The following is a 72,089-nucleotide window of genomic DNA, read 5'->3' as shown; positions in this document are numbered from 1 at the left end:
CGTTTTTTCTTTTAATAGAAGCGTCCTGCCACTTTTTTCCAATAACGTTTTCATGATTTAATTCAATCTAATATTTCCCGAGATATTCTATTTGTTTATAAGCCAAAAAATTGTTTATAATTTTAAAATATTCCTGAGGCCGCTTAAATAGTCCAATTTCAATTCTTTGAAGTGCATTTGATAGGTACAGTGTCTTTTTATACAAAAATCGTAGATATTCTTATGTATCATAATTATTATGGTTATTATAGCGACTGCAAATTTTTAATTAACAATTCAATTGTTGCTAAACTGTTCATTCGATTTCCTTCGGCTTCTGAAATTATAATCTATAGATACGAAAAGGGATTTTATATTACCAAGTTATTTAATTATTGATAAACAATTACTTATCTAAAATTTTAGCTGAAAATTAAAGATTTTGTTGGAAAAACTCGCATTTTCCGGGGAAAATTTTCATCCAAGTAAATCGGGAAAAGTACTCTCTACGCAGAATTTAATTACGGTGAATTTTTATTTGGGTGTTTTTGGTGTAATGGTAAAATCTTTGGAGTTATAGAGCAAAAATTGAAAAACACAATTTTATATGTTTATAAAAAAGTAGCACACTATCTGCGGATTTTGTATATCTATATTATTAATATTTACAATCATAAGATTCGATTCCAGCAATACAATTGCTCGTAAATAACTTTTCCCAAAAATGGGCTATTCTCCGATATAATCTGCCCAGACTATATGTGATTTTCGAATAAAACTTGAAATTCGACTACGTTTATCAAAATGCTACGTCTGGTTGACTCTTCTCTATGTAGTTGAAACCTAGACTCTTAAAACAGTAATCGTAAATAAATTGAAGACCTTTGAAATGTGAATCTACCGGGGAATCCTCAAAATTTATTCTACTGCATACGAGTAGAATAGGCAAATAATGAGAACTGTTTAACACAGTTAAAGTTATCAACACAGTTAAAAATATCATACCTACGTCACATGGTTAGGAACAATAAGTAGTACCAATATGCTCAACTAATAGTGAAAAGAAAGATCGAGGACTAGGAAGGAAAAGACTATCGTGGCTAAGGAACATCCAACAAAAGACAGGGTTAAATTTTGAACAGCTAATAAGATGTAGTCGTCTAAGTACAACTAACTCAGAAAATATCGACCGCACGAAAAAAATTGTTAAAAAGAACTACTCTAAATTCACAATTAAGATGCAGTAGAAATAAACAAACCAAGACACGTTAAACGTCACTAGGAACACTCCCAAATCATAATTTACAATGTATGTGCATTGTTAATCTCAAATTATGATTTACAAAGTTTATACATTGTAAATTATGATTCGGGAGTGCTCCTTGTAACATTTAAGGTTTCCTGGTTTGTTTATTTCTACTGCATCTTGATTGTGAATTTATAGTAGTAATAATTGTAAATGCGATTTATTTTGAACAATAATTTCAGTTCATATCATTTTTTGTTGAAAAGTTGGAAATGGCGAAAATATGAACAAAAACAACTATACTGTACTACCTTCTATAAATCCACTCATGCCATACGCTCGAGCCTTTATCGCATACGTAGTTATTACCTTAAAAATTGATTTTAGCAAAAAAATTAAAGTGATCAAAATTATATAAAATTTAATTCTCTCCATTTTTATATAGGTATATTTTTGTCGTAAAATTAATAATAAACGAGATAATTAAATAATTTTATTATATGCTCTAACAGTCACTATTTTCCCCCTTAACTCGGAAAATATCGACCGCACAAAAAAATTTGTAAAAAAAATTATAGTAAATCGCATTTTCAACAATTTCAGTCCTTACACTTTTTGTAGAAAGTTGAAAATAACAGAGATATTAAGCAAAAACGGTTCTCCTTTAAAATCAAGATGGCGGCTAACGCAACGGCAAAATTCATTCGCGATTTTAAATTTACACTACTATAAACCCCCCTAAAGATTAGAAAATAAAATTTTGGGCAGCTCGGTATGCTAGGTCAAATGCTATCCTGACTGGTCTGTACGTACAGTGTGGTGCTGGGTGCAAATGAAAGGAATAAATTCGTTATTTTGTAAGCTGGCGACTTTAAGAAAAAATTCTGAAACAGGTCGATTTTTATTTTTACATTGGGATTTTTTGGCACATTATATCAAACTAGTGACGTCATCCATCTGGGCGTGATGACGTCATCGATGCTTTTTTTATGAGAATATGGGTCGTGTGCTAGCTCATTTGAACGGTTATCCAGTCCTCTATTCAGTAATATAAACAATAATATAATTATTTATACAGGGTGGCCAAAAAATATTTTTTTGAATTAAATTAATTGACAAAAAAAGAAGAATATAATGTAATTTATTTAATTTAAAATATATTTTACTGGTGTCAGAAATCACTTTATTTACTTTTTTCCCAAATAAACGTTGCTTTTAGCTTAAATTAAATGTTCAAACTTCCAAGAGGCAGGTGATTGGTTTGAACATTGAATTTAAGCGAAAAGCAATGTTTCTTTGTGAAATAAACATTTTTTTTCTATTTTCTGGCAACAGCAAAAGGTATTTTAAACTAAATAAATTACACACATTCTTCTTTTTTTTGGTCAATTATTTTAATTAAAAAAAATGTTTAGACATTCTGTATAAATAATTATGTTCGTGCTAATATTACTGAATAGAGAATTAAATAACCTTTCAAATTAACTAGCACACGACCCCTATTCTCAATTAATAAAATCATCTATGACGTCATCACGCCCAGATGAATGACGTCACATATATGGTATGTATATCAAAATATCATAATTTAAAAGTAAAAATCGATCTGTTTCGGGATTTTTCCTTAAAGTCTCCAGTTTATGAAAAAACGAATTTATTCCTTTCATTTGCACCACACTGTATATTTTTGACTCTGATACCATTATTGCATGTAACTTTGTTTTTATTGTAAAAAAATGAAATTTCTTTTAACCACTTAAAGTCCTGTGTTTTGGCTATCTGTGGGTTTTTCAGCCAAATCGAAGGATATGTATTTTGAGAATTGAGAATAATGTAAAAAATGGCGTTTTAACGTTTTCTACACTAAAATTTGATTGAAAATTGAAATCATAAAAAGAACTTGTTATAATGCCATATATATGACATTTTTGAGTCCCTTCTATAGTCTATAGAAACATTATTTTTTCCATTAATAATTTATGATAAAATATACAAATAATTAATTTATAAATAAATACCAAATCACTGTAAAATCGCTAAAAATCATTATTAGGGCAGTCAATGAGGGTATTTGGCTCCGAATTCCATCCTACTACATCGATTTACTTAATATTTTCACAGTAAGCAGGGATTAGCTCATGAAACAAAGTCTACCCTATGCCGATGTGCGCTTTTATTTTGGGGGTGGTTCCCACCCCTTCTCGGGAGTGAAAAATTGAGAAAAAAGAGGCTAGAGAACCTAATTTTAAGCAAAAACTGTTCTATAATTATTTTTTGACAACTCAATACTTTTTGAGTTATTCGTGGTTGAAAATTGGCCATTTTCATTGAAAAATGACACCTTTTCGGACGGATTTTTGTGAATACCTTAAAAACTATGCATCTAACAAAAAAACTATATAAAATATTTCTGTAGGTCATAAAAAAAACAAAGAGATTCGTTCCTTCATAAATCTTCTAGTTAAAATACAAAGAGGGATATGGTAGGTAGGAAGATTTTGTTTTTTTGCTGCATGCTCAAATCGGTGTATTCAACTTGAAATAACAGAGAAACGGTCGATTTTAGGTGATAATGATATTTAACACGGGCGTAGCCAGGGGGGTTTTGGGGGTTCAAACCCCCCCCCCCCCCCCGAAACGTTAAGATATTAACATGTTTCAAATTTTTATCATGAATATAAAGGTTATTTTATGTAGTTTTAGTCGTATTATTTTTTTGAACCCCCTCCGAAACTAAAACCTGGCTACGCCCGTGATATTTAACACTTTTGTAGTGCTTGAAAAGACCTTTAAAATGAGCAATACTAAATGTCGATTACATTCAAACTAAGCGAGATATTCTGCTGAAAATTGATGACTAATGTATTTTAAGAAGAAATGAGAAATTATATTTAACCCCTCGTCCATCAGATTTTAAATACATTGTTTTCCTTCTAAAATACTTTTATTATAGTGCTATTTATATGTTCAAAAAGTTGGACTGGTTTAAAATGATTGGTTTTTGAAAAAAATAAGATCAAATTATAGAGCGCATTTTTAAATTTTCTTAAAAATCTTCCTTTTTCTCCATGTAACTCGAAAATGATAAGAGATACGAAAAAAAGATACCACAAAAAAATGTAGGGTTTTTTCAGATAAAAATTTCCTTTTTATTTTTCATTAGCTTATCTCTTATCATTTTCAAGTTACATGAAGAAAAATGAAGATATTTAAATAACACTATAGTAAAAGGTATTGTAGAAGGAAAACGATTTACAATTTGGTGGATGGGGGTTAAAATTACTTTTCATTTTTTATTAAAACACATTATTAGTTATCAATTTTGTTTGCAGCATATCTCGCTTAGTTTTAATGTAATGGACTTTAATGTAGCTCATTTTAAAGGTCTTTTTAAGTAGGTACTACAAAAGGTATTGGTAGCATTATACACAGGGGCGTCATTTGATAGGGGGCAGGGGGGGCATTTGCCCTCCCCCCCTAACCCTGAAAATTACTGAAATTTACAAAAAATAGATCAATTTTGTATTATGTTTGCATATAAATGTATTGTATATATAATGCTTGCCCCCCCCCTATCAAAATTTCAAATCACGCTCCTGATTATACACCTAAAATCGACCGTTTCTCTGTTATTTCAAGTTGGATACACCAATTTGAGAATGTACCAAAAAACAAACTATTTTCACCTAACTTATCTCTTTTTGTATTATAATTATAACTATAACTAGAAAAGTTATGGAGACAAGTGTCTCTTTGTTTTTTTATAACTTACAAAAATGTTAAATATGTATAGTTTTTCAGTTAGATGCATAGTTTTTTTTAAGGTATTCGCAAAAAACCCATTCGAAAAGGTATTATGTTTCAATGAAAATGGCCAATTTTCAACCACGAATAACTAAAAAAGGATTGAGTTTTCAAAAAAAAATTATAGAACAGTTTTTGCTTAGAATTAGGTTCTCTAGAGAATTCCGTGATAATTTTAACCAAAAAATTTTCCACTCCTAAGAAGGGGTGGGAACCACCCCCAAGATATAAGCCCATATCCTCATAGGGTAGACACTGAATTAGAAGATAAGTAGAGGCTAGGCCCAAAATTTCATTAAAATCCATGCAGTAGGATAGAATTCGAAGGTAATATCCTTAATATCCTATTCTTACTCCCATTGACTGGCGTATATTTAACTCAAGGAAAAAAACGCCGCAAAAGCTATACCTACCTACACGACCAAGACCAAGTTTCAGATAAATCGGAGACCCAAGATTTTTTTGATCCAAAATTGAGTGGTTTGAAATGAAATCAAAATACCCACACTCAGAAAGATTTTCATAACTGAAAAAGTTATGAAATTCTAAAAATTTAAAATTCTAAAAATAAAATTCGCATAAATTCGACTTCAAAATACTAATAATAACTTTTCAAACCGAATGTGCATCTGTAATCTATTAAAAAGCTGATAAAAATTCTAAACAGCTCTGAATAATGCAAAATAATAGTAAGAATATATTATTTTCTATCTTTAAAACCATTTGCTATCTAATTAGGGTTACTCTTTATTTCACAATGAAACTATTGTATCTACTTACCATATTTGCTGATTTACTCCTTCAATTTAAAACTAAAACTTTTCAAAACCTCCAGACTGTCAAAATTTGAATCTCAGTTACCTAGATTCACTAGTTTTTTAATTATTGCACTTGGATCACATTTTTTTAAACATAAAATGTCACAAACCGCTCATCACCATCTCATCTTGAAAACAAAGTCCGTTAAAATAAAGTTCGTTAAAAGTTAAAATTCTCCCGCCATAGTTGCCGATTAAACAAACGAAATATAATATCCTTTCAACAAGGAGTTTCTTGTATACGTTTTATAGTTTTGCTATGAAAGGATGTACTATATGATTATTAAATAAACTAAATTTGCCATTTGCAAAGCTATATTTTTTATATCATTTACAAATATGTATAACGCAGATGTTTTAAATTCCATATTTAAAATGTCGTTTCTATTAAATAGATACCGCTTTCTTCAAATTAGACTGTTTTTCTGGGATTTGTCAATATTGCATAATCGTCTAATCTAGGGCAGCTCAATGGACCCTTTGTTAAAAAAACCTGCAGAGCGACAGGTCTGCCAATCCACATGAAGAGCAACAGGTCTTCAATAACCTGCTGGATTCGTTACAATAGAGGTGGGATATCTCGTTAGTAACAGTTACTTCGTTACTTATTTCGAATTTTTATCAATTTGAATCTTTTGAAAGTTTAGGATGTTTTTTATTTTTATATTTACAAAAAAGAATAGTGGTATTTTTTATAAGAGAATTTTAAATGCTTGAGTGCCAGTTGAGTTGTGTGGCTTGAGTATATGTCAGTTTTGGCACAGAATAGATATATCGGATTTTGTAATGAATTTTATTTAAACATTAACTAAGTTATCATAAATTATGGCCCATTCTGCTCTACTATAAGGGAATTTCTCCGACTGTCTCTGATGAGTTCCTGGACGGAATTCAGATCAATTTCTCTCAGTTTTTCGTAATTTTGTCGTCTTAATTGTTTTTCATCTTGGGCTTCCCAGCTTCCATGATAAAGCTTCCTATATAGTCAAGCTCAAGAATTGGTAGAGCATGCGGCAAGTTTGGAGGATTATCGTTTTTGGGATCAATAAAAGGTAAGTAATGCAGTCAAACACCATTCCATCTCTCTTTCTCGGGCCTTTAAGGATTACCGCCTCCGTCTTCTCCGCTGCGAGACTCAAACCATGGTCATTCATCCAGTCCTGAATCAGCACACTTGCATGCCATACCCGGAACAGGAGTTCCTCCCTATCCCGCGCTACTACCAGCACCGCGAGATCATCCGCGAACGCGAAGGGGGTTACCCCGCCTGGTACTTAAGTAGTGACTTAATCTCTTTTTTATGATGCATGTACCGGGTGTCCCAATAAGAATGACTCTCGGCCATATCTCAGGAACCGTTTATGGTACAACTTTGAGAAAAAATATTTATAACAAAAGCTGCCTCGAGAAAAGCCTGGAAATTATTTTCATAATTGTATGTCCACCGCTAGAGGACGTAATTAAATATCAAAAATTAAAAAATCTAAATTTTACAAAATTGCCTAATGAAAGGGCACTGGAAATCCAATCATCGTATTCTTCATAAAATTCTGCGCATATTTGATTTCACAACTTTAAGTCTACCTTTGCAAATAAGAGGTGGAGGTGAGTGGGAACCTTCTTACGACAAAATGGCTGTAAGTCCGGTTCTACTAAATCGAATTTTGCATACTTGGTCTTGTTGAAAACAGCTCTTTTTCATCAATGTAAGAGTCTTATTTTCGAAATAGCCTAATAAGTAATGTGCCAGCTAATAGGCGTTATTTAATTATTTTCGGAAATCTAGTTTTCTTTGGAGAATATTAAATACTAGTATGCATTTTTAATCCTGTATTACAAAATTACACCAAATTAGCAACAAATACCGAGAACCGCATATCGATATCTTTTTTCTATCTCGAGATATCTTAAGAAACGTGTAAATTTTAAACAACTGTTAATGTCACCGGTAAATGAAGTTAAGGAAAAGTAGTGTGCTATGGAAAAACAAAGAAACATTTTCCAGATGTAAACGTATGGGTATAATTTATTAATTAAAACAATAAGACAAATAACATTATAAAATATAACAAATAAATAAAAGCAATTACTTAGTGACGACCTAAATGTTCAAATTGTTTCTCATCATTTTCGATTTATCATCATCATCATTTACTCTTCCAAGAGTAGATTGAACAGCAGTCTCAATTTCTGCTTTCGCAATGCTTTGAATGGCGTTTCGTATTCTCTATATTCTAGATCATGTTTTCTCGCGTAGTGGGCCTAACGGCAAAAGCAATGTCTTTAATCCGTCCCCATAAATAAAAGTCTAAAATAGTTAAATCTGTTGCTATTCAATCTACTCTTGAAAGAGTAAATTCTTAGTAGGCAGTCACTATGACTATATAAGTACCTAATATTTCTTTGTTATATTTTATAGTGTTGTTTATCTTATTGTTGTTTTAATTAATTATATACGTTTACATCTGGAAAATGTTTATTTGTTTTTTCCATAGCACACTACTTTTCCTTAACCTCGTTTACCGGTGACAGTAACAGTTATTTTTAAAATTTTTAAAATAACCTAATTTTTTTTTAAATAGGACACTTACAAAAAGAGCTGTTTTCAATAAGACTAAGTATGCAAAATTCGATTTAGCAGAACCGGACTTACAGCCATTTTTTCAAAACAAGGTTTCCACTCACACCCACCTCTTATTTGCAAAGGTAGACTTAAACTTGTGAAATCAAATATGTGTAGAATTTTATGAAGAATACGATGATTGGATTTCCAGTGCCCTTTCATTAGGTAAATTTTGTAAAATTTTGATTTTTTAATTTTTGATATTCAATTACTCATTCTAGTGGTGGACCTACAATTATAAAAATAATTTCCAGGTTTTTTCAGAGGCAGCTTTTGTTACAAATATTTTTTTCTCAAAGCTGTACTATAAACAGTTCCTGAGATATGGACGAGAGCCATTCTTATTGGGATACCCTGTACACTATACCTCACACAGAGTAAGGATATGCCTCTATAATTTTTGTAGCTGTGTTTGTCTCCCTTCTTAATTGTGGATTGGGCGTAGGTATCATTGCGTTTTTCCAGTCTCCTGGAATTTCTTCTGAGTTCCATTGTTCCATACGTCTGTTATTAGTTTACCTATTATTATATGTTCTCCAATTTTGAGAATTTCAGCTGGTATATTGTCCAGTGGCGCACCCAGAATGTTCCTCTAGGGGGGTTTGCTTGGGCACCGAAATTATTTTGTATTGTTTGTGTTACATTTTCCTACTATTCCTTATACATTTTTATATGCCCTGGGAGGAGTTTTAACTCCCAAAACCTCCCGGGGTTCGCCACTGATATTGTCAATAACTGGGGCTTTATTATTCGTCAGTGCTTTAATGGCATCCATTATTTCATGTCTTGTGGTTGGATAAGTTAATTCAGTACTCTGATTCTGATCTTCTATTATATCCAAATCCGCTATTCCTTGTGCTGGATTTGTTTGTATTTGCTGTTAGAAAACCCTCGAAATAGTTTTTACAGCCTGCTTTTATGGTTGCATCGTCACTGATAATTTGTCCACTATTTCTACAAAGATTTGTGGTTTATATCCCTCTCTGAGTTGTTTCGGGAATTTATATGCTCCTCTAGTCTCACACTGATAAAAATCTTCCTCCACTTTTAGTATTTGGTCGTTTTCATATCTCCTTTTTCTTTGTTCTGCATACTTTTCCTGCCTTTCTTCGTGCCTCTTCAAATTTTTCGAGCCTTTTTCTTTGAATATACTGCACGTACAGTACATTTTTCTTTTGTCTATTTACATTCTCCATCAAACAAAAACTATTTTCTTTGGTGTTTTTTAAATCTATTTTATCTTCTTAATCTTATTGCATTTTTCTTGTATTGTTTTCTCCCTCAGTTCTAGGAATTCTCTGTTCAATTCTTCTTGCAATCGCTTTTCTATTTCTGGAATTTTCAGTTTGTCCATGTTTAATTTTTCGGTCGTTTGTGTTTGTTTTTCTCCTGTATATTTATACGTCACCTAAATTTGACTTAAAAACTATTTTTACGGTGAGGATAAACCCACAAATCATAATTTGGCTTTCATCTCACTGCTCGTCTTCTTACAAGCTAAGAAATATTCAGAAATTCTATGACTATGATCAGGTAAGGGTAAATAACTGTACTGAAAATTGTCCAGGTCATAATATAAACGAAAAATCTTTGAAAATCGATGGAAGAGATGAATTTGCAATGAATTTTGTTAACACGCACTGCACAAAGCACAAAAGATTTGCTAACAAAAAATCTATACATGTAGTGGTGCAGAAAAGTTCTTAAGATCATGTTAAACTCTATATTAAAAAAAAATACCAAATAGCAATTATTTGATAGTCCTGGAGGCAAAAATGATTTTCATGGTGAATATTATTTCACAGATAAGAATTATAGTTTCATATAACTCCTCAGGTTTTTACAATCCACGAACTGTTCAGAAATCCCTCATAGACAACCAGGTAGGGGTGCCTGACTGTCTTAAAAGCTTTCCAGGTCTTAATATGATCGAAAAATTTGTTCGAAAAGAGAAACATACCATGAACTTATCTCCATTCAGTGATTAATTAGTAGAAATTTGACATCGTAGCGACAAAATATCAGAAATCTGCCAGAATTTTAAAGAAAACATTTGAAAATGGTGCCAGGCAGGACAAGGATAGATTTAGTCCTTCGATGAAAAAGATTTTAAACACTTTTCGTGCACAGATTTGAACAATGGGAATGTCAATAATTATTTCTAAGCAGTAGGTTGCTTTCTGACACAATATACTACTACTTGGAAAACGGTTCATAACTATCCAAGTAGCACCGAACGAGTTTATTAAGTACTTTAAGGATGCTTTAAAACTGGAATAAAACTAAAATTAAAACCATTTGGTTTTTAAGTAAACCTTAAGGTTGCAATAAAACCGCTTTCTGCATAAAAGGGCCCACCCTGAAAGAGGTCAATAAAACCAAAAATAAAAACCTTAAAACTTTGTTTTTTTAAGCAACTGGTTTTAAAGCTGCTGTGAAGGTGCTCTTAAAACCATGTTAAAAGACACTTTAAGTGCAGGCAGTTTTATAGCGAACTTAAAGGTTTCTTAAATGGAGACTTTTAAAGACAATTTACCATATTAAATGATTCTTTAAACCCATATACTCCACATAGGCCAACAAATTTTTGCATGTGTTATGATAGGTAGATACGTATTTGTAACCATAAAATAATAAAAAGAACTTTGTTATTTCGGACTGTCAAGGTAGAAAAAACACTTGCGCACCCAACTTTACTGATAATGTTAACAAAAATAGGTCTAAATAACTCATGCTTCTGACTGAACTGAAAATTTCTGACTTTTGGCGATTAAAAAATAAAAATAATAAAAAAATTTAAATCCGAAAAATATTAGTTTAAAAGAAAAATAATTTTATCTACAATTTTAATGTTTTAATGTTAAAATAAATCGAATTTATGTCTTTAAGTCGCTTATTTATAATTTTTATGTAAGCCTTATATTGTAATATATCATGGCTTTCAGCATCTCCAGAAAGCAATATGGCCGAAATCCAAATAAAACTATTTATCTATCGACAGAGAATTGTTAAGATCAAATGGTTTTATTTTATACCTTTCCAAGAGCATAATATCCTACATAAAAGCAAGGTTGCCTTGGAATTCAAAACCGTTTAGTTTTAATGCTGCTGTCAATAATGCCACTCGGTTTTAATGTGAATCTAACCTAAAATCGAGGCGTCGTAGTGCTGTGCGTGTTGTATTTTTCTTTTAAAATGATCAGTTCGTTTATATTTTATGTACTTGCGACTTATTTCTTCCATACTAACTATACTTTCACTTTTTACAACACACTACACTACTGTTTCGCTCTAAAACAAATGGCCGACCATTTTGTACATGAAAGAAGAGGGGATGAGTGATAGTTTTATTGTTTCTAACAAGAAGCATAGTTTAGTCTTTACGATAACCAGATTGATTCAGTTAAGAGCGTTTGGTTTTAATATAGCTTACTAATTGTTTTTAAGAAAGCAACTTTAAAGAAAAGTAAAAAATAGTTTTAAAGCATACAGGGTGATTGATTAGTAGGGTAAAGCTCAATAGCTCCGCTATAGTAATAGATACCAATAAAAGTTAATAACAAAAATTTTAGCCACCTTTGAGCTTCACATTACAAAATTAGTTAGAATGTTACAGGGTGTTCGATAACACAGTGGCAGCCCTAACTTATGTTTTTTTAAATGGAACACCCTATATTTTATTTTATATTCGAAATCCTGTTAACTTCTCCATCACAAAAATATAAAGGTTTGTAATGTTATACAGGGTATTTACAAAGTGATAACCAATTTTGTATGAAAATCGTAACAAGTTCAACTCCCTGTATAAATAAAAATAAGCACAACAGCAATGGTTTATTAATGCCATGTTTTTTTTTTATTTATTGTCAAAATTTTTAAAAATTATTGATATTGCTAATTTTCTTTATATCAAATACAGGGTGAGTCAAAACGCAAGTACATTATTTTTTCAGTAATGTTAATTATCCCTGTATTTTATATTATTAAAAAGTAACATTAACGTACTTTAATTTTTATATAACATTTCCTATGCCCAAATTTATTAGTTTTCGAGATATTTTCATTTTTCAGAGCAAATTATTTTAGGTGTTTAAATTTATCTAAATTTTAAGTAAGCCATGACTGAATTGACAATTGAAGATTACCGATTATCAATCCGGTAATCAATGTAACGCTGTAGCAAATAAAGAAATAAAAATAATTTATTAGTAATACATTTTACAAACAAAAACACAACCACTACATGCAACATTTTTGAAACAATTAAAAACTATCTTTTTATGTAAATGCAACAAATAAACAAAGAAAATTAGCAATAAATTTTACAAAAAAACAAACAAACACAAAATACAATATTTTGTGAAGACAATTAAACACTACTTTTGTATGTAAATGTAACAATGTAACAAATAAAGAACGAAACATAATTTATCAGTAATACATTTTACAAAAAAACACGTTTGAAAAAATTAGAAGCTACTTTTAATAAAATATTTTTAATATTTAATTACATAAGATGTTCAAAATTATCTCCTAACACATTTATGTACGCCTAAAACCGATCATTGAATGAGCTACTTACTCTACGGAGCATTTGTAAATTAACACATCAAAATACACTATTATATTTTTCATCTCATCCCTTGTTGTTGGAGGTATTTTATAAACTTTATTATTAACGTAACCCCAAAAAAATCAGTCCAGTTTATTAAATTCTGGTGATTTGGGTGGCCACGCTACTGGTCCATTGAAAAATGAAAATACATATCTCGAAAACTAATAAATTTATACATAGGGAATGTTATCTAAAAATTAAAGTACGGTACATAATGGTACTTTTCAATAGTGATATAAAATACAGGGTGTTCCATTTAAAATTACTGAGAAAATAATGTACTTGCGTTTTGACTCACCCTGTATTTGATATAAAGAAAATTAGCAATATCGACCATTCTTGAAAATTTTGACAATACGTTAAAAAATATGGCATTAATAAACCATTGTTGTTTTGCTTATTTTTATTTATACAGGGAGTTGAACTTGTTACGATTTTCATATAAAATTGGTTATAAGTTTGTAAATACCCTGTACAACATAACAAACCTTTATATTTTTGTGATGGAGAAGTTAGGATTTCGAATTTAAAATAAAATATAGGGCGTTCCATTTAAAAAAACATAAGTTTGGTCTGCCACTGTGTTATCGAACACCCTGTAACATTCTAACTAATTTTGTAATGTGAAGCTCAAAGGTGGCTAAAATTTTTGTTATTAACTTTTATTGCTATCTATTACTATAGCGGAGCTATTGAGCTTTACCCTACTAATCAATCACCCTGTATGTTTTACTGACATAATAGTCTTGAGATCAAGTAGTTTTAATAATAGGTTTTTTTAGTCATATTAGGAGAATCTTTAAAACTGCAACAAAACTAAAAGGTAACAAAGTAGAATCTAATAAAACCTAAAACCAAACAGTCCGGAAGTTCTTTATAAAACTAATTAGTTTTAAAGTGAACTGAGAATAAACCATTTTAAAACTACAATAAGACAAATTATCTATTAAGATTACTTAGTCTTATTTGATACTCTTATTAGATACTTTAAAACTAGTGACAAATACTTAACAGTTTTAAAGTTCTAGCAGTATATCTACAAGGTAACTTTAAAACTATTATCTTCTTATTTACCACAATAAAACCTTTATAAACCTTAAATAAAACTAAAATGTTTTTATTGTGTTACTTTGGATGTACTAGGTATCACAATCAAATAAGCTCACAACACAAAAACTTTAAATACTTTATTAAAAAAAAAGACTTAAAGATAAATTCATGTTTCGGTATTTGTTTCTTCGAGCTTTTGCTTCTTATTTGGAACTTCACCCCCTTCAATAATATCGTTCTTGGTCGCTTCGCTAACAATATTAAAAACACTATTCTTAAACTGCTCGTATTTCTCCGCATTGGATAACAAACTAGCACCTCCGTCTTCTTCTACCATAAGTTCCTGGTTTTCAACTTTTGGCGAACTTGTGATAGCAGATGTCTTCTCTTGGTGGTAGTCGTTCAATTTTGAGTGTACATTAGTGGCAGTATCCACTTTCATGATCTGACGCAAGACCATCGTGGCGTAGGCACTAGGGGGCAGGGCAAACTCCATAATTAAGGCTTTGTATGTTCCATCTGGATCAAAGAAAATTATTTAAAAAAAAATCAATGGGAAGATCCCAGTAGTTGGCTGTATACCATAATTAACAATCATACAGAACAAGTAAAAAATTCGTTTGTACAATGGTATAAAAAGTTTATCGAAAAACTGTTAAAAAGTCATCCAAAAGGATTCGCAAGACGTTTTCGATCTAGATCAGATCATCTTCAGTGCCTAGAACGAAGTATTTCCACGTTACAATGAATGCAATTGTTAAAATTATGACATGTTAAAGAAAAATGTGGATAATACTTACATTCTGCTTAGTAGATTAAACTAGCAACCTTATAAAATAGGTGACATCGAGAAATATGATTTACATGTTGATAATTTGATGTTAGTAGCGACTCTAAGTCGATGTTAAAAGATAAATTTATTAAGAGTGCTCAAAGGGCAACATGATTCACTGCTCGATAAAAACGTGTGGTTCTTGCCAGTTCAATGGACAAAGACCAACAAGAGTATTGGGACCGTGCAAGTTCGGCAAAGCGACCCCTATTTCTACGCTCTATACTAAAATTCGCACTTTTAATTATATTGGCCAATTATATTAGTCCTGGTTACTGGATAATTGTCAAGGCCATAGTCCAAAAAAATAATAAGAAGAAAAAATAAGATTCAGGTTATGTTATGAAAACGTCAACAATTGTATGTAGTAAATAAAATTAGTTATTAAAATGCAGTACTGCAAGCAAAATAAAATTAATTAAATTTTCCTTTATATAATAATTGCATATCATATCAATATTGTGGAGCAATATATAATTTTTCTGCTTCATTGACAGAAGGTATGAAATATACGTCAATTTGACAATTTCAATTGACAATATGAATTATTTAAGATAGTTGCAATATTTCTCCGCGACTCGCGCAGGGTCGTTTCTCGTTTCCCCTTCCAAGTACTTGCACACCGCGAATAGGAGATGACAATCTATTTATCAGACAGAAGTGACATGACAAGACAGGTTATCAATTTTTGGTTATGAATTTAAAAATAGTGTAGTTTATGAATTTAAATAGTTAGTTAAGCTGAATGGATATTAATAACTGTTTTAAAGTGGAATTTAAATTATAATAAATTAGACTCTATTGTAAAAGTCTAAAAGGCAACTTTCTGTTACCGAATTAGTTGAATTATTAGTGCACTACTTCAAATAATCAGCTAAATTTATAAATTTTCTCTATTTTGTTGTTAACCATTACAACCACAATATTAGGCAACCAACATTACTCTTTTCATCTTTTACATTACTATGTATCTTATAGTTTTTCCGTCCATAAGTTGTTTACATATAAGTATTTTTCATTTCTCTTTTTATTTCAAACTAAATTAAACTTTCGTCTTCTTTTTTAAACTGTCATCAATGACGTCATTGACGTTACTATGAATAACACTTTTATTAACATAACAATAATAACAGTTCTTTCTATAACAGAGAGTTGCCTTTTAGACTTTTACAATAGGATCAATTTATTATAATTTAAATTCCACTTTAATACAGTTATAAATATCCATTGAGCTTAACTAACAATTTAAGTTCATAAACTACACTATTTTTAAATTCATAACCAAAAATTGACTACCTGTCTTGTCATGTCACTTCTGTCCGATAAATAGATTGTCATCTCCTATACTCTTGTTGGTCTGTGTCCATTGAACTGGCAAGAACCACACAGTGGATCATGTTGCCCTTTGAGCACTCTTAATAAATGTATATTTTAACATCGACTTAGAGTCGCTACTAACATCAAATTATCAACATGTATCATATTTCTCGATGTCACCTATTTTATAAGGTTGCTAGTTTCATCTACTAAGCAGAACGTAAGTATTATCCACATTTTTCTTTAACACGTCATAATTTTAACCTTTTGCATTCATTCTAACGTGAAAATACTTCGTTCTAGGCACTGAACATGATCTGATCTAGATCGAAAACGTTTTGCGAAACCTATTGGATGACTTTTTAACAGTTTTTCAATAAACTTTTTATACCATTGTACAAACGAAGTTTTTACTTGTTCTGTATGAAAATTATTTTAATACTAGAAACATGAATTTAAACATAAATATATAATACAAAAGTTATCTAAGGCTAGATTAGTTATGTTAAATACAATGCACGTCAAAGAAAACGGGCCTTTGAGCAGGCCAGTCCATTTTTGGAATACCAACATCTTCAAGATATGTATGCAGAATTCTCTGAGACCCAATTCCTCTAAAACCCAGGTCTGCGCTTTCCACCTTCGAGCACAGGAAGCCAAGCGAAAACTCCAAATTGCGTGGAATGGTAATACACTAGAACACACAGACAACCTATATATCTTGGAATAACTCTGGACCGGTCCCTCAGTACAGACAACACTGCATAAAAACGAGAGGGAAAGTAACAACCAGGAACAGCATACTCAGAAAGCTAACGGGAAGTAAATGGGGTGCATGTCATGGCGTCTTAAGAACAACGGCACAGGCACTGTGTTTCTCATCTTCTGAATATGCGTGCCCCCTTTGGAACAGATTTGCCCACTGTAGTATTATAATATCACCCTGTATTTTTATTGAAAGTTAATACCCAAAGTAAATAATATAATCGATCGCCCTTGACCGAGGCAGCGCGTGATGTTGAAATAGTTTATTCCATATAAAAGTGAATGTCCCATGATATAGATATTATTATTGTACTCACTATTTAATTAATGTAAGGTAGGTCATTTACTGTTATTACTCCAGGCTGTGGGTGAAAAATAGGTCGATTTCAGGATATAATTCAGGAATTTTTGAAACCTATCAGGTGTTGTAAAGGACGATGCCAGGAATAACTTCTACTAAAATGTGACCAAAAATATTGTGATCTTTTTTTATTGCGAATTTCATTTGTTAAATTTGCAATTTTTAAAGATTTTTAATTTTGCAGCTAAGGATATTGATTCTAGAGAAAAACTTTTTAATAGAAAGTTGTAGTAAATTAAAAAACCTACAATTTGAGCTATGGTAAGTTTAATTTCGTTTATTGGTTATTGCAAAACAGCCTGCGAAAGGTCCAAAATGGCCGTTTTTTACAATTGCGTTATTTATTGTACAAATGATTTTTTTATTTTTTAAAGCTTTAAAATGAAGATCTTTCAAATCCAAACATAAAAAAAAATTGTAAGGCCGGATTAACGAATTTGTTGCTTAGATATTATAAATTGTTTATCCCATGAGGTCAAATGTCGAAGGCTATAACTTTTTGAAAAAAAATCGTAGAGAGTTGGTGAAACATCCAATCTCCTTCTAAAGAGTTATGTTTTCATATTCTGATGTAAATAAATGCTTAAAACATTTTTAAACCTCTAATTTTTGGGTTTGAAAATAAGGGGGCAAATTTCGTTATAAACATTTAGAGCTGAAGCGGCCCTGTACATCCTATGAGTTTTTAACTTACAGATTATTGTTGCTGAAGACGAAACGAAGATTTATAAAAAAATAAAAAATTTCTACGACCAACTGAAGCCGAGCTAAATGTTGGGTTTGAAAATAAGGAGGCAAATTTCGTTATAAACATTTAGAGCTGAAGCGGCCCTGTACATCCTATGAGTTTTTAACTTACAGATTATTGTTGCTGACGACGAAACGAAGATTTATAAAAAAATAAAAATTTTCTACAACCAACTGAAGCCGAGATAATTGTTTCTTTTTTCTTAAATCGTAGTGCCTCTATTTATAATAATTAAGAAATTATTTTACAGTCATTGACTAAAGAAAGACTTATATTATCTTAAAATAAAAATTATTATAAAATATAGTTACATTTAATTATTAAAAATTATTTTTAAAACGGTGCTTTTGCGAGCGGCCGAATTTTGCAAATCGCCCGACTCGCTTCAAATCCGAGCGCTCGGAAAATTTTTGCGTAACTTGTATTAAATTTTGTCAGAAAACAATTTAATAATATTAGAATTATAATATACAGTCTATGTACCACTGTATTTGTTTTTCTTGATAAACTTTTATATGTGAAATTTCATTTCTGAAGAAATAGTATTACAAAAATGATACATATATATGAAATATATAACTATATTTTTAATTTTTTCATTGTTATATAAATATAATAATAATAATGTTACTTCTTGTTATACAATATAAAACTTTTTCTTCTTGTAGTGACTATCCGTTTTGGATGTTGACGACCATCATGGCAATCTGTACTTGCACACTAAATCGGTACTGCTGCTCTAAAAAGATTTGTAGTTGTTGTGTTGAACGACGTACGTAAATTTTCTAGCAAGGTAATCCTTCGCCTTCCTGGTTCTCAGTTTCCAAATGGGGTTTGCCAAATTGCCATGTTGGTCGCCAACATCCAAAACGGATAGTCACTACAAGAAGAAAAAGTTTTATATTGTATATTATACTAAGAAGTAACATTATTATTATTATATTTATATAACAATGAAAAAATTAAAAATATAGTTACATATTTCATATATTATGTATCATTTTTGTAATATTATTTATTCAGAAATGAGATTTCACATATAAAAGTTTATCAAGAAAACCAAATACAGTGGTAAATAGACTCAATAGACTGTATATAATAATGGTAATATTATTAAATTGTTTTCTGTCAAAATTTAATACAAGTTACGTAAAAATTTTCCGAGCGCGCGGATTTGAAGCGAGCCGGGCGATTTGCAAAATTCGGACGCTCGCAAAAGCACCGATTTTAAAAATAATTTTTAATAATTAAATGTAACTATATTTTATAATAATTTTTATTTTAAGATAATATAAGTCTTTCTTTAGTCAACGACTGTAAAATAATTTCTTAATTATTATAAATAAAGGCACTACGATTTAAGAAAAAAGAAACAATTATCTCGGCTTCAGTTGTTTGTAAAAAATTTTTATTTTTTTATAAATCTTCGTTTCGTCTTCAGCAACAATAATCTGTAAGTAAAAAACTCATAGGATGTACAGAGCCGCTTCAGCTCTAAATGTTTATAACGAAATTTGCCCCCTTATTTTCAAACCCAAAAATTAGAGGTTTAAAATGTTTTACGCATTTATTTACATCAGAATATGAAAATATAACTCTTTAGAAGGAGATTGGATGTTTCACCAACTCTCTACGATTTTTTTTTAAAGTTATAGCCTTCGACATTTGACCTCTTGGGATAAACAATTTATAATATCTAAGCAACAAATTCGTTAATCCGGCCTTACAATTTTTTTTATGTTTGGAATTGAAAGATCTTCATTTTAAAGCTTTAAAAAATAAAAAAAAAATTATTTGTACAATAAATAACGCAATTGTAAAAAACGTCCATTTTGGACCTTTCGCAGGCTATTTTGCAATAACCAATAAACGAAATTAAACTTACCATAGCTCAAATTGTAGGTTTTTTAATTTACTACAACTTTCTATTAAAAAGTTTTTCTCTAAAATCAATATCCTAACTGCAAAATTAAAAATCTTTAAAAATTGCAAACTTAACAAATGAAAATCGCAATAGAAAAAAAGCGCACAATATTTTTGGTTACATTTTAGTAGAAGTTATTCCTGGCATCGTCCTTTACAACACCTGATAGGTTTCAAAAATTCCTGAATTATATCACGTTTTTTCACCCACAGCCTGGGGTATATATGTAAACACGTTGTTATGGTTAGTCATTGACGGTGTTGATTGTAAATATAATGTATCTGAACCAAAAAATAGTTTTAATTAATTTGGACCTAAAAGGCATTATGGACAACTTATTTATGACACCACGTCAAACAAGTTGATACTGCGCTTTATGCAGGATAGTAACGGGGTGTATGACACCAACGAAACTCTTTTTATATCTATATAAAGCAGCATGTTTTGCAGAACCCTGAACACTCAGAGGCGTTACAGAGCACATAGAGAAAATTAAACAGATTGCGGACGAGCGGCATGCCCTATATAAAGCTCGAACACCACGACAGTGACTAAAATCCAGGAAAAGCTTCCTTGGAACAGTGCAGGAACAACCCGAGTATTTTCCTCTTCCCCAGGTCCAATGGGCCGGCCAGTCTCTAGACTTTAAAACTTGGAAACTATAAATAGGATAAGAACGGGGGTCGCTCCAGTAAAATCAAACATGGTAAAATGGGAAAAAATAGACCAAGATGATGTGAACTGTGACTGTGGAGAAACACAGTATATGGAACATCTTCTTACATTCAGAAACTGTCCTCATCGGTGTACCCTCGAAGATTTGTGGCTCGCCAACAAAGATGGAACCGACGTAGCCCGATACTGGGCCGACATTTTATGAATGACATGTCCGGACACAATAAATAAAGTATAGTTCGTCCGCTATAACTTTTCCCATGCGTCACGATTCATTTTCAAACAAATTAAGTCAAAACATAAAGTGAAACGTACGCCGATGTGTGTAGTATATTATAGTATACAGTATACAAAATGTATATACACATCGACGTTCGTCTCACTTTATGTTTTGACTTAATTTGTTTGAAAATGAATCGTGACGCATGGGAAAAGTTATAGCGGACGAACAATAACCAATATTTTACCTTTAACAATTTGTGTACAAACTTCTCCCTTCAACTCCTGCAAATCTGACAAAATTAAATTATCAGTGGGATTATTGTAATGTGTTATATACCATGTAACATCTTCAGCTTTTTCCAACATTTTTCTATAATCTCCTGAAAGATTGTATGTTCTAAAAATAAAATGACCATCAATAACAAAAGTAAAATCAACAAATATATGTAATAGGCGAGCGGCATACCCCCAATTTGAGGCTTAGAAATCGAAAAAGCGACCATGATAGGTGAATATTTTGGTCATTCTTTATATTTTCGAGGTCGCTGAATCCGAATATGAAGTTTATTTTTATCTAGAGTTAGTGGAACATGTTCAAAAATCAAATTTTATGCAAAAATGCGAAAAATCAATTTTCATGATTTTTCATATTTACCTCGCTGTATTTTTGGTCGCAGTAAATATTTCCTTTTGAAAATTTTACTGTGATAACTTTGAAGTATTTAGATAAGAACGAGCTTTGTCCAAAATGTTGAAACAAATTAAAAGATGAGTTTTTAATTTTTAAACATTTTGTCGTTAGATTTCGTTAGTTTCACGTTTACTTAAAAAAGTTGAGTGACAAACTTTGTAGTTTATAATTTTAACAACACAGCAATATAACATAATTCATGTTGAAGTTTTATGGAAAATTTCAAGTTAAAATATGCAATAGGACAAAAATTATGTGACTTTATATACGAGTAGCACTCCCCCAAAAAAACGCTTATTTCTCGAGATACTGACCACGGTGTGGTGAATAACTAATTTTGGTATTACTTTATGTTTTTGATGGTGCTGAAAACGAAAATGGGGTTTATTTTGAATTTTAGATGGGGGAACATTGTCAAAATCGCAATTTTACCTTAAAAAAAATTAAATCACGTTTTTCTTAAAATTAAAAGTTTGGCCTTTTTTTTTCTCTACAACATTTTATTCTTTGCACCCTATATTTTAACACAAACTTGATTAAAAAGCTTCAAATTTTGTCACTCAGCTTTGAAACAGTTTAAAAGAACGCAATTATTTTGCCTTATGCAGAAACTAAAAATTGTAAATTTATCGTAACATATTTTTGTCTCACCCTGTAGACATAAAAATATAGCCTCATATGCCAAGCGAATATAAGGAATTTATTTAAACGTGAGAATTTGAAGTTTATCTGTCTTATTACAGAGAGACGTTATTGTATTTTACGGTCATAATGGTCGTATATTCGATTCCCTGTGTTCCGTTTGTGATGTAAAAACAATAGTTACAATGTAGCTAATGATCGTTTTGGCTCCAGTATTCCTGGTAGTTGAACACAAAACGTGCTCATATCATTATTAGAGAGCACATGTGTTAATTGTGGACTCAGCAATATCTTTACTTAGAACTGTAGAACGGAGTGAGTTTTGCTGAGTTTGCAAACTAATTTTGGATGGTTCCATACTGAGTAGGTTGGGCTTAGGACATGTTTTGTTTTTTTTTCTATTGGTCGATAAAAAGTGTAGGAAGCTTAGTTATTTTTTTTTATTAGTCAATGATGAAAGAGGGAAGGATTAAACTTTTTTCTTATTGGTTGATTGGATGAGTAGAGTAGAATGAGAAATGGAGTGGGTTTTTGGAAGGAAGCGTTTTGGTTTGGGGAGAAAGATTCAAGTTCGAGCTTTCAAAGAGAGGTTTGTTGAGCCTCGGCAGGAGCTGCCACGGCGCGGTTTTCTGAAGAGTTAATTTTTCTGAGAAAGTTAAGTTCGAATATTAAGTTCCGACATAGCTCTTAATCAAGTTTTGTTTTAGTTCCTGAAAATGTAGTGTGAGAAGCTGTTCTCCTTTCGTGACTTCCTAGTCACAAGCCAAATGCCGCTGTTAGGCAAAGAGCCAGTTTATTTTAGTGTATACTACACTACCTAAGTTTCTTTTTGTAAGCAGTTATGGATTAAGTACCAGAGGCATGGATAAAGTCATGCGTTAGGTGCCAATATTAATAATAAATACTTCAAGAAGTTAAATAGAAGTTATTTAAATATTTTAAAAAGTCAATATGAGCAGACTCATTTCGAATTTTATTTATTTTGGAACAATTATTTGGAAGTTTATTTAATTTTGCTGAAACTTTTCATAAATAATAAACATTTTTGTACTATTCTTTATCTAAATTCAGTGAAAAGTGCGTGCTTTGGACATCCACAACGTGAAGATAAGGACAGGACTATATGACAAGGTATTGTTTGTAAACCTTTTTAATGTTTTTGTAAACAGAATCTCTTTTATTGTCTACAGGAGATCCATCATTTAATTTATTTATTTTTAAATTTTAATAAAATTTATTTCATTTTGCAATAATGTTTTTTGCTCGATAATATTATTATTTGATCCCTTTCTCTTGTTCCTAAATGATATTCAACTGAGAACACTAAGGTAAGCTCATGATATAGTTATGTTTATGTAAATGTGTTTGTATATTATGATGACTATATATTTTTATTAACTTGTTACTTTAATTTTTTTTTGAAGTTTTAAGTATGTTTCGTCTTTCATTTTCTTTTAATTATGGCACCTCCCGAGCAATTGAGTTCCTATTATATTTAAAATCTATTAAGAATCCACACCCCTAGATCTCTGAAGACTTAGAGCTACCGAGGTACTCGTAAAGTTACGTAGCAGCAAGTATATTTTCATGTTTGTTTAATTTGTCGAGTTTAATATTATTTTTTTTGCCTTTGTTATCCACGCTGGGGCTTTATACAAAAATGGCTTCCACCGTCGAGGCTTTGGCATTTGACGTGTTAATGTTACAAAATAGCGCTCATCCTTGACGCCAATGCTACAGATTTTGCGATTAAACTTTGCAATCCAGGAATCTGCACCTTTTACTTTAAACAATTCAACTTTTATTACAATAAGACGGAAAGATTGACACGGGTACCATTGTCTTCAGAAATGTAAGAAATATGTAGTTTAAAAATTTTAGAAAAAAATATTAAAATGGAACAGAGTTGTAGCGAGTTAAACGCAGAAAAATGTGATTTCATTTTTTTTATTTTTAGAGCCAAATTGCGATTTTGCCAATGTTCCCCTACGTAAGATTCAAAATAAACCTAATTCACCACCATCAAAAACATATAGTATGACCAAAATTAGCCATTCACCACACCATGGTCATCACACCACACAGTATCTCGAGAAATAGACATTTTTTGGGATGTGCCGCTCGTCTATAAAGTCACATAACTTTTTTCCTATTGCATATTTTGACATAGAATTTTCCAGAAATCTTCTTCATGAATTGTATTTTATTGCTGTGTTACTTAAAATTATAAACTAAAAAGTTTGTCACTCAACTTTTTTAAGTAAACATAAAACTAACGAAATATGACGACAAAAGGTTTAAAAATTAACAACTCGTCTTTTAATTTGTTTAAACATTTTGGACAAAGCTCGTTGTTATTTAAATACTTCAGAGATGACAGTAAAATTTTCAAGATGAAATATTTACAGCGACCAAAGATACAGCGAGGTTAATTTGAAAAATCATCAAAATTGATTTTTCGCATTTTTGCATAAAATTTGATTTTTAGAAATGTTCCACCAATTCTAGATAAAAATAAACTTCATATTCAGATTCAGCGACCTCGAAAACATAAAGAAACACCAAAATTGGTCATTCACCTTAAAGTTGATTTTCGTGGTCGGTAAACGTAATTTTAGGGGTTGCTGCCGCTCGCCTAAACTAGCTATACAGTGATGAGCGCGCTAATAACCGGCCAAATAACGCAAAAGATGAAACTAGTAGAGGTGGAAATTATTGATATAAACGTATAAATTAACATTACATTACAGTTTCCCACGTTTAGACGTCTATGACAGGAGTATTTTATAAAATTCTCCTGTCACAGTGACAGTTGTCATACTCCTCCGATACACTAGGGAAACTATGTAATGTAATGTTAATTTATACGTTTATATCGATAATTTTCACCTCTACAGGTTTCATCTTTTTTAGTTCACAATGTATTATGTTTTCCATCTTTTGCGTTATTTTGCCAGTTTTTAGAGCGCTCAGCACTGCATAACATTGAGTATTAGTCAAAAAACGATAACTTTGTGGATTTCTAGTCAATTTTTGAATCTGGATGAGAATTTCTTTATATAAACAAAGTTTAGCAATGACTGTTAACGAAAATTAGACAATTCACAAAAAACATTAATCAAAACTCAATGCAATCAAAATGAAACATTTGAGATAAATGTGCGGGAAAACAAGAATAAGAAATAAAAATATCAGACAAATGACAAAGCAGAAACTTATTACTGATTACATTAAAGAGAAGCAAATGCTCTGGTTCGGACATAATAATAGAATGAAACCAGAAAGAATTAAAAGACAAATATTAGAATTGGGAAGTAGAAGAAAACTGTGAAGACTAAGATTTAGAAGGAAATAGGTAGATCAGATCGAAGAAAGAGGAAGGAATAAAGGGAGTATTGAAGAAATAAAGATGATACATGGAAAAAATGGGTAAAGGAAGAAACGGAATCCCAATCCAACGCCTGAGAGGGCAAAAGGATATGGGAAGGCAATGATAGGTTTGTTTCAACTCGATACAAAACCGTTCTTGAATCGTTACGCGCATGCTCAATAACGAATAATTACGCGCAGTAACACATTTTTCGTTACTGCGCATACTCGTGATCATTCAAGAAAGGTTTTCTATCGAGTTGGAACAAACCTCATATTTACATAGTTAGACAAAAAAACACCATGGTAGGGGACTGACATCAGAATAAAAATGCTTTTTATTTGTTACTTACTTGACTGACTGTTTGGACATGCTTAAATCTAAGCCAAGCTCTTCTACTACTTCTTTATAATGCTCCTTCATATTTTCAGGATAAGTACTATCAAATCCTGGTAAAGGCATTACTATATCATATATATTATACTTCTCTAAATCTTCTTCAGTTAAAGCTCTGACTTGTTTTCTTGATTTAACTAAAAATAATTACTTATATAATAAAAAGTCATATTACGCAATTAATGGTGGAAATAAAGAATAATTTTTTTAAAAGACTAAGTTTTCCATCTAACAGGACATAAAAGAATATCAAAAAATGATACTCTACATCCTACCAGATGGAAAACAATGGGAACCTTCTCTAGTTACACCTCCGAGGCTTTTACAATTTGCAAGCCATACGGATGCTGAGACTAAAGAAGATGAGGGAATTTTACAATTTATAATTCACGTCCCATCTGTTCAGCGCGGTAAAGTTTCAACGAGAATGGTCCCCTTCGTAATCCAATCAGAGTAAATGTAAATCAAAAATGAATAACCATTTTCAATTTCGATGCAACACGAAACTACAGCCGCGTCATTATTCCAGTTTAATCAGAGAGTGCAGCAAGCACCTCTACCGGTTTCGAAACTTATTAGTCTCTCATCAGGATGCAAATATGCTGCTCTCTCTGATCGAACTAGGACAAACTCCGGCGTGCAGTCACGGATTGCAACGAACGAAATGACAGGGATGCCCTAGCGGCAACTGCTAGCAAAAGACTAAGTTTTCACTCTAATGACATATAAAACAACAAAATGTTGCTCTACCTCCCACCAGACTGAAAACAATGGGAACCTTCTCTGGTAACACCTCCGAGGCTTCTACAATTTACAAGCCATAACGGATGCTGAGACTAAAGAAGATGAGGGAATTTTACAATTTATAATACACGTCCCATCTGCTCAGCGCGGTAAAGCACGAAAATTGAAAATGGTTATTCATTTTTAATAATTTTTTTCTCAAATTTGCTTTAACTGTCATGCAAGACACAACAGATATATCAATTGTTTGCGTAAAAACCATAGACATAATAAGAATAGACAAGGTAAGGTATGGGACGCTCTGTGTATCGAGGTGTAACGCCGATATCAAGGATGCATCAGGTAATATTCCCTTTAAGTGCTCTAGTCATCTTTGTCTGTCACATGAGCGGTATCGCTTAATAAAAAGAGATAGATAGACCACCGATCGACTGCCCGCGCGGTTCACTATTTTGCTCAGTATGCCTTGTCTATTCTTATTATGTTTATGGTACAAACACATACCAAACAATCTACATATAGGAATGTTAAATGCATACCTTCAGTTTCTTCTTCTTTGTCATTAGTGTTGCTCTCCTCACTCTCCACAGTGTCCAAATTACTTTCACTGTTATTTACTAATATTAAATCTCCTACAACAGGTTTCATTCCATAGATCTGTAGACGTTTAGATACCATTCTATTCCAAACCAAACTTTGGAAAGCATGTAAGTACAGTAGGCGCATTGATTTAGGAACCTACAAGAAAATACTATTATATAATTGACAAATATCCCGTACAAGCAAAAAAATATTAGTTATTTTACATCTGCCAATAGGTGGCATCATTGTCTTCTTAAACCAATGCATGGTCGTCTTTATTTGAACATTAGAACATACTATCGTATTAGATGTGGCAACACTGTCGAGCTGTCAAATAGAGGGCCTAATTTTAAATATAATAGTGGTCCTATAATGGGAAAAATACAATTTTAAGGAGTTTTATTTGAATATACAGGGTATCCAGAAACTACCGATAAACGAAGACAGGAGATTCCTCAGATAATTTTAAGACAATTTAACCCAATTCATCTAGTCCGAAAATGCTTCCTAAAGGAGCTAGAGCTATTTGAAGATGGCGTCTGGTAATTAGTTTTTCTTAAATATCTCCCGAACGTTTTTATTTAGAAAAACGAAAATTGGTACACATATTTATCTTCCAGAGATAAATCGATTCCATCCATTGCAAATTTAGACATTTAGACATAGGCGTCCGTTTTGGGTAGGGCAACAGTTATATTATCACATAACTTTTTTGTTTTTAATTTTTAACCATGTTTGAATCTGGATTATTAAAATGTAAGGTATTATAGTACTAAAAGGTACTCTTACTTTAAGTCGGTAGGACACACCGTTTTCTAGAAATATAGATTTGAAAATTTTTCGTTTGTTGAATATCCAAAAAAAAAATCAAAAAGAAACTATTTAGAAAAACGAAAATTGGTACGATTATTTATATTCCAGAGATGAATCGACTTCATTAATTGCGAATTTCTAGGACCGTGTATATGCGTCCGTTTTGGGTAGGTCAACGGTTATTCTATAGCATAATTTTTTTAGATTTAATTTTTAAGAATTTTTGGCACTAGATTATTAAATTATGAGATATTTTAGCACTAAAAGTTACTCTTGCTTTAAGTTGGTAAAATACACCGTTTTTTTTTGAAAATTTTTTTCAATTTTTTTTCAAATTTCGGAAACGAAAAATTTTCAAATCGATTTTTCTAGAAAACGGTGTGTCCTACCGACTTAAAGCAAGAGTACCTTTTAGTACTAGAATACCTCACAATTTAATAATCCAGTATCAAAAATGCTTAAAAGTTACAGACAAAAAAGTTATGCGATAAAATAACAGTTGCCCCACCCAAAACGAACGCCTATGACTGCTACTAGAAATTCACAATGGATGAAATCGATTTATCTCTGGAAGGTAAATATGTGTACCAATTTTCGTTTTCCTAACTATAAGTGTTCTGGAGGTATTTAAGAAAAACTAATTAAAAGACGCCATCTTCAAAGAGCTCTAGCTCCCTTAGGAAGCATTTTTCGACTAGGTGAATTTGGTTAAATTGTCTTAAAATTATCTGAGGAATCTCCTGTCTTCATTTGTCGGTAGAGTTTCTGGACACCCTCCTGTATAACGCAAAATATTTTTTAAATGCTCTAAATGAGAAATGTTTAATTTAATTTTACGGTAATTGCAGAATGTAAATCAAAAAGGTTCTTTAACCTAATTATTTTTTCTAACACATAATTTTTTCTTAAACTAACATACTAATTGCCACCTGGTAACTATCCCAGTGCTAGTAATTGATAAAAAGTACAATAAAGAGTTAATGCTTACTTTTTCCAGCGCATTCACATAGTCATTTTCATTGGCATTCCTTAAACCTTCTAACAGTTTGGCTTCTACAGCATTCGATTTATTATTTTGAAGAGCATCGTATGCTTTTGTAGCATCACCAGTCTCCATATATATTTTTTTCGCATTCACGACATCTCCTTGGAATGAGTTTGGATCATCTGAAGCCTTAGGCTTTAGAATAAGATCAATAGCCTAAAAAAATACTAGATTGAAGATAAAATTGTTAACTACATGTAGATTCAATATTTTACTCTGTTTCTGGACCATTTTTGGACAGTATCTTAGAATCTAAGAAAATATTAGGAGAATACCAGAACGAGTTCAGACCGGAGAGATCGACAATTAATTCCATACAAACAGTGGAGCAAATAATTCAAAAATCGAGAGAATACAACAGAGAAATTCACATAATATTCATAGATTTCAAAAGCGCTTTTGATGCAATTAATCGGATGAAAATGATGGAAGAGCTAGAGCATCTTGGAATCACAGAAAAATTAAGACATATTCTAACAGTTGTAACGCGGTCGTTGCGTTGTCGCTCCAGGTAACTAAATCAGTCGAAGAAAAGAGTTCGCTTTTTTAAGACATTTTTATTTGGGATCAAAACATACAAAAGATAAGATGATTAGCCTTAATAATTAGTTAAACTCGTTAATTTCGTTAATAAAATATATTTATAACCTACGCATCGAGCTTTCTGTTCGGGCCGATGTGACAATATTTTGTACATGCATGAACGATTTTGACGATCGCGTGAAATAGGAATTGCTTTTATTAATACGACATGAATGTATAAAGAAAGGGAAGAAAGGGAATCTCGCTCAGCTCGCCAGATGAAAAGACACATTAGGGATATACGATCACCGCTCGTATAAGGATAGGTAAGAGGAAAACTGTCGGATTCGCTCAGCTCGCCAAAACGACAGCGGAAAATGGTCGGGAAATACTACCTACATAAACTCACCTCTTATACCTCGCTGTTGTTTATTATTCTTCGATCAACGCTCCGAGAATAATAATCAACTAGGCTTTTCGATCCGACTTTTATATCGTCCAAGACGGTACAAAAACACGTTTTACTTAATTCATTGGCGTACTCTAGATGATAAAATTATATTATCGTCACAAATGTGTATAATTTTTCAAAAATAAAGTATTTTACATTAACCATTACGTTATTACAATTACGTCTTTTAAATACAAAAGACACTACAACTATATTCATAGAAAAACCTTACCTCTTTCCATTTTCCTTGTAAAAGACTTATTCCCACTTGGAAAGTAGGAACATCTTTATCATTTCCAAACCTTTGCAGTCCATAGTAGTTGATGAATCCATTCTCTTTCAAATGCTCCATAGCTGCACTGATTACTTCATCTGATGCTGTCACATTCCTCAAAGCAATTCTAAACTTGTTTCCCTTCAACTGGCCTAGTGAGAGTGGAGTATTTTTGAATTCGAAGTTTCCTATTCGAATGTTGTAGAGATTTTTGGTTTTGTGTATGAGTTTCCAGGGTTCTACTTTCCTAACACAAAACCATTGGGTTGTAACAGCTCTTTTGTCCTTAGTTCCTGATCATAAAACGTGAAATACGAGTCAGAAATGAAACAATATGGGAAAAAGAAGACAAAAATATTATAATTACGCATGTACTGCAAAGAGGACACCTGTTTGATATACAGGGTGTCCCGGAAAATAACCATTTAAATCAAAATCTTATAATATTTTTGTGTAAAGTCAACCGTTATCAAAAAAAAGTTTTAATCCATTTTATTATTGTCCACAGAAAAACAAATAGAGCCTGTGTAAAATTACTGTGAATCAGCTATCATGAATCGGCGATCATTAGTCATAATATTACGGTATTGATACTGATAATAGTGATAGGGAAAAAGCATTTGTTCTACGTATAGCATATGCGTTTTCGTCATTCCACATGTGGCAATTGTGAAAGTTAAACACACCATTTCTAGTCAAACAAGCTTCATCTGTATACAACAATTTTGCACAGAAATTCGGGTTCTCTAGCGATTTTGTTTTGAAATGATCTACAAAACGTTAATCTTCAAGATAAATCGCCTTGGTGTAAATGTTGTACTCGTTGGTAATGGCCAGGATGTAATAGTTGTTCTGTAATTGGTGAGGAATGATGTAATGTGGAAAAATAAAGGCAAATAAAAATATGTATAAGTAATAAATCTGTTTACCTGCTTGCGTAAACTTTGAAGCATTCATATGCAATGCTGAACTGATTTTGAGTGTAGCTTCCAAAGTGTCCATTTTTTCTTTATACAAAATAAAATATACATATTCTCCTTTATCTGGTGGCCATTGGTACCGAACATCGCTTCTATCTAAAATTCATAAGAAAATAATAATAAATAATACTCATCATGATAACAGCCGAAAATACTTATGAAGAAAATGTGGAAGCCAGAATCAAAATTGCTCTCAGAAAGACAGCATAAACAAAGGTAGATAAAACTATAATTCGCCCCATAAAAATGTATGGAAGTGAGACTTGGACACTGAACCAGCATGAAACAACAAAATCATTGGTCTTAAAACAGAAGATCCTTTGTACAATATTTGAGCCTTGTAGAAACTAGATAACAGGAGGGTCTCTCTCTCTTTCTTGTTGTTTCCTCATTACTGAGGATCGTGATTTCTTTCAATATTCCTAACAATTTTTTTCATTGGTCTCTATCTTCAGCTGCTCTAAGAGCATTGCAGATCTTAATTTGGTCGGACCATCTAGTTGATGATCGTCCTCTTGATCTTCTCCCCGGAACGTTTCCAGAAACAATTAATCTCTCCAAACTGTCGTCACCTCTGCGAACCACGTGACCAAAGAATTGCAGAATTCATTGCAGACATATTGTGAACAGCCTTTTTTTAATCTCGAGTTGGTTTAAAATGGAAACGTTTGTCCTATGAGCTGTCCAAGGTATGCGCAGCATTCTTCTCCTGCACCACATCTCAAAGGCATCAATTTTTTGACGCTCACGTGTGCGAAGAGTCCAAGTCTCTGCCTCGTATAGAAATATTGAGAATACAAGGGCATTCACCAGTCTCATCTTGATATTTTGAGAGATAGATCTGTCTTTCCAAACTTTAGTTAGGCGACTAACCGCATTTTTCGCCATACCAATACGTCTCGGAACTTCTGCTTCACAGTTACCATCGTTAGTTATACTAGACCTGAGATAGACAAAGATGTTTACCATCAGGTATTCCTATAACATGTTAGTCAGTTGAATAGTGTCAAATCTGTCGACCACCATCATTTTTATCTTAGCTTTATTATTTTCAGACCAACTTTATTGCTCTCGTACTCAACTCTTCGCAGGAGATCAAACATTTCTTGCTCATTTGCTGCTATTGGGACCGTGCAAGTTCGGCAAAGCGACCCCTATTTCTACGCTCTGTACTTTTATTCGCACTGTTAAGGCTATGGGTACATAATTCGCAAATATTTTACGTGTATCCCTACTTTTTCTGTCTTTACACGGCAAATTACGTGTAGTAAAATTCACACTGGTATGGATATGAAAACATTAATAGAATGTCATTCTACTTGAAAATGTCATCATTAATTTAAAGAGATGGGTTTTGAATGTTCTTGGATAACTGTTATTTTTATAATTGCAAATTATTAATTCAGTTAATAAATGTGATAATTTTTTCACTAAGTATGTATTCAGTGATTGTAATAATTTATTTGTACAACAAAGACTAATACTCAATTGAGAAAAGAGGAAAAGTGTTAAAGTGATTTTTTAATAATATATTGTTATGGAACGCTTACAATTTTGAACATCTTTAACAACAAAATACTTGGATCACAGAATATATTATCCTGATGTATTCTCTTCCACAAATAATACACAATAAATAACTTTTTATTAAGTTCACGTCTTAAATCAACTATTTATCAAATACACTATATATCAATAATATTTAATCAATAACTCAACATATTCCCCATGCAATGTCAAATATTTAAAATTGTCACTGATTGTCAGTGTTTGACTGACAATATAGGGCTTTTCATTCACAGTCATTTGTTTCGAGCTTCTCAGAGCTTCTGTCATATGTCGTATAATCCGTGTATATTAACATTATACACAGATTATACAACATATGCCAGCAGCTCGAAACAAATGACAATCGATGAAAAGCCCTATATGCTGACAATATTATATTCGGCTGAGTGCGTTGTAAGACAAAGATAGATTTGGAAAATATTACCACGGCATTGTGTTCATTTTTTTCAAATCCTGAAAAAACCAATAAATATTTTTGAAAAATTTAAACGCAGAATGAAAGACTAAATTATTACCGAGGGCCGAAAGTCCCTTAGAATAAATAAAAAGTTTATTTTGAATGATATATTTGAAATTAAAAATCACACTAAATTTTCTCTTAGTTTTTCACCCCTGTAACTTATTAAAATAAACATTATAGAAGTTCTCAGGGACTTTCGGCCCTCGCTAATAACGTAATCTTACATTCTGCGTTTAAATTTTTCAAAAATACTTATTAGTTTTCCAAGGATTCGAAAAAAATGAATCCCCATTTGAATAGCATTGCAGCTGAAAATATTTTACGTTCCGATCCTCTTAATTATATTGGCCAATTATATTAGTCCTGGTTATTGGATAATTGTCAAGGCCATAGTCCAAAAAAAATAATAAGAAGAAAAAATAAGATGCAGGTTATGTTATGCAAACGAAAACACTTGTATGTAGTAAATAAAATTAGTTATTAAAATGCAGTAGTACTACAAGCAAAATACAATTAATTAAATTTACCTTTATATAATAATTGCATATCATATCAACATTGTGGAGCAATATATAATTTTTCTTTTTCATTGACAGTAGATATGAGATATACGTCAATCTGACAATTTCAATTGACAATATGAATTATTTAAGATAGTTGCAATATTTCTCCGCGACTCGCGCACGTTTCCCTTCCAAGTACTTGCACACCGCGTATAAGTTTAGTGTCATCAGCAATTCTTAAATTTGAGATTTTCCTACCAGCTACTGTTACTCCACTGGCCCATTCTTCTAAAGCCATTCTCATGATATGTTCACCATAAATGTTGAATAAGTCAGGTGACAACACACATCCTTGTGTAACACCTCTCGTGTCTTCATAGGTTTGAGAACTTCTGATCTAGTTGTACTGTTGCCATATTGAACTGGTACAGATTTTTAATAAGTGTCACCAGGTACATTGGTGTGCCCATTTCTATTAAAATGGACCACAGATTTATCCAGTTTACACAATCAAATCGCTTTTGTTAGTCAACGTAGCATATATTCATAGGTACTTGAAATTCTCTAGACTTTTCAATGAGTGGTTTCAGGTTCAGGATTTGTTCCCATGTGGAGAAACGAAAGAATAATATGATACATCAAATAGAATCGTACAAGATGGGCAGGACATGTGCTTATATCACATGATGATAAACTACTAAATAAAACCTTCTGGGAAAAGCCTGATGGCAGGTTAGTTGGTCGCCCAAAAAAAGCATAGAAGGGTACAGTAACAAGTGATCTACGTAAGATGTGAGTACAACAACAATGGGAGATTAACTACACAAGACTGGCAAAAGTGGAGGAAAATACTAAATGTGGCTAATACTCACTTTGAGTTGTAGACCCAAGAAAGAAGAAGAAATAATACTTATCATTAACCAATGACTTCTTACCTCCTTTCTCAAACTTCTTAAACTGAATCTTCTTTTTTCCATCAACATCTATAGTAGATGAAACAATCTTCTGTCCAAAGTGGCTTTTGACGCAATTATGAATTTCTAGTCTAGCATCTTTATCCAGTTCATCAATATCTATTTCGATAGGTGCTGAACTGGATTTGATAACTTCCTTGATACCTTCCCATATTTCCTGAGGAATATATTTGTTAGGGCTCTCTATGACTTCATGGTAATTGTGCTTTATCATCTTCATTGAGAAGTCTTTTGGGACATTTGTGTCAGTTAGTTTCGCTACTTTTCCCTCGAGGTTTATTTCGCTTACGTGAAAGTCTGAATATCTGGCTTTAATTATGCCAGAAAAACCTTCTAAATCACCTAAAATTAAAAAAACGATATTTAATGAAATAAACATAAATGGTTGTGTTTCGATTAAATTTAAATCTATTAACTACCATCCTCTGATAAGTGCTTCTAGGTCTAGTTATCATCAGAGAGGCTTTGTAATATAAGACTAAACTGAATCAAACCACACCGACTGGTTGTAGACCAGGAAGGATCTGTTTTTAGGTGGATGTGAGAGGTGGCATTCGGATTTTTGCGGATAAAGTTAGGTGATAACTTCGTTAATAATAATTGACTTATGCTCCTTCTCAAATATGCCCGGAACATTAATAAAAAAAAATAAAATATTTAAAAATTTCGTTTTTTTTTCTACTTTCTTTGCTTATAACTTTAAAACGATTCATTTTGGAACAAAGTCGTATAGGAATAAAACAAAGATAATTAAATTTTCTATCAGATACGATTGGTTAAAAATGTTTTAATTTAACATCCTTGCTGCAAAATAGCAATAAATATAAAATAAGGGGGCAAAACAAGCCTGTCCTTATTCAATGTTTTTCCATCACTTAGGTTACACTTGGAACCTTCCTAATTCGCTTAGAAAATTTTTGTAATGTGCTAAAACCGTCCACCAAATTGCATTAAGATTGACTTACTAGATTTTGCATAATAATTTTGCAATCTAAACATTTTTTTTAAATTAAAATTTTTTAAAATCTTGCACAACAAAAACTAGAACATACAAAGATTTGTCAATTTTTTTACATATAAAGAAGCACTCCACCTATCTATTGCACTTTACAGAATTGAAATCGGATTATTTAATCAGCCTCAGCAATGTTTTAAAGTTATAAACATTTTTTTGGCTTATAAACAAATTAGTGCTGTGTCCAGGAGGGGGTGCTACGGGCTCCTTTATTTAGATGGACTTACCCAAGCTTTTTTATGTATTTTGACCCGTAGAACACAAATTTTTTGGGTAACAGTTGATCCGGATGTCGATATATTTGTTATAAACAAAGAACTTGAGGAATTATAAAACATCGATTTTTCGCAAAATAAAACATTTTTTTGTATTTCTTGGGTAATTCTAAGCAAAAAATGTTCCTACAAGTTTTTTCGGAGGATGCATAGTTTTCGAGATAAACGCGGTGGAACATTCAAAAAATCGAAAAATTGCAATTGTGAAGGAGAATAACTTTTGATTAAAAAATAAAATAGCACTTCTGCTGACAGCATTTGAAAGTTAAAGTCAAATTATACTGGTTTAAATTATTTGCATTGCTAAAAATTATTTTTTTTTATTATTAAACAAAGCTATTTGTTTATAAGTCAAAAAATTGTTTATAATTTTAAAACATTGCTAAGGCCCCTTAAATAATCCGATTTTAATTCTGTAAAGTGTATTAGATAGGTAGAGCACCTCTTTATATGTAAAAAAATTAGCCAACTTCTAAATAGTCTACTTTTTGTTCAGAAAGATTTTAAAAAATTTGAACTTTTTTAAAAACATTTACATTGCAAATTTATTATGCAAAATCTATTAGGTCGATTTTAATGAAATTTGGTAGATTATTTAAGTAAGTTATAAGAATTTTCTAAGCGAATTACTAAGGTTCTAAGTGCCACCAAAGTGGTTAAGAAACATTGAATAACAACGGGCGCATTTTGCTCCCTTATTTTGTATTTATTGCTATATTGCAGAAAAGGTAATACGTTAAGACATTTTTGACCAGTCGTATATCATACAAAATTCAATTATCTTTATTTTATTTCTATACGACTTTGTTCGAAAACGAACCGTTTTAAAGTTATAAGCAAAGAAAGCAGAAAAAATAATGTTTTTCAAAATTTTTAAATATTTTAATTTTTTTATTAATGTTTCGGGCATATTTGAGAAGGAGCATAAGTCAATTATAATTATTGAAGTTGTCACCTAACTGTATCTGCAAAAATCCGAATGCCACCTCTCACATCCAAAATACACGTTTTTTACAGATTAGTCCTGGTCTATTGGTAAATATATTAAATTATACCAACTCATGCCTTTAGTGACTTCTAATGAGGAAAGACTATTTAATGAATTTTTGTTATCGTTGTTGGCAATGGCTTGTGATGTGGAAACCAAAATGTTCAATTAATAGGTTTATTTTACAATTCTAGTAGCATTTCTTCTACCAATCTTTTTAGAAATAGTGGACAAATTATCAGTGACGATGCAGCAATAAAGGCATGGAAAAACTATTTCGAGAATCTACTAACAGAGCAAGTACAAACAAACACAGCCCATGCAGTAGCAGATTTCGAGATAACAGTGATTAGAACCAAAGTAATAAATTAACATACCCACCTACAAGACAGAAAATAATAGAAGCCATTAAAGCACTGAAAAATAATAAAGTCCAGGTATTGACAACATACCAGCTGAAATTTTCAAAATTGAAGGATGCACACATATATTTAGATAGATTTCATAAACTAGTAACAGATATGTGGAACACAGAAGAAATTCCAGAAAACTGGAAAAATGCAATTATAAGCCCAATTATTACATAGAAATACCGCATTATATTTTGGCAGAGAATTTTTATATATTGCAAAAGGTATATACAGGGTGAGTCACCACTAACGCGACGGAAAACGAAATGGTAAAAGATTTGAAAAAAATTTAAATTGAATAGTTTGTAAGTTAATAAAAGCTACATTTTAAAATTATTTTGAAATATACAGGGTGTCCCAATAAATGGCGGCGTGTCAAAGTTATATTTTTTCTTATGGAACACCCTGTATTTTATTAAATTTTTTAATTGTCCGCAAAAAATAAGGTATAGTTTCATAAGGCTTCCCTATACCTATGTACAGAGTGTTCTGAGTTATGTTGACTTTTCTTAAAATGTAAAGTTTTAAAAGAAGGCTTATTCTCAAGTTATTTAAGAAATTATAAAAATATTACTTTCACATATAAATTGTTGGATATTGGTTGAATATATTCCATGATTAATTATTACACATTTGTCTACAGGGTGTTCAAAATTTACAGTTTCATTAGTGGAGTATTCAGTGTGTCATATGATGCTTATTTTAAATGGAACACCATGTATATTAATAAATAATTATACTAAACAAATTTACCTCTTTCGAATGGTATATGGATGTCCTATACCTAGGTGTCATAGTTTTTGCGTAATTTACAATTATTTAAATTCTTAATCTATAAATCGATTTTAAAACAAAAGATGATCCATTTATTTCTAAATTTTGTAATGAGGTTGTTCTTAACATCACGTCAAAAATAAGCAGGAGCTCCGTCCAATTAGAGCCATATGCATGTTCATGGTTTTTCTTATGTATTCTACATACACTCGTTTGACTGATTTCCAATTGACTCAAAAATTTTCACGTACTAGTATTTGGGTTTTCCGTAACAGAAAGCAGGACATCAAGTTCGTTGACGCCATTAAAAATAAATGGTTTATTTTTATTTAACTTTTCGTACCTATGCAACATTACCAGTAGCACGGAATCTATCGAGAAATCTCTCAAAAACGTCCTTTTTCGGGTGTCTTCTATCAGGATACCTTTAAGCGTAAACTTTAGAAGCTAAGAGACAATTTTAAAACTATTCCCCAATGAAAAGTAGCATGTCTACTCTTTCATAGATATCGTGATTATTCATTTTTAGGAACAATTAAATTTGAATGTAATTGGCTCTGCCAAATACATTCGATGTTTATAGTTTTGATAATTACCAGACCGTACTGTCATAAACTGACAATGTCATACAATGACAATAATTAACTACATCTTTTGTTTTAAAATCGATTTACAGATTAAGAATTTAAATAATTGTAAATTACGCAAAAACTATGACACCTAGGTATAGGACATCAATATATACCATTCGAAAGAGGTAAATTTGTTTAGTATAATTATTTATTAATATACATAATGTTCCATTTAAAATAAGCATCATATGACATATTGAATACTCCACTAATGAAACTGTAAATTTTGAACACCCTGTAGACAAATGTGTAATAATTAATCATGGAATGCATTCAACCAATATCCAACTATTTAGATGTAAAAGTAATGTTTTTATAATTTCGTAAATAACTTAAGGATAAGCCTTCTTTTTAAAATTTTACATTTTAAGAAAAGTCAACATAACTCAGAACACTCTGTACATAGGTATAGGGAAGCCTTATGAAACTATACCTTATTTTTTGCGGACAATTAAAAAAATCAATAAAATACAGGGTGTTCCATAAGAAAAAATATAACTTTGATACGCCGCCATTTATTGGGACACCCTGTATATTTCAAAATAATTTTAAAATGTAGCTTTTATCAACTTACAATCTATTCAATTTAAATTTTTTTCAAATCTTTTACCATTTCGCTGTAATCTTCTGACGCGTTAGTGGTGACTCACCCTGTAAGTATATACCTTTTGCAATATATAAAAATTCTCTGAAAACTTTTAGTTCATTAAAAATAAATAGAAAACAACAAATATTTAAAGCAGAGTACATAAATTATTTAGGGGTTATAATTGACAGGCACCTTAAATGGGACATGCAAATAAAAAATATTATAAGAAAAATACGAGGACTGCTACCAAATCCACCGAAGAGATACAATCTAGCTACAAAAACTAGGGAGGCATATTCTTAATCTGCATGCGTTATAAGGTGTTTAAATGGATCATAAACAGGAGATTAAGTCACTTCGCAGAGCAAATAATTACAAATCATAGAATACCAAGCCAGATTCAGACCAGAACAGTCTACTATCGAACTGCTATTCAAAGTAAAACAAATATTAGCTAAAGCCTGTGAGCATGACATAGATATCTACCAAATCTTTGTAGATTTATGGCAACCCTATAACAAACAGAGATAAAATATACTTAATTATGCAAAAATTTAGGATACCCAAGGAAATTGGTAAAATTAGTTCAAGCCACCATCACTCACACAGAGTTGTATCAATATTACCAAGAAACCTTTATAGCAAAAACACCTATAATCCATTCATTTTACAGATTCCCAACTGTAAACAAACGTGCATGGAAGCTAAACAGGTTCGTCCTGAAGTGTATCTTAAAAACCAACACGCTACCTACAATTTGAATTTGCAGACTGACCAGTTTGGACCTGTAAAATGAGAATCCGCCTCGTTTAGGGCAATAAATTACATTTAACAGCCTCTTGACGAATGAGTCGGCGAATAGTAACACGTGCATTTGTTTATAGTTGGGAATTTGCTATTTGAATGTGGTTTAGTAGAACGATTAGTAGAAATATCGAACGATTAGACATCAGCCAGTAAGAAGACCAAGGAAGTAGACCTGGATCCCGCGTATCAAAAAAAAGTTGATTAATAGCAAACTGAAAATTTGTTAATAGCTTAACGGTGTCTAGTTCGACAAACTTTGATGTATGTGAATACTGGAACAGGGGAAGTTTTAATTGTGGAACAGGTTAAAAATTTGGAACGTCAGACTACGAAAACGTTCCATGTATTATGTCGGACAGAACTTAAAATTGATTTGCTACCAATTAAATAAACTCTCATACAAAAATCAGACTAGTGTTTATCACCAACTGGGCATTTTAATGAGTGGAACACGAAGAACATCTCAAATGACAGGAATCATGATGGTTAGTAATAGCAGTCTGATTTTTGAATGGGAGTTTAATGAAAGGGTAACAAACCAATTGGATGTTCTGTCTGACAAAATACATGGGGCGTGTTTGTAATCTGACGTTCCAAATTTTTAAACTGTTCCACAATTAAAACTTCCCCTGTTCCAGTGTTCCCGTGCATCAAAGTTTGTCTGACTAGACACCGTCTATTAACAAATTTTCAGCTTGCTATTAATAAACTTTTTTTGGTATGCAGGATCCAGGCCTAAAGAGATGGACAGATGAAGTGAGAACTGATACAAAAGAGATATTGAGGATGGATAACTGGAAGAGAGGAGCTAAGAAAGGAGGTACTTGAAGGCAGCTGCTGGGAGAGGCCAGGGTCTGAGTTGAGCTGTAAGTGCATAGTAGAGAGATAATTTCTTCTAAATCGTGTTTAAAATCTAATGGTCTACATAAATAAAAACTCTTAACACATATGTAACGTTAAGTTGCATACCAAATGCTGTTTTAATCGTAATTATGTTAAAATTACCTAAATATTCAGTAATTCCCACATCTTTTTCAGAAAGCTGGTCATAGTTGAGATATTCAGAACGAGGTTTCCGATTATTCTGATTATGCTGAAAATTCCTTGGTCTAAAATTTCCTCTCCGCCTTTTATTCATTTTAATACCGTATAGTGTTATAATCTTTTAACATCTATTTCTATTTTACAGAAAAATGAGGTTATGAAGAATATTTACGTGTGTGAAGTGTGAACGTGTTGAGCGGCTGTCACAGCACTGTATTTCGTGTTGCCTATATAGAAGGACATCAATTTTCTTTTTATGTCCAGAAAATTCAAATAATCCGGGAAAATACCAAAAGTCCTAAAAAATCTTATTATTTTATGCCTGTGTTTATGGACTGAATCTATAATTAAAGAGTATTTATTAGATACACAAACAAGGAAATATAACTCTAAAGTCAGGCAAAATATTAACTGAGATAATTTCTTGGAAAAATTGCGTCTTTTCCGAAATTTGTGTTTGTTGTTTATTATAATTACTGTTTGGTATTTAAGAGTGTTTCATTCTTAATAAAATTTTATGTTAATGTCCACATTGGTATGTTTACATACTTAATAAAATCTGTTTAATATCGGTAAATTACAGCGATTATAATAAAATGATAATGATGAATTATTGTAACACGACACCCAAATGCGATGCCTATTATCTATGATCTATAGTAAATATTTATTATCTGTACTTTTACGTTATTTCAAATTTGTTTATTTATAAACTAGAATAAAATGTGCCCCGAATTTTTGTTTTAATATAAAAAAAAAACATTTGAGAACATTACAGATTGATAAAAAACGCGGTAAATTTTTTAAATAATGAGTATTAACAGGCAAACTTTATAATAACAAGGATATAATTAATAAATATAATAAGTATTTATTGATTCTTAAAGTGTGTTTTGTGATGGAAAATTTAGATGAAAATGTTGATGAGATATCAAGAGCTGTTGTCAAACGAAGGATTTCGTTTAATATTCCCAATATGCTGAAACAATTAGGAATGTAAGTAAAATATTGCGCATTTTAAACACATTATAATATTATCACGGAGTAGTATAAGACAATAACAATATAAATTATAGAAATTTAAGAGAATCAAATTGTTTAGATAACTTTTCTGTTAAAGTAAAATTTTATCGATTTATTCACCAATTTTTATTTCTATGTATTTTTAGTTGCTTTATCGCATAATACTCGTATACAGGGTGTTTGTAAATAAGTCCGACAAACTTTAAGGGGTAAGTCTGCATGAAAAAATAATGACATTATGCTCTATTGGTATATTTGTATGTCCGCAAATGCCTTGTTTCCGCGATAAAGGGTGTTGAAATTTTTCTTGCAATATGACGATTTATTTATTACTCTAAAACCGGTCGAGATGTTCAAATGAAATTTGGTGTGTTTTAAGAGATACTTATTGCAATTTTTTGACATACAAGTAAGAATTTTATATTCATTATTGGTGCGCATACGGGTCCTCCTCCTCCTGAGTGTCTTCTCTATTGAGGTTGGCGATCAATATGCCAAATTTCTCTCTATGCTGGGCTTGATGAATTAAGTCATTCCCTGTTGTGTGGGTCCAATCTCTGATGTTTCGGAGCCAGGATTTTTTCTTTCTTCCTATACGCCTTTTACCTTTGATTTTGCCTTCTAATATTACCTGGAGCTGCTCAAATTCCCTATGGCGCATTATGTGTCTTAGATATGACGTCTTTCTAATTTTGATTGTATTGACCATATGAAATATGTTCATATGAGGACATATGTTCATTATTTCCAGTACTTCTTCATCAGTACATCCACATTTCGAATGAATTCAGTTTGTGGACGTCATACTATTTTAATGCCCAGGTCTCACAGCCATATAGTAATAGACCACATATAACACTTTAGTGTTTTCATAGCTTGGGGTGACAGAGGTATACAGGTAATGCGGCCGGCTGTCCCAAGTAGAAACACTGTAAGCGCCAATTCCAAAAATGTTCACCAGAGTAGAAAACGTAAAGTGGTGAAGATTGAATGTGATATAATGTGTTTCATAGCAATGTTAAATTGCGGTTCTACTCATTTTTTATTTTTTTTTTCTTGGTAAATGGTAGATAACAACCAGTGCCGGATTGAACCCCTAGGCAACCCAAGCTATGAGGCCCCTTAAGAAACATAGGTTTCTCCGTTTTTAGTAATTTTTATTTTTGAAAATATCCGTTCGCCTGTTGCGAAATAACCCAAAATGACTGTGAAGCAGGAATAAATTGTTTTCCCTGCAAGTTTGAAGCTGGGCTATAAAATATTTGAACTGTTATAGTTCATTTTCAAGTTCAGATTCAATATCATCAGAATATTTTTATGTAGTCTCGAAGCACACTCCTTTATTTGAGTATCAGTCAATTTTGGAAAAACACAAAAGACCAAATACGGAGTTCATTGACCCGTACACTGTCAACCGACGACTCAGCTCAGTAATTAGAGTATAGTAGAGAATATTCAGAGTATTGTAGGTCGCAGGCAATCTGCTCGTAATAAGCAAAATTATCTTTTTGGAATTTTAAGAACTCCAAAAGTGAATTTAGAAGCTGAACTGCACTTTGAAGTTCAATCTCTCTCTCTGCAATGATTTACTAATAGCGTTGATGCGTTCTAAAATTGTTACCCAAAACTCATTCATTATGAACGTTTCTTCTTTTTTGACATTTCTTTCAACAAATACTTAGCATCATTAACTGTTTCAGCTTGCTGATTAGAGTCTTCAGCAAGAGTATGAAGAGCAAATTTGAAAGCGTTTTGACCTTTAGGCAAAGGTCTTATGGCACATGCTGCTAGTTCTTATAAGGACTAGATCGTGGCGAATGAGATCGCTTAAGCATTTGATCATAACTTCCCAACAATGGGTAGAGGATGGAAAAAAGTTGTACACAGACTGAACAAACCCAAAATACGATATTCTATTTGAGGAAAAATACGTCAGCCAATCTCTTTTAATTTTTGTTCCACTGATTTGTTTTCGAAAAACCATAGATTGTATAAAAATCTTGTAATGCCTTCAAAATTTCTTTTTGACGCTGAAACACTTCCATCAAGGTCTTTACATTCTGAAGACCTTTCCCAATCCAAAATGTCCATACTTCTTTAGTTACCGTATTCCGTAATCCTATGCCGTTTTCCGAATTTAGGACCGAATTTATCTTTAACTTCAATTTTTAACTTAGTTTCGGTTTCTGGTGCTTTAACTTTTTGAACTGCAATAGAACTGTCGTTACATGTTTTTTCATCTTCTTCAGTTAGGGAAGCTACGTTTCCCTCAATTATTTCTATTTCATCACGTGCATTTTCATTGGTTGCTGCTTCACTAGCTATGGATTTCCGTGTGAAACTGAGTTTAAATAAGTTTTGCTTCTGTTTTGGATTTTGATTAAGGATCTTTTCTTTCTCCTGATTTTTCTTGTGTTTTTTTGCTCAGTTTCGATTCATGTTTCCATCTGTAGTACTGGTCCTTCTACCAAAGGGCATTCATTAGCAATGTATTCCCACAGCATATACTTTCTATGTGAACGTGAACAAAAGTATGCATTGTAATGTAGCTTTATACATCCACCATAACTTTTATGGTATTGTGCGATATTTGAATCTTTCAACATTTTTTCATTTTGGTCCCCGCGAGGCCCCCTTTGGGGCCGAGGCCCCTAGGCAACTGCCTACTTTGCCTAATGGTTAATCCGGCACTGATAACAACACCCAAATGCAATAAGTGATTTTGAAAAAAATGGATATAGTGTTTCTACTTGGGGCAGCCGAATGGTCCTAATATTTTAAAAAAAATAGTACCCCACAGATATTTCAAACTAAACTTTTTCTTAACAAAAAATCTATCTTCACTTTTTTTCATATGAGGCTCCATTTTCATGCAAAAAATAAAACGTCTAAACGCTTACAAAGTATTTGAAATAAGTCAATGCAACAAATTAAAGTTTGTCGCACAAATGTGGTTTTCATATTGAACTCAAAATATTACTTTTATTTTCAAAAATATCAGTAGAACTAAATTAACATTCGATAAAGGGCAGTCTTTTTAACAATAATTTTTGAAAAATTTTGGAACACCTAATAAATATGTTACAAGGGAATACGCATTAGGTGGACATTTTTTACCCACCCTTGGGCGTTTAAGGGTTAATGCTGTGAATGATTAAATTTAAAAAACGGACACTAGTATAAAAATGTAATAACTATATTAAAAACCTACAAATATATACAAAGTAACACATACTATTTCAAAAACTACGAATTATTGACTTCTTCGTTGAATTTTTCCAAAGTAATATCACAAACTTGCATCAAATCTTCGAGGCCCCTCTTTAAGATATCCACAGCCCTACCAGAGTGTACTTGAATTCTGAAGTGCATTTTGGCTTCTGCTGGATGGGGAACTGTGTATCCACAAAATTGTACTTCGGGGTAACTGGAGACAACGCATCGTAAAGCATTGCCTAACGTGTGTCCCTCATCCTGAAAAACGAACGTTTTTGATTTTGCAGACTCACTTATGTCGGTACCGGACAGTTGGGCAATTGGCATGATTACTGCTTTCTGTTTTACAATAAACTATAATTGTGACTATAATTTATTATATTTATCTTTACTTTGCTATATAATGTTTTAACCAGCAGCAATATTTTGGATTGAAGATTGAAGAACTTAACCATAACCTCAAAAAAGCTAGGCTCGGTTCATAGAGCTATGTTCACACAGTACAGTGTTGCCAACCTTCAAGGAAGCTTTGTTCTTCACCTTCCATTTACCTATGAAAAAAATTCCCTCCCGTTTACAAAATCGGTTTTAAAACGGAAATATAATAGACCTAAGGCCCTGCACAAATCCCCACACTCAAAAAAATACACTGTAAGTGTGGGCTCAAGACCTATAAACATTATTTATTTATAAATCGGAAATGCTTTTTTGAGAGGGTAAAAGTGTTGTTTGGCCTGTTCTCTTGTACGGAATGGCTTAGGCGTAACCATGGGGGGTTTTGGTGGTTATATCCCCCCCATTGGGATGTACTTTGAGCTCTATACGCTTAACACCATACCCTTCGGAGACCTTCCAGTAGTTGTAACCCCCCCCCTTTCCAGTAGTTGTAACTGTAACCCCTTACTTAGGATTATCCTGGTTACGCCTATGCGAAATGAAAGCATGGACGTTAAAGGCCAGCTCCATTAACAAAGTTGAAGTCTTTGAAATGTGGTGCCTGCGTCGAATTCTTATAGACGTCATATCTTAAAATATCATGGACGCACAGTGGCACAGTATCAGAAATAAGAAAGTACTATAAGAAGAGCGAACTTTCAGGATAGCGGACTTTTTTTATTATGTAAATAGCAGTAAGAAGACTGCATACTTGTGGCACATATTACGAGGAGAACGATACGACTTTTCAGCAACTGATACTCGAAGGAAAGATCCCAGGCAAGTGACGTCAATAACGTCGAGGAAACGTCAGTTTTAGGTTGAATATATACACGTGTTTGAACATTACGTCGTATAAACGTCTTTTATAAGTTATTTTAAATACGTAAGATTAATGACGTTAAAATACGTTTAAAAACACATTTTCATTTCAGACAGCCCAAGTCTGACGTCACAAAAATGGGAGGAGCTTAAACAGTTAATGCTTATAATGTTAATGTTGTATATTGACATGATTGACTCCAAACTTCATTTAACTGTTTATGTGTTTATTTTCTGTTAATGAACTAATTATTGTCTGTTGTTTACGATTCTTTTTGATTTAATAGACAGCGTTACGTTAAATTAAGATATTATGCTGGATAATTTGTTAATAAATTATTTATTAGTTTATATGTTGTTTCAGTTTTGACACAGTAAGTAGGTATACCTACATATATAAAAAGTGAAAATTCTATAATGTTGCATTGATGGAATTATAATTTGTTTGTAATTCTATGCATTTTTTTATAGTCTTCCATTTGGTTTTACTTTTAGCCTATAAGCTAAATTTTAAACAGTTAAATGAAAAATTGCAATACCAACAATGCCCATACGAATAATTATTATTGTGTACATATTTTTAAAACCATAAAATGAAAAATAATCTAAAAAACGACAAAAACTACGTTTTTGATATCACGCATCTAAAATGTCATAAAAATGACGTCAGTTATGGTGATCAGTGACTTTCGACGTCGAAAAAACGTGATAAACTGACGTGGTTTGGTGATAATTATGACGTCTTTTCAACGTTTTGTAAACGTTATTTAGTTGCCTGGGATAGAGAGTAAAGAGAGGTCTGGGAGTAAAAAGATGTCATGGCTGCGTAATATTCGCCAATGGACAGGAATCCACAGCTACGAAATGCTTCGCAATGCTGCTAAAAATAGAATTATTCAATCCTGACTATTTAACATTTCACCTCACAAGACAATGTACGGTGGACAGTAGACAATACAAACCAGGATATTTAGGAAAAAATAAATAAATGTTTAAATACAGCACCTATCGACTTGTGGCACCTATCGACTTAAACGATGGCCAGATTTTGTTACTCGGGGAGTTTTTGGGGTCGCTAAACATGAATATACGCCACCAGAACCGACTTCATGATCAACTGGTGTCCAGAGTTACTGCTAAGGAAAGGCACGTCATCTGGAGGTTCGAAGGATTTCAGCACTAAATAGATGAAAACGATTACTCGGGGAAAGGGGGGATCGCCGAATACGAATACATCATCTGAACCAACCTCCAGGGCACCTGTTGCGCAGTGTAATTGCTGAGGCACGTCATCTTATGGAGTTTCGGGGGTTTCCCTCGGACTACCTAGTCCCTATAGTGCTCGGAGCACCTAATTAAGCTGTTATGCAAGTCTTGGACACCAGGTACTCCAGGGGTCCGGGGGTTTGCATCAATTTAGTGCCAAAAACTCGAGAACTGCCACGAAACTCCAGAAGAATGCGTGCCTTTAGTATAATGACTCTGGGCACAGGTGTTCCGGGTGCGGTTCTGATGGCGTCTTCGTGTTCAGAAAACCCAAAAACCACTGAGTAATCTGTTTGCATCAATTTTGGTACCGAAAAGCCACAAAACTCCAGATACGTGTCTTATAGCAGTGATATCCTACCCTCAAAACTACAGGAGATGACGTGTCTTAGCAGTACCTGGGCACCAGGTGCTCCGGATGCAGTTACATGGCATATGACATATGATATATTCATATATTTATGTGATTCCTCTTATTAAACTAAAGCAGAAAGAGAAAGAAATAACTTCAACTTCGATCAGTTCGAGCACTTCATCGAGGGAGAAGAAATGTTTAATTCTTAATAAGTAAATAATCATTTTTATGCATTATTGTAAGTTTCCTTAATATTCTGGACCTTTTTCCTTCCACTATTACCCCCCGTAGTCCGTAGATCCGCCATTGAATTGTTTTGGGGGAGTAAACATTCCCTTTTGTTGCAAATTCCAGGAAATAGGGAAATTTTCCTCCGACTGGCAACATTGCTGGGATGTCATGATGTCGATCTTCTACTTCTGACTTATGACTATGCCAAAATCAAAATAAAAACATAACCTCATATGTCTAATGTTTGTAAACATGACGGTCTTTTAAATGTAATAAAATTTAATTTTCAGTACTTCTAACATGTCTGGAAAGCTAGAAATTCAATGGTCCCCGATTTACAATAAGTTTATTACATGGGGCGCTGAAATTTGCCTTTACCAAGTGCAACCTCTTACCCATGAGAACAACCCCTCAGGTAAGTAGGTGTTATTTAGACAATATTGATGTAAATTAAGGAAAAACCGGCTTTATTTAACAAAATATAGCTTGAAATAAGAATAAATCGAAGTTTTCAGATCCAAAAATCTAAAGACTTGTACTGGAACCAAGTTCTGGTGACAACCCAAATTCATGCCTTGTAAAATTTGCAAGGCAAACGAACGATAAATAAGAAGAAGACTAGGGGAATCTACGATTGCATTCCACGACCCATCTATTTATTTAGGTAAAATTCAATCGAATAGTAGCTCCCTGTACTCAGATGGGAGTAAAACTAGAAGAAAACGAAATGCAGTTAATATTTCATTTTGTTTCAGAGGTAGACCATCATCCTCTTACATTCATTTCACTCTTTTGAGCTCTTCAGAGAGACCCATGGTCTGGTCTATGGTCTGCTTTAGAGGATGACGGTCTACCTCTGAAACAAAATGAAATATTAACAGTCTTTCATTTTGTCTTAGTTTTACTTCTATCTGAATACGGGGAACCGAGATTCGTTGAAATTTTACGCTTTTACCTAGATAAATAGATGGGTTGTGAAATGCAATCTTATATTTCCCCTAGTCTTCTCATTTATCATTCGTTTGTCTTGCAAATTTTAGAAGGCATCAATATGGGTTGTAACTGGAACTTGGTTCCAGTAGTCTTTAGATTTTCAGATCTAAAAACTTCAAATTGTTTATAATTTTGCTTATTGAGCCAGTTCGTTTTCTTTTTGGTTCAGAGCAGACCATAAGCCTCTCTTGGCAAACAGCAGCAACCCCTAAAATTACATTTCCACGACCACGAAAATCAACTTTAAGGCGAATGACCAATTTTGGTGATTCTTTATGTTTTCGAGGTAGCTGAATCTGAATCTGAAGTTTATTTTTATCTTAGTGGAACATGTTCAAAAATCAAATATCATCCAAAAATTTTCAAATTTACCTCGCTGTATTTTTGGTCACTGTACAGTCCCTGCTCAATTTATTAGACTCATCCTAGAAATATCAGTTTTTTCATTTGAACCACCTTAAAAGTAGGTTGAAAGTCATACGAAACTGCTGAATGGGTTAAATAACAATTGCTTAATAATTGTGCTACATAATTAAGTTAAAAAAGTTTGAAAGTTTTTGATTTAATTGTGAAAACTTGGGAGATGGCAATATAATGGGATAAAAGGGTGCAATGACTCGACTTTTTTCAACTTTAGTTTTTAAGTTAGTGATTGGTGTTCAATTTTCGTAAAATTTGCAGTGGTGAGTGTTAATATTGTTCTAATGTTGTTCTATGTATATGTATAAGTTAGTTTTTAATTTATTTTAATATATTAATAGAAATATGTTAATTTCTAAAAGATGAATATCTTCTAGTTGAATTTTTTCATACAGATGATTGTAAAAATCTTTTTGTTGAGCAAATCTTTTCTATTACTGCTCTTTTAGAAAATATCGCATATTGTCAAAAAGAAATAGCAAAAAAATGTGGTGTATCTTAATCTTTAGTTCGAAGATTGAGTCCAAAACCTAAAGGGAAACATCATGTTACATCGATTTGGAGGGGTTGGTATGGCAGAAATATTTCAGTCACTCCCAGAGGGCAACAATTTTTAACGAATTTGGCTGTAAAATACAGAAGTGTCACCCATAGCGATATACAGAATGAATTGGAAAAATCAGAGTGTTCAGTATCGGAGTCCACTGTACGCTGAAATTTGTACAGCATGGGATTCAAATGTCATAGGCCAGTTAAGGAACCAACTATCACCACAAATGCTCAAAAAGGCTTAGTTTGGGCCAATTTGCATTAATATTTTATAGTCATCTAATATTTATACAAATTGGCTGAAACTAAGCGTTTCTAGAGTATTTTTGGTGATGGGTTGGGTTTCTTAACTGGCCTATGACATTTGAATCCCATACTGTGCAAATTTCGGCGTACAGTGGACTGCTATACTGAACACTCTGCTTCTTCCAATTTATTCCTTATATCGCAATGGGTGACTATTTTGTGTTTTACAGCCAAATTCATTAAAAATCGTTGTCCTCTCGGAGTGACTGAAATCTTTCTGTCATACCAACCCCTCCAAATCGATCTAACATGATGTTTCCCTTTAGGTTTCTGACTCAACGTTCGAATTAAAGATTAAGATACACCGCATTTTTTTGCTATTTTTTTTTGACAACATGCGATATTTTCTAAAAGAGCAGCAACATATGAGATGATTCCAAAATATTCATCTTTCAGAAATTAACATATTTCTATTAATATCTTAAAATAAATTAAAGAAATTAAAAACTAACGTTCACATAGAACAACGTTAGAACAATATTAACACTCACCACAGCAAATTTTAAGAAAAATGAACACCGATCACTAATTTAACTAAAAACTAAAGTTGAAAAAAATCGAGTCATTGCGCCCTTTTATCCCATTCTATTGCCATCTGTCAAGTTTTCACAATTCAATAAAAAAAATTTACCATTTTAAGCTTAATTACAATATGTAGCATGATTATTAAGTAATTGTTATTTAACCCATTTAGCAGTTCAGTATAACTTTGAAGATACTTCAAGGTGCTTGAAATTAAAAAAACTGATATTTCTCGGGTGAGTCTAATAAATTGAGCAGGGACTGTAAATATTTCCTCTTGAAAATTTTACTGTGTCATCTTTGAAATATTTAGATAACAACGAGCTTTGTCAAAAACGTTTATACGAATTAAAAAAGGAGTCGTTAATTTTTAAACATTTGGTCGTCAGATTTCGTTAGTTTCATGTTTACATAAAAAAGTTGAGTGACAAACTTTTTAGTTTATAATTTTAACCAACACAGCAATAAAGTATGATACCTGAAGAAGTTTTCTGGAAAATTTTGAGTCAAAATATGCGATAGTAAAAAAGTTATGTGACTTTATAGACGAGCAGCACACCCAAAAAATGCTTATTTCTCTAGATACTGTGTGGTCTGATAACCACGGTGTGGTGAATGGCTAATTTTGGTCAAACCCCATGTTTCTGATGGTGCTGGAAACGAAAATTAGGTTTTATTTTGTATTTTACGTGAGGGAACATTGTCAAAATCGCAATTTTACCCTAAAAATTAAAATAGATGGAATCACATTTTTTTGCGTTTAACTCCCTATAACTCTGTTCTATTTTAATATTTTTTACCTGAAGACTATTGTCTCACCTTTCTGAAGACAAGGGTACCTGTTTCAATCTTTCTGTCTTATTATAATAAAAGTTATGAATTGTTTAAAGTAAAAGGTGCAGATTCTTGACTTGTAAAGTTTAATCGAAAAAGTTGAGTGACAAATTAAATTTAGCTTTTTAATCAAGTTTAGGTATGTTAAAATATAGGATACAAAGAATTTATAGAAAAAAATGGTGCAAATTTTAATTTTAATAAAAACTTGATTTCATTTTTTTTTATTTTTAGGGTAAAATTGAGATTTTGACAATTTTTCCCCATCTGGAATTCAACACAAAGCTTATTTTCGTCTTCAGCACCATCAAAAACTTACAAGTAAGATCAAAATTAGCCATTCACCATACCGTGGTCAGTATCTCCAGAAATATGCGTTTTTTGGGGGAGTGCCACTCGTCTATAAGCCACCTAACTTTTTTACTAGTGCATATTTGGACTTGAAATTTTCCAGAAAACTTCTTCATGAATTATATTTTATTGCTGTGTTGGTTAAAATTATAAACTAAGAAGTTTGTCACTCAACTTTTTTAAGTAAACATGAAACTAACGAAATCTGATGACAAAATGTTTAAAAATTAACAACTCCTCTTTTAATTTGTTTACACACATTAGAGAAAGCTCGTTGTTATCTAAATATTTCAAAGATGACACAGTAAAATTTTAAAAAGGAAATATAATATTAACTGTCTTTCATTTTCATCTTGAAATAAGAGTCAAAAAACAAACAATTTTTTAAATCCTACTTCTTTTATGTTTTTTGTTGTAGTTTTTAAAGTATCTGACAGTACATGTGCCCAAATACTGACCACCAATACGAATCACCATTATGTAAGAAGTATTGATATATATCCAAAATGTGACAGTGATCTGCTTTTGGCGATAGGCCTTGTGAATGGAAGAGTAGCCCTAACAACGTTTGGTCCTTCTGAGCATGATGTGTATGGATATCCGGGAAAAGAACTTGGCAAGTTTTAATAATATCTAGGCAATATCTAATAATAAGACTATCTTTCTCTCTTTTTTTATTAGTTAAATTTTCAAATGTTTTTTAGTACCCAGGCATAGTCGACATTGCAATGCAGTCCTCTTCAACCCCTTAGAACACAATCTGTTAGCAGCTGGCCTGGACAAATACAGATCTGACAGTTCTATTCTTATTTGGGACATCAACAAATTCAACTCGTGTAACGATGTGAACCACAGTGGAAGATTGGCTGTGAATACAATGGCGCCAGCTGTCGAGTTGGTGAAACCAGTGGCTGAATTTGGTACGTCGGAAGTTACCTATAGTTTGGGATGGTTCCATAACACCAGTAAAGTGCTGGCAGCTGGAATGAATGGGAAGCACATTAAGGTTTTTGATTTGAGAGGTAAGCTTATTAATATTAAGTCTGAATTTTTTTATATTACATACTTTAAATTTACAATCTGCTTCATCGAAGCTGTAAGTTTTAGCTAATAGTTTGAGTGTTAAATATATGAGGAAGAAGCTGCCCTGTGGCAACCCTCCTATTATATTTTTTACATTAGATCATATAGTTAATTTATTAAGTCTGTTGGCCATTGTTTCTTCAGTCATCTTGCAAATCTGGGAGGAGTGTTTAGCAGTCTTGCTTTATCATTTGGATGACTTCTCAGGTCATCATGATAGTCCTTTGTGATTCTTTGAATTTCTTCCTCTACTAAAGGTGCAGCTGAGTCCTCATACAGGCAGGGTTTTATTGCTTACATACCAGGGCATGTGGAATGTCATCTTCAATATTTTTGATTGGATTCTTTATATTATCTTGGTATTTGATGACTTTGAGCAACCCCAGAGTTGGACATCATAGGTCCAAATTGGTTTTATTTTATGGGCCATTCCACGAACATACGGCTGTTTTGAATTACTTCGACAACGAATATTTTACTGTGCAACATAAGAAGTACGAAAATAAATGGCGCTAATAATTATTCCAATAAACAACAATGTAATTTGCAATTTACTTTCGTTCTTCTTATTTTGCACAGTAAAATATTCGTTGTCGAAGTAATCCAAAACAGGCGTATGTTCGTGGAATAGGGTATATCATAGATTTATATAGGAGCAGTATATTTTCAATAGCGAGTTTTCATTTTCGACCCATAACTCAGCTCATTTGTTGTATTTTGATGTTGATCTGGGTTTTCTTGGCTTGAATGTGCGGCTTCCATGTTCATCTTCAACGGTTAGTCCCAAATATTTAACTTGTGTGCTAACTTCTAATTGTGTATCATCTAATGTTATTGTTGGACTTGACATCCCTTCGGTTTGTAAAAGTAACTTGGGTTGACTTCGTTTCATGTACTTTCACATTCCATTAATTTGTTGAGCCATGTTCCCAATTGGTCAAGGTGGTTTTGAAGTTGTGCAGACGCGATAATGGGGTCCTCATAGACAGCGATTATGGTGGTGTCGTCAGCGAATGAGAAGCTGTGAATTTAAATAAAAAACTTGAAAATTCAGATTTTAACAAGTTGATTGATAAAAGTTTTGTTTTTCTTTAAGATCCCAACAAAATAGTAAATTCTACATTAACCAAAGGTGTTTTTGGAGTTTGCTCAAATCCTAGTGAGGACATGCACATGGCTTCGTTTTACGAAAACCAAATTTGTTTGTGGGACATCAGAAATTTTGAAAAACCTGTGGTTTTGATACCACAAGCAAAGAATGTGCTCAAAATTGCATGGTGTCCAACTAAGTGAGTATTTATATATAGTCTAGTCGCAACATAGGGGGTCCCGTGTACACTTTTAGGTCGCCGTGATTTGATGATGGTATTATAGGTTTTTTGGGTCGCTGAATCCAATGGAAGTGGTCTGGAAGACCAAATGTGGTGCGTTTAGTTGTTATTAACAAATTATGGTAAAATTAGGTGTTTTTCAGGAATTATTAGAAGCCCTGTAAATAAATTGGTAGTGTTAAGGTATTCTCTGGTGTATTTTTGGTCGCTGAATCGAATGCGACTAGTCGCAATTACGCAAAATATGTTCTTATTTTGTTAATAAAAAAATAATTGTTTATTCGCCGAAAAGCTCGAAATGCGCTATCTACAGCAAGTTTGTAGTCTTTTTCATAGTATTTTTATACGCTAAATCGACTGCCGCTAGTCATGATAGCTTAAACCACGTTCCGACTTTGTTATTAATAAATTATTGCAAAAATAACGGTTTATAGTACGTTCACTCACGGTTTTAAATTTAAAAAAACCACTTGGATTCACATGAGATTTGGCACACACGTAGCTAACATGTCAAACAAAACAAGCGATGTTGTGCCAATGTGTGGTTTTACCCTGGGAGTGAGTTTCACCCCTTTTCGGGGGTGAAAAAAGAAACCTTTAAAATGAGTCCGGAAGTGGATAAACTGATTAATTCTAAGTAACTTTTGTTCTATACAGTTTTTTCACTAAATCGATACTTTTCGAGTTATTTGCGAGTGAATATGTTCATTTTTCAACAAAAAAAACCAAATAACTCGAAAAGTATTGACTTAGTGAAAAAACTGTATAGAACAAAAGTTGCTTAGAATTAATCAGTTTGTCCACTTCCGGACTTATTTTAAAGGTTTCTTTTTTCACCCCCGAAAAGGGGTGAAACTCACCCCCCAGGGTAAAAGCAGACATCGGCACAATATCACTTGTTTTGTCTGACGTGTTAGCTATGTGTAGTGTATGCCAAATTTCATGTCAATCCAAGTGGTTTTTTAAAATTTAGAGCAAAAACCGTGAGTAAACGTACTATAAACCACTATTTTTGCAATAATTTATTAATAACAAAGTCAGAACGTGTTTTAAGCTATCACGACGAGTGGCAATTGATTTAGTGTATAAAAATACTATGAAAAGACTACAAACTTGCTGTAGATAGCGCATTTCGAGCTTTTCGGCGAATAAACAATTATTTTGTTATTAACAAAACAAGAACATATTTTGAGTAATCGCGACTAGTCGCATTAGATTCAGCGACCAAAAATACACCAGAGAAGACCTTAACACTATCAATTTATTTACAGGGCTACTAATAATTCCTGAAAAACACCTAATTTTACCATAATTTGTTAATAACAATTAAACGCACCACATTTGGGCTTCCAGATCGCTTCCATTGGATTCAGCGACCCAAAAAACCTACAATACTACCATCAAATCCCAGCGACTTAAAAGTGTACACGGGACCCCCTATGTTGCGACTAGACTATTAGTTAAAGATTTGTTAAAAAGTTTCCTAGATTTTTCAGCAGTTGTCATTTTAAGTTCTTTGTTAAAATAATATTGAAATTAAGTATATTTTCAGCCTTACTTATATTGTGTTAAATATAATAGGTATAGTTCATTAGCTTCTCTTCAACGTGATAGTTCTGTGATTAATTTGTATGATATAAAACATACAATGGTTGATAATGAGGAGGTGGAACCAAATGTAATGGAAAGGATTATAACACCTGGTTCACCGCACAATGTAACATCGTTTTCTTGGCATTCAACAGATGAAAATCGCCTTTTGACCATCGCAGTTTCAGGTAAAGATTCTTCCACCATTATTAACTGTGTATAGTTGTACCAGCAATCTAAGAGAATCATTAATATTCAGTTCAGTGGGTGCAATTGTTGGAGGTGTAGCATATCATAAACAAGGGATTTACCTTTTTTATGTAATTTCAGACCTCGAACAATACCAACCTATATTAATGAGTCTCTTACCTGGTACTACTATATTGTTGGGTTTTGTGAGCAAAGTATAAATTCATAGTCTTTATAATTCGTAGGAACTATAAAAGATTACACAGTTTTTGATAGAATGACTGTGAATTGGTCAACATCTAACATCGTATGGACGCATGGCAGGAAAACTCTCAGATATGTGGATGATTCTTTCGTTGATGACATATCTTATCAAATTAAAGAACGAGCAAAAGCTAGATATGGAATTCAGGTAAATTATATCTTGTAAGAAATGTCCTGGTATCAGTTACAAGTTAATAAAGACAATAAAAGCAGAAAAAACAATAAAATATATGAGGTTATTAGTGCAAAAGTGGTATATTACACAATCCACAATTTTACCAAAAACGCTTTTATTACAATAAAGTTATCCCTTACTTACGTATTTTCAGATGCAGAGTGTAGTGAGCAACAAATGCTTGAGCCACTGTGCATCTTCTTCTTCAGATGCAAATTCACTAATGGATGTTAGCGATCACATTTTCCATTAACTCTCTGTTTCTTGCAATGTGTATCAGAGATTGTATGTCGTTAATCCCTGTCCATTGCCTTATGTGTCGGAGGCAGGACATTTTCTTGCATCCTATTCCTCTCTTGTCCTCAATTTTACCCTCGATTATAAGTTGAAGGAAATGGTACTTTTCGTTTCGCATGATGTGACCCAGATACACCATTTTCCTTTTCTTGATGGTTTCGAAAAGTTGGCGTTCTTGGTTGATTCTTTTAAGGGCATTTACATTTGTAACTTTCGCCGTCCATGGTATCTTTAGGATACGGCGATAAAGCCACATTTCGAATGCTTCTAATCTGTTTATATCCCTCGTTTTGAGTGTCCAGCCCTTTACGCCATATAGCAGCACCGACCATACGCAGCACTTAGTAAACCTTAGTCTCAGTTGAAGATTGAACAGGTCAGTACCTTCTTGAATTTTACGAAAGCTTGTCGAGCTTGCTCAATGCGACATTTTACTTCCCTGTCCGATGCCCAGTCTTCAAAAAGCCACGTTCCCAGGTATTTCAATTTACTCACTCTTTCAATGGACTTGGTATTCAGTGTTATGGTGGAGTTTTCAAGTGCATCCAAGTTTCTGGAGATGATCATGAATTTGGTCTTTTTGGTATTAATCTCTAATCCCATTTGCTTACTGTATCCGATTATAGTGACAAATTGTTGAAGATCGACTATCTTGTCACAAAATTAAGACACCATCATCAGCATATCGTATGTTGTTGATCAATACTCCATTCACTTTGATTTCCCTCTCTGCATCTGCCAAAGATTCTTGAAATATGGCTTCCGAATAAATGTTAAATCAAAGAGGGAAAAGCACACTTCTCTGCCGAACACCCCTTCTTATACAGGGTGTCCAGAAACTCTACCGACAAACGAAGACAGGAGATTCCTCAAATAATTTTAAGATAATTTAACCCAATTCACCTAGTCCGAAAATGCTTCCTAAGGGAACTAGAGCTCTTTGAAGATGGCGTCATGTAATTAGTTTTTCTTAAATACTTCCAGAACGCTTCTATTTAGAAAAACGAAAATTTTTACGCGTATTCATCGTCCAGAGATAAATCGATTCCATCCATTGCGCATTTCTAGTACCGGTCAGAGGCTTCCATTTTGGGTAGGGCAACGGTTATTTAATCGCATAACTTTTTTGTCTTTAACTTTTAAGTATTTTTGACAATGGATTATTAAATTATGAGGTATTCTAGTACTAAAAGGTACTCTTGCTTTAAGTCGGTAGGACACACCGTTTTCTAGAAAAATCGATTTCAAAATTTTTCGTTTTTTGAATATCAAAAAAAAAAAATAAAAAAAAACTATTTAGAAAGACGAAAACTGGTACATTTATTTATATTCCAGAGATGAATCAATTTCATTAATTGCGAATTTCTAGTACCGGTTATAGGCGTCCGTTTTGGGTAGGTCAACAGTTACTTTATAGCATAACTTTTTTGTCTTTAATTTTTAAGCATTTTTGACAATGGATTATTAAATTATGAGGTATTCTAGTACTAAAAGGTACTCTTGCTTTAAGTCGGTAGGACACACCGTTTTCTAGAAAAATCGATTTCAAAATTTTTCGTTTTTTGAATATCAAAAAAAAAAAATAAAAAAAAACTATTTAGAAAGACGAAAACTGGTACATTTATTTATATTCCAGAGATGAATCAATTTCATTAATTGCGAATTTCTAGTACCGGTTATAGGCGTCCGTTTTGGGTAGGTCAACAGTTACTTTATAGCATAACTTTTTTGTCTTTAATTTTTAAGCATTTTTGACACTAGATTATTAAATTATAAGGTATTCGAGTACTAAAAGTTACTCTTGCTTTAAGTTGGTAAAATGCATCGTTTTTTTTTATTTTTTTTTTCATTTTTTTTTCAAATGCCAGAAACGAAAAACTTTCAAATTGATTTTTCTAGAAAACGGTGTGTCCTACCGACTTAAAGCAAGAGTACCTTTTAGTACTAGAATACCTCACAATTTAATAATACAGTGTCAGAAATGCTTAAAAGTTAAAGACAAAAAAGTTATGCGATAAAATAACCGTTGCCCTACCCAAAACGCACGCCTATGACTGGTACTGGAAATTCGTAATGGATGAAATCGATCCATCTCTGGAAAGTAAATAAGCATACCAATTTTAGTTTTTCTAAATAAAAGCGTTCTGGAGGTATTTAAGAAAAACTAATTACATGACGCCATCTTCAAAGAGCTCTAGCTCCCTTAGGAAGCATTTTCGGACTACGTGAATTGGGTTAAATTATCTTAAAATTATCTGAGTAATCTCCTGTCTTCGTTTGTCGGTAGAGTTTCTTTACACCCTGTATGTGTGGGCTTGGATATAGAATTGTCTATTTTTAATTGTGCCGTTTGATACCAGTACAAGTTTTCAATTAAGCTTATGTTTTTTGATCTATATCAAGTCTCTTGAGGATCTGCATTAACTTGTGGTGTCGGACACGGTCAAACGCTTTTTCGTAATCTAAAAAGCATAGGAACAAGTCCTTCCTCTGATCGTAACAACTTGGACCAGCACCTGTGTTGCTCATTCTGCATCTGAAAGTACTTGAATAAGGAATAATTTTAATGTAATAAAAGCGTTTTGACAAAATTGTGGGTTGTGGGTTACACCACGTTTGAATTGATGGCTTCATACATGATTTGACATTTTTTTAAATTCTTGGTTCGATCCAATGTATTGTCGTCTAAAAATGCGTCTTTATTGCAGGAAGAATTTTCCAAAAATGCCGAAATAATCAAAGACAATCTATCTTTGGCAAACGTATGGAATTGGCTGCATTTGACCGACAAATTAGTAGAGAGTGGCATCATTAAGGATCCAGATGACAAATATCCCGGAGTATTATCGGTTGTGTCAAATATTGACTTGGTTCAGAACAAATCTGAAGTTGTGACAGTAGCGTGGAGTGAGTTGGGGTATCCCAATTGTCAGAGTTCGGTTGTATATTATAGGTAAAAGGAAAGGTACACTTTGGACCATAGACCATATTACTTAGACTGCCCACTGCCAGCTGCAATTTAAAACCGTTCCCCGAGTGCGACAGAGAAAAAAGTTGGGAACACTGTTTGAATCTCCTTTTAATCGACGGGGTTTATCGACCACGTGACTTTCCCACTATATTTGAAGATTGTTGAGTGTCGTGGGAAAGTCACGGAGTCAATAAACCCTACCGATTGGAAAGAGATGCAAACACTGCTCGCAACTTTTTCTCTGTCGCACTGAAGGAACAGTTTTTAGATTGCATTGCGCAGTCTAGGTATTATATGGCAATGCTATGGAGCATATGTATTAGCGACTGTGTCTCTTTTCAGGCATGAAGAAAGAGACAAAGCCCTTCGTCTGTGCAGCTGGCCCTTGGAAAGAGACTCACAGTATCTGGCAGACTTCATAGCGCACCTAGAGAGCGCAAAAGCTTATACTAGAGCGGCAACAATAGCAGTATTTAACCTCAAGGTCCAACTAGCTATAGAAATCCTCAGCAGAGCGCCTAATGATGCAGAATATGGTTCGAGCTTGAACGTTGTTGCTATGGCCTTGTCTGGGTTCTCGGATGATCCGGCCAGTATGTGGCGACAGAATTGTTTACATTGCGTCGCAAAATTGAGTGATCCGTACTTGAAAGCCATGTTTTGCTTCCTGACTACAAACGATTTTAGTTATGACGACGTATTGGTAAGTACTTTCTTCGATATGTGGCGATACGCTTTAATTACTATTTCTGCTAATTTTATTTTTTAATAACTTTTCTCAAAACGAACTAATATGGGCCGTTAAATTCTACGAAACGAAATGTATCCCTAACCATATGTTTTTGGTGTGTTCCGTTTAACAAACTGAATTCCATATAAATTAATTATCTTATCAGATCTTATGTCAATAACGCACTTTGGAAATACATTAGAAGACGTTTCTTAAACCTACAGAAAGGTTCTGAGCTTTTAAAACGCCAGATGTAGTAATTTATTGCCTTTTCTAGCCATATTGTAAAACCGCAAACATGATGATAATAGTGTCGTGGTCTCTGCACTATCGTCACGGCAGGCAGGCAGTTCAGACCCCTTTGCTGCCCTCAAACAATAAACAACCCTCTTACGAGATGAATAAGCACGCCTTTTAACCAAAAATAAAATAAATATTACTGTTCGTTGTTTACACTTATTTTTAATTGATTCCGTTAACCCACACATCGGAACAGATATATTAATTTTTCTTTAGGGTTAATGTTATAAAATTATAAATATTAAACTCACCAGGCTTCCGGGCTGAACCGCGTCGATTGTCACTGTGCCGAGCTTTCGACATTCTCTCTGACGTCATCTACAGGGTTTTCGGGGCCTAAGTCTCCTGAGCCCCTAGATACTACATTCTTCACTACTCACTGTAATACTGAAGTGAAATTATTTCTTTAATTTCATTCAGAGTTGGATCCTCGCACATTCCCTCTTCATATTGTCAATTCGCTCTAGTTCCTCTTGTTGGTCTATATCTAACAGATCTTCGAAGTATCCCGCCCAATTTTCATGTGGTTTCTGCTAGAAGTAAACCTTCTTTGTTTCTGTAGTACTTTGTATTATTCTTTTTAGATTCTGAATTTCTTAACTTCTTAGTAGGAACTTAGTAGTAACTACTATATGTAGAAAGATTTTATGTCTTTGTGTATGTAGGTTTCTTCTCTTTTTCAATTGCTTTCCTAGCTGTTCTTTTTGTCTTCTCTGTGCAAATTCTTTTAACTTCTTCTGGCCACATCGTTTTTAATCGTATTTTGGATATTTCCTCTGCCTCTTTGTACTTTTGTCGTGTTTCTTCTTACCAAAGCATTTCTATATTCTTTATCGAACCTGTCTACAGGTATCTTTATATCCACTCTTCTTGCGAATATTCGTCGACAGGTTTCGATTACATAAAACTAGTTTCCAGGTCATAAAAGCCTTACGTGATATTTCGATCCTGGTTATTATCTCTTTATCAGAGTCGCAATTTACATTTAACCAACTTCAAAGGTATATAAAATGGTTTACCCGTTCTATCTTCTCTCCGTCAAAAGAAAGCATACCTTGATCTACATTAATCTTTCCAACTTTCCATCTTTCAACTGCTATCTGTTGGAATTTACTTAATACTCAACGATAAATTATTATTTTTGTTAAGTGTTAGAATAAACACATGGTCTTCCTGGGCGGGCCACTTCTCCGAATGCATAAAAGTCAATTCGATATACCTCTTACGTATAATTGCTAAAAAGTGTCAAGTTGCATATTTATGAATGTGAGAACTGTGTTAGTTCTGTGTTTTTGGTATTTAGTTTGTTAGAATATTTTTTTAAAGGAAATATTTTAAGTTCTTTGTTTAATATTGTAATAATACGGTTCGGTTAAAATAAAAATAGTTTTTACTTTTATTTGTACCTTTTATTATGTTATATTTCTAATACTATCCACTTTGTCTTAGAAATATTGATTTATAAAAAAAAATAATGTGTGTGTGTACTTTGTACGCACGTAAGAAGATATTCTTCTATTATATAATAGGTAATTTAAACGAAGTAAATATACTTAAAAGGTTATTTGTACTTATTTTATTTAAAAATCAAACTAACTTTCTTATCTACCACTTTCAAAAAGAAGAATATCTTCAAAAATTATATAATAATATACTTACAATCATAAAATCTATAAAAAAATAAAAAAATAATAACTTGCTTGGGGCTTGAACCCCCTTCACGTCAACCGCGCCGTACGAAAGTTGACGCCATTTCAAACTGCACCACACTCTCGTATACGTCATGTGTGAATATACACAAACTAAACGTTTACACCATAAATTTATATGAATTTAATAAAATTATTAGTTTGATTTTTGTCGAAATAAAATACAACAAAATATAGAGTAAGAAAACGATATATGAGATGAAGATTTGTAGAAAGTTTGTTCGTAATCAGATTATGTAAATTAAAGCATTGCCTACTAATAGGTAACTACATTATTTTGTTTACATTTTCCAAATAGATAGGTATTGAAACTATTAGGTATTTCCAACTGAAACATTTAGAATTACGTACCTGCGGCTTTTCAAAACTATTTAAAAAGTCACTATAATTATAAATTTGATTTTATTTCTGTCCTCACCACAATAAAAACTAATATATTATACAACATTTTTGTTTACCGATAACCTCCATATTGAACAATTATTGACAGATCATTTCAAAATTTCAACACCCAATCAGAGCCCGTATAACAACTAATACTATACTGTCGGTGTGCGCATGCGCGGGATCAATCAAATTTTACCCTCAATCGATTCGCCGCTAAAGAAGAATATCTTCAAAAATATTTACTATTTGTTATACGGTATACGTATATTTTAGAATGAAAAAGGTTTAGCTGTAGATGACAGAGTTGCCTTGGCTTGTATGTACTTACCGGACGAAAAACTGTTAGAATATGTTAAAAAACTATCCGAAGAACTTTGCAGCGAAGGGAATTTGGACGGTCTTCTAGTTACAGGTGGGTACAAAACATATATCTGTGCAAAAATAGGTAGTTATCGCATGCTTAGATTACATTTACATGGTCGAACAACTAATAAAAAAAAAAGTCCAGAATAGATCGTCTATCTGACTGTTGTAAATCTTAAGAAGGCCTGTGACTCTATACCTAGAATCAAGCTATGGGAAGCAATGGAAGACATCGAAGTTCCACGAATATTAATAAAAGCAGTAAGAGTACTATTACAATAATAACAAAGTAGCTATCAAAATGGTTAATAGAATATGCAGTCCATTTAAGACGACAAAGGGACTGCTACAGGGCTGCACCACATGTCCTACCCTGTTCAAAATATTCCTGAAAAAACCGTGAAACCATGGAAAAGAAAGTGCGAAGAAATGGGTATACTAGTAAATCACAAATATCTATATACCCTGAGGTTTGCTGACGACCAAATGGTGATCGGACAAGACGAAGATGGCCCCAGTTTTATGATGAGAAAACTGGAACAGGAATATACAAATAAATGTGATGGAAATAAACTCAAATAAAATTTGAATATCTACCAATGGAGAATACAGACATAAAACAGATGGAAATAGACGAAGGTAATCAAATCAAAGCAACAGACAAGTACAAGTATTTAGGTTTGATAATATCAAACAAAGGAACAACTGAAGAAGATATAAAAAAAGAATGTGTGTGTATTTTGTACGCACGTAAGAAGTTATACTTCTAATATTATGATTTCAACGAAATTAAAATACTTTAAACAGTTTATTTATATTTTATTTAAATATTAAACTAATTTTAATACTAAATACTCATTTTACTCGTATACCTTTAGTATTGTGCAAAAATGTGTTAAAAAATTATTTCTGCGAGAGTTTATGTCCTGATTCTTACTTGTTCTGTAACTATAGTAATTGTTGTTTACAGGAAACAGTTCGAGTGGTTTAAAACTTCTACAAAAGTACCTAGACAACGTAGGAGACATCCAGTCTACCACTTTAATAGCAACAAGGGCATTTCACCACGATTTGGGCTCAGAATCAATAAAGAACTGGATAGAAAAGTAAAGAGTCTTCAAATTAAACATATAATTTGCTAAAAACTATTCATTTTCAGTTATAGGAACGTCTTAAACAGTTGGAAAATGTTTCACGAACGAGCAGACTTCGATATAATGCTGGCTTCATACAGACACTCGGAAAAACCACCTCAACAAGTTTATGTCTCTTGTAATTTTTGCGGCAAAAGTATATCTGCCTATCTGTCAAGCCACGACCGAAATAGACCTCCACAACTCCACAAAACCTCATCTACAAAGTCAAAGGTATGTAGAAAATACTAGGTACGATAGGTGTCTCTATAGTTTTATTGTTCTAGCTCTCATCTTGTCCAAACTGCCGGAAGCCTCTTCCAAGATGTGCGATCTGCCTGCAATATATGGGTACAACAACGGGTGAGTCTTCTGGGGCAAAAAGTACGCCTTTTGAACTTTGGTTCACTTGGTGTCAAACCTGCCGGCATGGTGGACATGCGGGACATTTGTGCGAATGGTTTGAGTAAGTATTTTTTATAAATTGTTAAATAATTTTTATAGGGAGAATTTAGAGAATTAATTTTATGTCAAAGACCACGAGATCGTAAATTTTCATCGCCCTGTATATGACCAAAATTTGTAAATAAAATAATTTAGCGGTAAGCAGTGTTTCGTGGAATAGTAAAAGTTTAGTGGTAAAGTTTCTACGAACGGATTAATACATTTCAAAACGATGAACTAGAATACGGTCGGTTTAGAAAGTTAATTGTGCCGCGTTGGAGTGAACAATAGACCATGTTTCTAAATGGTTTCCTAGAAAGAAACGATGGTAAACAATTTTGTTTAGTTTAGAATAGAGGGTTTTTCTAAAATGTTAATAAAATTTAATTTTAATAACTCCTGGAAATTGACAAGACATAAAATTTGTATACAATACTATTTGTTCTTAAGAAAAAAAAGTAGGGATATGATGTGTGGAGGTTGTGATTGGAGAAGAGACCGATGGAAGGGGAATACGAGTGGTGAGTCTCAGATTGATGAGGGAAAAAAATTCACTGTATAATTAAGATCGGAAGCAACCAGTCCAGTTCGAAAGTAGTATTTTTGTGTAAAGTGGTTAATTTGGTGGCCGTGGAAACAGATTCGTGTTGAGACGAAATCGTGATCAAGTCGAGAAATACAAACTCCTTGTGTCCGAATAGATTCCAGTTTCTATCTGGGGCGAGTAGTCGGTTTATAGCAACTTGCACGAGATATCGAGCTGAGAGAAGAAATCTTGGAATTATAAAGATTGATATTGTTTGTATCGAGTCAGAGATTTAATTAAGGAGAGAATTCGAGCGAGTGCTGTTTTTGTTTGTGAAACAGTTTGAAGGAGAAGGACAGTCGCAGCATCCGAGGAGCACGTTGTGGTAGAACCGAGGACAACACAATCAATGAGAAGAAGTAAAGAAGATAGAAAAGTTTAGTCAGATTATTTGTGAAAAGAGAGAGTTGTTTTATATTACAGACCATATTTGTTTTTTGCCAACTTAACAGTTTTACAGCATAATTTATTTATTCATAAATTCATAGAAGATATAAGTAATCTATTTAAAAAGTGAAAATTAAATCTTGTTTTTTTTATAAAAATAACAGTCTACCAAATCATTTAAATGAATTTTGGTTCAAAAAACGAGATAGTAAAATAAAGATTTTTTTTATTAGATGAGAAATTTTTACAACAGAATAAAGTTTATCATACATTTTAAATCTTATATTTATGGTATAGTATATAAATAAATAATAGTTATAAAATTTATATGATTGTGAGCATATTTATTTCCTTTGTTTTGTCCTGGATAAAGTAAGCAACGAGAAATACTAGAAGCCACAAACTAAAGGTAATATATTAAAATCAATTAGCCCTGAGAATATTTTTTATTGGAAAGTTTTATTAAATTTTGGTTTTGTTTTCGTGAGTAGCAATTAAAATAATTAATTAATTCATCGAATTAATAAGATGCTGATCAATCTCATAACATAGAGAAAATATAGAGCATAATAATATAGTAGATTATGTGTTATTTTGTTCATTTATTTTTCAGTATAGCCACCTTTACGATTAATATACTTAATATGACGCTTTTTATTCATTTACTCGTTCTCCTCAAAATAGAGTTCAGAATCTCAAAAGCTCTTATTCTTTGAAAACGGCATCATTTGAGCCAATATTCAAGTTTTATCACGTGGTGCTAGATCTGGCTAATATGATGGATGGACAATCAATATATAGTTGGAGCGCAACGAATTCTCAATTCATCGTGGAAACCATTCAATAAAACGTCACAGTACAAGCCAGTTATTGCTTTACATGATTTTACAAGTAATTAATGTGAATTAAAAGTTGCTATCACGTCTCTAGCTAATTTGCTGGTTAGTCTTCCTCGGTAGATCGGTTTCGATTTATTCCACTACTTTGGCTTGTTTTTTCGCTTCTGGTGTGCAAAAATGGACACATGTTTTATCAATAATCACTAATCGCCCAAAAATTTTCGACATTGAGCAAACAATTAATGGAGTAGACTCAAAACAGTCCAGATCTCAACCCCACTAAGTATTTCACGTATATTTATATTTTTTGCCAGATTTACGCACAATATTAAAGCTTTTCTTTATTTCCAGCGAACACCAAGAATGTCCTGTTAGCGGTTGCAGTTGTAGATGTTTTGCAATAGATGCGATGGCTGCACAATCATGAAAATTGATTTTAAGCGCCTTTTTTTAATTTTATACCTATATACGTAACTGCCATAAAGAATTTACCTTCAACTTAGTTAAGTAACTAACTTAACATAGTTAAGTAACGTTGAAAGGCGGATCTTAAGGTCTGAATAATTTGATCTTATTTTGTCAGCACAAGTAAACTGAAAGGTTAGTAGGTGAAGCCTGGACGTCAATAATGGACCAAGCGCTTAAATAATTTTGTTTTTCAAAACATCTTTACTAAAATTCAATAAGCTATACAGGAGATGTAAACATTAGTTGACAGCGATGTCGTCATCAGCAACATAGAGATGGCTATTTCGTTCAGTTTTTGAATATTTTTGGATAACAGTTATTTGTATGAAGCTTAAATTATTCATTATTTAATTAATATGATTATTTTTTCACTATCTATATATTCAGTGATTACAATAATTTTTATACTATACAATAAAAACTAATAATCGAGAAAAGAGAAAACGAGTAGATACAGAATTTTGAACATATTTAACAACTAAAATCGTTTTTTACATGCCCTGCATCGCTTATTGAAATTTAGTATAATTAGCAAGCCTAAAAAGAAATGATATCAAAATTGCGACATAATCGAGAAATAAAATAATAAAATATTTTCTTTGAAGATTTTTTATCAATTATTTAATTTTTTTAAAAAGTAGGCGGCATTTAAAGTGTTGAAGTTTGACCATTAGACTATGCAGTATCTCAAACGCCATTTGGTGTGCTTTATGTGAACTAAGATTATACTCTGAGCTCTTAGTAGACCACTTAACAAAAGGTTTATTATTTCATTCATTAATTCAACGTTTTCTGCACTTACTTCGTTATTGATGTCCAGACTCTCAGCGGATAATATTGTTCCTTTAAATATATGAAATAATTTTGTATATAAGCTTACATTTTATAAAAAGTATAGTAGTAATGAATAGAATTTTATAAATATTAAAATTTACTCGTAAAATTAATATTTTTTTACAATATTATCCTTTATGCCATTTATTTTTTATGGATTATCAAAAAGAATTTCTTCCAGCGCATTTACTACAAAAGCGACACATAGGTGAGCTATTTGAGCATTTTCACACTGTTAAGACTAATAAAGCTTCTATAGGGCTATTAATTCACAGTCATTTTTTTCGAGCTTCTGTTATATGTCGTATAATCCGTGTATATTAATATTATACACAGATTCTACAACATATGACAGAAGCTCGAAACAAATGACAATTGATGAAAAGCCCTATTATGGATTATACTGTATAAACGTCAAACCCACAGGCTGTAGCACTACTTTCATGAAGGTGATCAAACATTTAAAGTTGCGCTTGAAAACATGGATGCTAGACTCTAAATAATGTTGAAACATGGCCTTATAACGTAGTTTTTGATTTATTTACCTCATAATTTGATAAAATCTCCCCTGCTTGCAAAACTGTTAGGACGTTTCTTTCTTTTGGCATTCGTAGAACATTTCCTAACCATCTAACTCTCTGTGCCCTGATTTTATGTGTTATTTTGGGTCTCTTATACATCTCCCTTAGCTCATGATTTGTTCTTCGGCACTATTCCCTATCAGCCTCCTTTGGGACTAAGGCTACGGCCAGACAAGCGATAATTTACGGCGCTGTAAGAGCAGTAAAATGAAGCGTGAAAAATGGGTCACACGGTGAGAGTAGTGGATGGCCAGACTGAGCTGTAAAATATCGCACAGCAACATCGAACGGGCCTATCTTCGCCGTCGTGTCGCAAACGAATGGACCTGGCTCCAAATTTGGAGCCTAAACGTATCAGTTTGTCTGGTATTTCCAGTGCTTCATATAGTCCGTTGCGCGAGATGGAGTCGTAGGCATGTTTGAAATCAATAAAGAACCTAGCAAATCTAGATTTTGTTCGTAACTGTTGTTTTGAAATAATTTTAACCCGTGTTGAGCTGCCCCCCCCCCCCCACTTGCAAAAATTAAAAAACAAATAGCCCTGATTTATGAGCTATTTATGAGCTCTCATATTCCGCAAACTAAAAATTTTGAGCTCGTTCCACTGAGCAGGAATTTAATACCCTAGTGCTGTATTAGCTGAGTCAGCCCCCCCCACTACTTAAAAATAGGAATATTGAATCGGTTTTTGCGGCAGAATTACGAGCTATTTATGAGCTCTTGAAATTATATACTTTCGATTTTTGAGCTCATCCCCTTCACCCCCAAACAACCCTTTAATTGATTTAACTTAAGAGAAAGATGCTGAGAAAACTTAAAATATATCGTATTGCGGATATAATTCATATAGCTTATATACTCTAAGAATAAACTATTAAATCAAGAGCATTTCGATTATTGAGCTACAACCCCTTCGCAAGAAAACCACCCTATCTTCCCGGCTTAAGAGAAAGTTGTACTTAAAATGCATTAAACTAATTATTTGGCGACTACATATCATTTAATAATTTATAAGCTTCCAAATTACGCGCATTTAGATCAGTAAATTGCAATTTATTTTGTATAGTGCAGTCACTGAAGGTAAAAATCAACGATTACCTTCAATTTCGGTGAACCTTCATCGATTTTCACGAAAATTGGTCAGTAGTTAGAGGATACGTCAAGAAACAAAGGTGACATGGTACCACCTTGCGCCTTTACCCTGAGGGTGGATACCGCCCCTTCTCGGGGGTGAAAATTATTTTATAACAAATAAATGCACAAATCAATAAAAGAACAAATTAAAAGCAAAATTTATTATATAAAGTTAATAAAATAAGTCAATACTTTTTAAGTTATTAAAGATCAAATATTTTAATTATTTGTGAAAAAAATGCATGTTTTGAAGAGGTTTTTTGTAAATCACTGAAAAACTTTAGGTTTTTACAAAAAAGTTAATAGTAGTTTAATTCGTATAGCTTATATTCTAAGAATAAACTCTTAAATCACGCGTCTTTCGATTATAGAGCTACAACCCCTTCGCAAGAAAACGACCCCATATTCCCGGCTTAAGAGAGAGAGAATTGTTCTTAAAATAATTTAAATTAATTATTTGGCGACTACATATCGTTTAATAATTTATGAGCTTGCAAAATATACGCATCTCAATTATTGAATTGCCATTTTCTTTCTATAGTGCAGTCACTGAAGGTAAAAATCAACTATTACCTTCGATTTCGGTAAATCGCCATTTATTTTCACGAATTGACAATAAGAACTTGGGGTTTTAGCCTGGGGTATATGTCACCCCTTCTCGGGAGTGAAAATTACTTTATTAAAAATAACCCCACAAATCGAGAGAGGGACAAATTGTAAGCAAAATTTGTTATATAATGTGATTAAAATAAATCAATACTTTTTGAGTTATTAAAGATCAAATATTTTAATTTTTGGAAAGAAAATGCATGCTTTAGAGCGATTTTTCATAAATGACTCAAAAACTGTAAGTTTTTACAAAAAGTTTTCATCACTAAAATTGAAGCTAATAAAAAATATAATAAATTGCTTACTTTAAAAACCCTTTAATGTTAATTTAAAGTAAGTTATTGGTAATTAAATGTATATTTTTTCCGCGACTGTTCAAATCTAAGGGTTCAAGCTTAAATAACGGGAATGAGATGCATTTTATAACACTTAGGTACTAAATACTTGTCAAAGTACTTAGAAATACCTATGAAAAATAAGATCCAGAAAAAGTTGATAGTATCAAAATCCGCTCACCAATTTTCGTGAAAATGAATGGAGATTTACCGAAATCGAAGGTCATAGTTGATTTTTACCTTCAGTGACTGCACTATAGAAAGAAAATGGCAATTCAATAATTGAGATGCGTATATTTTGCGAGCTCATAAATTATTAAACAATATATAGTCGACAAATAATTAATTTAAATTATTTTAAGTACAACCCTCTCTTAAGCCGGGAATAAGGGATAGTTTCCTTGCGAAGGGGTTGTAGTTCAATAATCGAAAGGCGCGTGATTTTAGAGTTTATTCTTAGAATATAAGCTATACCAATTAAACTACTATTAACTTTTT

The 72,089-nt window shown here is 32.5% G+C and overlaps 3 protein-coding genes across 3 annotated transcripts in view; 1 reads left to right on the top strand and 2 right to left on the bottom strand.

The window, feature by feature from the left end:
* LOC114334813 (uncharacterized) overlaps positions 1-6,115 on the bottom strand; it is a 12,346-nt gene extending 6,231 nt beyond the window's left edge. Inside the window, exon 1 of the mRNA XM_028284912.2 lies at positions 5,810-6,115. Within this exon, the coding sequence (XP_028140713.2) occupies positions 5,810-5,812 (3 nt within the window). The 5' untranslated portion in view covers positions 5,813-6,115. The remainder of the gene's footprint in view (positions 1-5,809) is intronic.
* An 8,144-nt stretch (positions 6,116-14,259) lies between these two features.
* LOC114334825 (pseudouridylate synthase 7 homolog) lies at positions 14,260-41,722 on the bottom strand. Its single transcript, XM_028284921.2, has 9 exons — positions 41,491-41,722; positions 34,957-35,337; positions 31,439-31,585; positions 30,468-30,802; positions 29,206-29,418; positions 27,362-27,560; positions 26,035-26,215; positions 21,225-21,376; positions 14,260-14,654 (listed from the first exon to the last, which is right to left on the bottom strand). The coding sequence occupies exons 1-9, from the start codon at positions 41,621-41,623 to the stop codon at positions 14,302-14,304; spliced, it is 2,094 nt and encodes a 697-aa protein (XP_028140722.2). The 5' UTR covers positions 41,624-41,722; the 3' UTR covers positions 14,260-14,301.
* Positions 41,723-42,353: 631 nt separating this feature from the next.
* LOC114334823 (GATOR complex protein MIOS) lies at positions 42,354-69,045 on the top strand. The gene is made up of 14 exons (XM_028284920.2): positions 42,354-42,525; positions 49,168-49,292; positions 53,271-53,468; positions 53,557-53,874; positions 55,032-55,224; positions 56,848-57,044; positions 57,291-57,457; positions 60,490-60,734; positions 61,095-61,455; positions 64,152-64,290; positions 65,212-65,347; positions 65,401-65,608; positions 65,662-65,840; positions 67,982-69,045. The coding sequence occupies exons 1-14, from the start codon at positions 42,428-42,430 to the stop codon at positions 68,055-68,057; spliced, it is 2,640 nt and encodes an 879-aa protein (XP_028140721.2). The 5' UTR covers positions 42,354-42,427; the 3' UTR covers positions 68,058-69,045.
* The last annotated feature ends 3,044 nt before the right edge of the window (positions 69,046-72,089 follow it).

This window comes from Diabrotica virgifera, chromosome 9, assembly GCF_917563875.1.
Source record: "Diabrotica virgifera virgifera chromosome 9, PGI_DIABVI_V3a".
Lineage (NCBI taxonomy): Eukaryota > Metazoa > Arthropoda > Insecta > Coleoptera > Chrysomelidae > Diabrotica > Diabrotica virgifera.
Note: the sequence above shows the minus strand (reverse complement) of the source record. Positions and strands in the feature narration are given on the sequence as shown.

Bases quoted from the DNA above. Each gene is read 5' to 3' on its own strand.
- LOC114334825 (XM_028284921.2), bottom strand. From the start codon at position 41,623: ATGAATAAAAGGCGGAGAGGAAATTTTAGACCAAGGAATTTTCAGCAT. The intron at 31,586-34,956 runs GTAAGAAGTCAT...TATGAATTTTAG, and splicing joins TAAGAAGTTTGAGAAAGGAG to ATAGAAGCGATGTTCGGTAC. The intron at 26,216-27,361 runs GTATGCATTTAA...AATTATTTTTAG, and splicing joins CAAAGAAGAAGAAACTGAAG to TTAAATCAAGAAAACAAGTC.
- LOC114334823 (XM_028284920.2), top strand. From the start codon at position 42,428: ATGGAAAATTTAGATGAAAATGTTGATGAGATATCAAGAGCTGTTGTC. The intron at 42,526-49,167 runs GTAAGTAAAATA...TTTAATTTTCAG, and splicing joins ATGCTGAAACAATTAGGAAT to TACTTCTAACATGTCTGGAA. The intron at 61,456-64,151 runs GTAAGTACTTTC...CGTATATTTTAG, and splicing joins TTAGTTATGACGACGTATTG to AATGAAAAAGGTTTAGCTGT.